Below are 61846 nucleotides of genomic sequence, written 5' to 3' on the forward strand. Positions count from 1 at the left end.
ATCGCTCCAGCCCTGTTTTTTTTTAAATCTTGGTTTGATTGGGGGGGCTGGAATGATAGCACAGTGGGTAGGGCGTTTGCCTTGCACGCGCCCGACCCGAGTTCGATTCCCAGCATCCCAATGGTCCCCCGAGCACCGCCAGGAGTAATTCCTGAGTGCAAAGCCAGGAGTAACCTCTGAGCATGGCTGGGTGTGACCCAAAAAGCAAAAATAAATAAATAAGTAATAAAATAAAATTTAAAAAAGATTAAAAAAAATCTTGGTTTGATTGTTTTGGGTTTTGGGTCATACTCAGAGGTACTCCGGGGTTAGTCCTGACTCTGCACTCATGAATTACTCCTGACGGTGCTGGAAGGACCATATGGGATGTTGGGAATTGAACCCAGGTCAACTGCATGCAAGACAAACGCCCTACCCCCTGTATTACCTCTCCGGCCCAAGCACAGGTGCATTGGGCAGATGAAGTATAGTTAGTGGGCCTGTGAGTGTGTTGGAGATGTGGGGGGTGTCTCTGTGTGGGGGGTGCATCTGTCTTATCTCCTCTGGGAAGTCACTTACCTCGCGCTCTCTCCCTGCAGCTTCCTGAGCGATGGCAGCCCGGTGTCCCCCCGCCTCCAGCCTGGCCCTTCTGGTTCTGCTGAGCACAGTCAGGGCAGGCCCCTTTGCTCCTCGGACCAGGACCAATGCCACACGGTCGGCCCTCCGTCCCCCTCCTCAGCCAGGGGGCCTCGTGGTGGAGCCGGGAGGGCGGAACCCCTCTTCCCAGCTTTATGAACATACCGTGGAAGGAGGGGAGAAGCAAGTTGTGTTCACCCATCGCATCAACCTGCCACCTTCAGCGGGCTGTGGCTGTCCCCCTGGCACCGAGCCCCCCGCCCCTGCCTCAGATGTGCAGGCTCTGAGGGTCCGGTTGGAGATGCTGGAGGAGCTGGTGCGGGGTCTCAAGGAACAGTGTTCTGTGGGATGCTGTCCTGCTACTGCCCAGGCAGGCACAGGTGAGCAGCTGACCCTTGTGGGGGTGGGGGGACAGAAAAAAGAGGATGGCAGAAGAGTGGGTGGGCACTATTGGTCATAGAAAAAGGCTTCCTTTCCTGGCCCTCCATGGTGATGAGGGCAGCCCAGGGCACATGCAGATGGGAGCCAGCTGCTGGCCTGTCTCCATGCAGCTGCTAAACCCAGGGAGGCCCCTAGAGTGACAGGCCCAGCTGGAGGCTAGGGTGGTCTTGCTGGGAAGATGCTCAGCAGCTGGGTGACTGTGCTGGCCCCGTCTCTCCTCCCACCCAGGTCAGACCGATATCCGCAGCCTCTGCAGCCTCCATGGCGTCTTCGACCTTAGCCGCTGCGCCTGCTCGTGCGAGCCAGGCTGGGGCGGGCCCACCTGCTCGGACCCCACCGACGCCGAGGTGTCCCCCTCATCGCCACCCTCAAACTCCTGCCCAGACGACTGCAACGATCAGGGGCGCTGCGTGGGCGGCCGCTGCGTGTGTTTCCCCGGCTACGCGGGCCCCAGCTGCAGCTGGCCCTCCTGCCCCGGGGACTGCCAGGGCCGCGGGCGCTGCGTGCAGGGCGTGTGCGTGTGCCGACCGGGTTTCACGGGCGACGATTGCGGCCAGCGCGCCTGCCCCCGGGGCTGCAGCCAGAGGGGGCGCTGCGAGGACGGGCGCTGCGTGTGCGACCCGGGCTACAGCGGCGAGGACTGTCGCGTGCGGAGCTGTCCCCGCGGTTGCAGCCAGAGGGGACGCTGCGAGAACGGCCGCTGCGTGTGCAATCCGGGCTACAGCGGCGAGGACTGCAGCGTGAGGAGCTGCCCCCGGGGCTGCAGCCAGAAAGGCCGCTGCGAAGACGGCCGCTGCGTCTGTGACCCGGGCTACACGGGCGAGGACTGCGGCACGCGCACCTGCCCGTGGGACTGCGGCGAGGGTGGGCGCTGCGTGGACGGCCGCTGCGTGTGCTGGCCGGGCTACGCGGGCGAGGACTGCAGCGCGCGCACCTGCCCGCAGGACTGCCACGGCCGAGGGCGCTGCGAGGACGGAGAATGCATCTGTGACGCTGGCTACAGCGGGGACGACTGCAGCGTGCGCAGCTGCCCCGGCGACTGCAACCAGCGCGGCCACTGCGAGGACGGCCGCTGCGTGTGCTGGCCCGGGTACACCGGGCCCGACTGCAGCGCGCGCGCCTGCCCGCGCGACTGTCGCGGCCGCGGGCGGTGCGAGAACGGCGTGTGCGTGTGCAACACGGGCTACAGCGGCGAGGACTGCGGTGTGCGCAGCTGCCCCGGCGACTGTCGCGGCCGCGGGCGCTGCGAGAACGGCCGCTGCGTGTGCTGGCCCGGGTACACGGGCCGGGACTGCGGCACGCGCGCCTGCCCCGGGGACTGTCGCGGCCGCGGGCGCTGCGTGGACGGCCGCTGCGTGTGCAATCCGGGCTTCACCGGCGACGACTGCGGGAGCCGTCGGTGTCCCGGGGACTGCCGCGGGCGCGGCCGCTGCGACGATGGCGTGTGCGTGTGCGACGCCGGCTACGAGGGCGAGGACTGCGGCGTGCGCAGCTGCCCCGCGGGCTGCCGAGGCCGTGGCCAGTGCCTGGACGGCCGCTGCGTGTGCGACGACGGCTACGAGGGCGAGGACTGCGGCGTGCTGCGGTGCCCCCGCGACTGCCACCAGCGCGGCGTGTGCCAGGACGGCGTGTGCGCCTGCTGGGAGGGCTACGCGGGCGAGGACTGCGGTCTCCGGACCTGCCCCTCCAACTGCCACGGGCGCGGTCGCTGTGTAGACGGCCGCTGCGTGTGTGATCCAGGCTACACCGGTCCCGCCTGCGCCACCCGCACCTGCCCGTCCGACTGCCGGGGCCGCGGGCGCTGCGTGCAGGGAGTGTGCGTGTGCCACGCGGGATACAGCGGCGAGGACTGCGGCGAGGACGCTCCGCCGTCCAGCGGCTGCCCCGGGGGCTGCGGGCCCCGGGAGCTGTGCCGTAACGGCCAGTGTGTGTGTGTGGAGGGCTTCCGAGGCCCCGACTGCGCCATCCAGACGTGCCCGGGAGACTGCCTGGGCCGCGGGGAGTGTCGCCAGGGCAGCTGCGTCTGCCGCGACGGCTACGCCGGGGAGGACTGCGGGGAAGGTGAGAGGCGGGGCTCTGCCACCCGGCGCGGGACGGGGGAGGAGGAGGCGGGCTCGAATTCCCGGAACCACTGGAGGGCGAGGGAGGTCACACCGGGAGGGACCTGGAGGCCCCAGTTTTTGGATTTCTGCCTGAGCAGGCCCCTTCAGCTGCTTTTAGAAGGGAGAGTGAAGGACAGGCTGGTGCCCAGGGCATCTCCACAGCAGGAGAGATATGACAATTGATTTTTATTTATTTTAAAGTTGTTTGTAATTCTTTTTAAAATCTATTTTATTTTGTGTAATTTTGGCTTTTTGGGTCATACCTGGTGATGCTCAGGGCTTACTCCTGGCTCTGCACTCAGGAATTACTCCTGGTGATGCTCCGGGGATCATATGGGACTCCAGGGATCCAATCCTGGGATACAAGCAAGTGTATTGCAAACACCCTACCCACTGTACTTTTTTTCTTTTCTTTCCTTTTATTTATTTTTTTAAAAATTGGAGGGACCAGTAAGATAGTATAAGGTTTTAGTATAAGGGTGCCTTGCACCCCACTGACCCTGTTCAAACCCCGTGCCTCCAAATATTATGCCCTGAGTCCCATGAGAAGTGATCCCTGAACACAGAACCAGGAGTAAGTCCTCGGCACTGCTGGGTGTAGTCCCCAAACAGAACAAACTCTTTTAGTGGGGCCAGGAATGGAAGTCAGGGATATGTAAACCCAGTGCTCTACTGAGCCACATCCAAGGCCCAAGAGTTGTGAAAATTCTATAGATTTCTATTTTATTTGTTTGTTTCTTTTTTTTTCTTTTTGGGTCACACGCAGTGATGCTCAGGGGTTAGTTACTCCTGGCTCTACACTCAGGAATTACTTCTGGTGGTGCTCTGGGGACCACATGGGATGCTGGGAATCGAACCCGGGTTGGCTGCATGCAAGGCAAACACCCTATCTGCTGTGCAATAGCTCCAACCCTTCTATTTTGTTTCTTAAAAAATTGAGGAACAGTGGTTCGTTAGTACAGTGGTGTGACCCAACCCCCCCCCCCATTAAGAAATTTAATTCTTAAATCAGAAATTTGGTGTTGGAGAGATAGTGCGGCAGTTAGCGCACTTGACTTGCACATGGCCATCTGGGGTTCAATCCCTGACATCCCAAGTGGAAGCCCTGAGCCTCATCAGGTGTGGTTGAACAAACAAAAAGAAGAGAGGGGCTTAGTTGTTTATTTATTGAGGTATCATAGTTTAAAATACTATTGAACTCATTTTTCAGTTGCAGAGCTGCTGCACCAATCCCTCCACTAGTGTTTTAATATCCTTCTACCATTATCCCTTGGCTCTTTCCCCACCCCCTCTCCCTAACTATAGATCTCTTTTTTGGGGGGGATGGCATGCGCAGTGATGCTTAGAGGTTACTCCTGGCTCTGCAGTCAGGAATCACTCCTGGTGGTGCTCGGGGGGACCTTATGAGGTGCCAGGGATCCAGTCCAGGCCAACATTACTCATTTTTACTAACTCTGGCTCCATTTCTATGGATCTCTTAATGCATTCTTGGAGAGGAGCGCAGGGGGATGCAGTGGTGGTAGGGGGTAGGGAATGAAAGGCTGCATTGAACTAACAAATTTCCCATACCCCATTCTCTTGGGCAGAGATACCAGCCATTGACAGTATGCGAGTGCAGCTGGTAGAGGAGACCACGGTTCGGACAGAGTGGACCCGGGGACCTGGCACCGTGGATGCCTATGAGATTCAGTTCATCCCCATGGTGAGAGTCATCCCCAGTGTGTGTGTGTGTGTGTGTGTGTGTGTGTGTGTGTGTGTGTAGGACTATGGGTGGGAGTGTGCTCACCTCACAAAGGAAGTTCCAGATAATGTGTTCAAGTCCAGAAGGTCAAGTCCTGAAGCTGCTTTCAAAGCCTCTCATACTGCCCCCCACGGGCACAGAAGGCCTGGCAGCATCTCGGCAGGATGACCCATTGCTGCTGGAATGCTTTGGTGACTGCAGCGCAGTTCTTTCCGAGGTTGCCCCTTGCATGGGTCATCACTGTTAGTTCTTTTTGTTGTTGCTGAGCCTCCAGCAGCGGTGAGAATGTGTTTTGTTTGCTTTGTTTTCCCTGAATCTGGCACCACACACTTCAGTCATCAAAACACCCTTTATTCTTTGGCTTTTTTTTTTCCTGCTTGTAGGACACACCCAGTGGTGCTCAGCTGAGTTCTGGGAGCACTCCCAGGGGTGCTCAGGGGATTGAACCCAGGGCTCCTGCATGCGAAGCACATGGTCCAGTTCCCTGAGCCAGTTTCCTCACCCCTCACCTTTCATTATTCCCAGGGCTTCTTCATTATTTCTCCTTAAGACTTCATCATTGAATCCTCCTTGTTTGGGCTCCCTATTAGGTCTGCTGTCTGCATGAAGCTTCCAAAGGAGAGGTGGATAGAATGCAGCCATTCCCTGAGCATACACTGGCACTTTTCCCGGAGTTGACAGGCATTAATCGTGGCCATACTATTAGGTGGTTTGACCCTATTTATGTTTTTAAGTATCTTTTTGCACCAAAAGTCATGAGCTCACTATAGGCACTTTAGATAAGATAGACAAAGAGGAAAAGAAGGGAATAAGGGAGAAAGGGAAGGAAAGAAAAAAGATGCCATGTTACCATGTACACTTTCTAACCTAAATATAGGCCTTTGTGTTTGGCTCTGTTCAGTGTTATCTTTGTTGGTTTGGGCCAAGCTGTCTAGGCTGTTGCAATAATTTTGAGTCTATGAACTGCTTCTCTCGCTTCTTTGTCATCAGTGCAAAGCATTCTTTTTTTCCTTCCAACTTGCTTTTAAAATATTTGGGGGCACCCTCAGGACAGAGCCTGTGGCCTCTCTTTTGAGACCTTTCTTGATTCAGAGTGAGCTTTTATGACGTTTTTGGTCTCCCAACTGCATATCATCAAACCTTTATGCTATAATGACAGTTCACAAATGTCATCGATGTGGGCCATGTCACCCTTGTCTCTGCCCAGCTAGGTAGGACTCTGGAAAAATAAATGATTTCCTGAGGCCTAAGAAGGTCAGAGAGGTGCTGAATGTCATCTCTACCTCCTTCCAGTTCACTTTTTTTTTCTTTTGGGTCACTCTCGGTGATGCTCAGGAGTTACTCCTGGCTCTGTGCTCAGGAATTACTCCTGGTGGTGCTTGGGGGACCATATGGAATGCAGGGACTCGAACCTTGGTCGGAGCATGGAAGGCAAACATTTGCCCCACCCTCTGTGCTATCGCTCTAGCTCTGCAATTCACATTTAAAATATTTTTTTGGCACCATCAGGATGCCTAAAGTAACCTTAAGGATATCTCACTTGGCTTGGTCATTTTAAGACTTATTATACCCCAAACGCCAGACCCCTCCCATGTCTGTCTGTTTCTGTCTGGTAGAAGCAGAGGCAGAAATCCCCACTTTGCTGCACAATCAAGATCACCAGGACCTTTTCTTCTGTTTTGAAGAGGGCTGTTTTTTTTTTTTTTGCTATAAAAATAATTTAATCACAAGACAAGAATTTGGCAACCAGAGAAAAGAAAAACAAATAATTCTTGGCTGCTTCACACTGAAGCCAGCACTGTTAATATTTCAAAGTGTTTCTCCCACTCTCCCCTTCTCTGTGTATATTATTTACATAATTGTAATCTTGAGACATGGGATTTTAAAAAGAAACTTTTCTAAGAACTTCAGGGCTCCCGCCTCTGAAGAAACTTCAGGGAAAGAAAGAACAAAAATAAACACGAGGTGGGAAGAGCTTACAGGGCACCATTTTCTCCTTTTTTGGGGTAAATACAAGCTCATCCTTGGGTACCCCCAAGAGCTGCAGCTTCCTCAGAATCCTCAGCTCCATCCGACTGCGGGGATGCCCCGAGCTGGCCTGCGCTGGTCCAGCTGTGGCCTCCCTGACCATCTGCTCTGGGTCTGGGCCGCTCTCACAATCTGGATTCTCCCTGAGCTGGGCATGGAAACTTCTCTAAGACTGATCCCCAGACACTCCTCCTGGACTCTGATTCTGGCCCTCAGACTACACATTCCCATGCTCTGTGGCTGGCCCCTGGACTGGGGCTCTGGCCTCTATCCCCCACTCACTGCTGGCGCCGTGTCAGTTCAGTAGCTGCTGTCCTCCTGAGACGGCCATCTTCCTAGAAGCTTATCTTTCCCACCTGTCTTCTCCCCTTTTCCAGAATTGCTCTCTTTCACCCAGTCCAAACTCTTCCATTCCTGGCCAAAGGACATACCAGTTCTTGGAAGGAATGTCCAGACAGGGGCGTTGCTCCTCTGCCTGCAGATGTGGGTTTCAGTTTCCCGGAAGCCTTAGAGCCACCTGGGAGTTCCTTGGGCTCCACCCCAGAGCCACTGAATCAGAACCTCTGGGGGTGAGGCCCAATAGTAGGTCTCCCCCAGTGAGTATGATGCACCCCAAGTCTGATGACCACTAACTTAAGGAATGTAGCTATTTTGCAAAATGTTGGCTCCTCTCTAAATATGAGAGAAAATGTGAGGAAACTGAGGTAGATGCATGCCTGAACACTTAGCTAGTCCTTGTCTGGGAGCCCAGGGCTACATTGTTTTCAGTGAGATCCAAGACCTCACAGTCTCAGGGACATTTGCTTTTGGGTTTGGACTGAGGGGACTGAGGATGAGGTGAACTTCAGGGAGCGACCAAGGTGGAACCATCACCCAAGAGGTTGACATCAGGAAAAGACAAGGATTTATCACCACCACCCACAGCAGAAAACTGTAAATAAGGGGCAGAATAAGTGCCTGTGTCTGGCTAAAGAACCTGCCTCAGGCCAGTCAGATCATGCTGAGGGGTCTGGGTTCAACCTGCAATATGACTTTCAGGGAATGTTCCCAGATGGATATCAGTAGGAGCCTAGGAGGGAAATGAAGGGCCGGAGTGATAGTACAGAGGGTTGGATGCTGCCATGCAGTCAGCCGAACCAGGTTCTATCTCCAATACCACATATGGTCTCTCAAGTCCCTCCCTGAGTGATCCCTTAGCACAGAACTAGGAGTAAGCCCTGAGCACCACCGGATGTGATCCAAAACCAAAAATAAATAAATAAGAACAAAAACATAGAAGATAATGAAAGTGATCTTAGGGGCTGGAGTGATAGCACAGTGGGTAGGACATTTGCCTTGCACATGGCTGATCAGGGTTCGATTCCCAGCATCCCATATGGTCCCCTGAGCACAGCCAGGAGTAATTCCTGAGTGCAAAGCCAGGAGTAACCCCTGTGCATTGCCGGGTGTGACACACAAAAACAAACAAAAAAGTGATCTTAATAGAGAAAGAATTCTGCAGATCTAGGGAGAGGCTTGTCACACTGAAAGGGCCAGGCACCACCAGGGAGCATCCACAAGGCGAAGTATGAGTACGACAGGTAGGCAGAACAAGAGGACAGGGAGAGAGGAGAGGGAGAGAGTGTTCTGGGAGGATGAGGCTTCCCATAAAGCTTTATTTGAAGCCAACCCCGATTTCCCAGGCTGGGGTATCCTAGGACAGGGTGAGTAAGAGGGAGATGAGTCCAGTGTGCCTAGGAAACCTTTTGAGCCAAGACAATTCTGGCAAAGCTTTAATTCTTCCTCAACCCAGAAATCTCTACGTGGCCTCTCATCTGGTTTTATACTTTGGTATTTACTATGTTGGTTTCCGCACAATTCTCCTAGCTTGGGAGAGTACCTCTTGAAATTTCCAGTCCCGCTTGGCTGACTGAAGGTGTCATCATCAAAGCCAAAAGCGCTCAGCAGAACAGAGTGTCCTTGTTAGTGCTCCACGCTAGACAGCCGGGGAAGTGGGGGCTGCGAGACTGCTCATAGAGTTCTCAGGGTCCCCCTGTGTGCCCCCATGGCTGATGCTGCGGGGTGCCTGTCTAGAGCAGGGGCTGGCAGAGTTCCTGGGGGTCACCCCAGGATAGTGCTTTTAGTATACTCTCACATTATACTCTCAGAGTATTTAGTATACTCTCAGAGGAGGCTGTTTTCTGGCAGCGTGTACTTGCCATAGGGATTCAGGCAGGGATCTCAGCAGCTTTAGCCTGGCCAGCCATTAGCTACTAGCTCAAGAGCTCCCAGATGGCAGAGACCGAGGCTTTTGTATTTGTGCCGGCACTGCTGAGCATGACTGTCTGCCACTGTCACTATCCTCCCATTGTTCATCGATTTGCTTGAGCAGGCCCAGTAACATCTCCACTGTGACACTTATTACTGTGTTTGGCAATCGAATATACCACAGGTAGCTTGCTGACCTCTGCTGTGCAGGCAAGATACTCATGGTAGCTTGCCGGGCTCTCTGAGAGGGGCGGAGAAATTGAACCTGGGTTGGCCAAGTCGGCCACATGCAAGGCAAATGCCTACCTGCTATACTATCGGCTCCAGTCCCGCCAGACACAAAATCAGGGAGGATGTTGGTGGAACTTTGAACACATGTGTGCCTTGTTTCCAAGGGGCTTACAAACCCTGCTGAGGGGACAGGAAAGTGCCTAGACAGAAGGCGGTATCATGGGTCACATCCAGCCAGAATGTCTGTAGGGAAGCTCAGGGTTCAGTAGATGCTTTGTGAAGGAAGTGAGCTCCCAGGGGCAGCCAGTGCGGCTTCACCCACTATAATAGAAAAGGGCTCCAGAGAAGCTTCTCATAGGGTGAGGGGCATGCTAGGAGGCCAGGGGGAGGCCTTGTCCTTGTGTCTGGTACAATTCAGTCAGTCAGATGATGAGCAGGAGAAAAGGGTAGTAGCCATGAGAGGGCTCTGTGAGGATCCCAGAGCCAGGGCGTCAATCCATGTCAGTTTCTTAGTATTGATGACACAGGGCACTCAGCCTTTTTTCTTTCTTTTTTTTTCTTTCTTTTTTATTGTTTGTATTTTTGGGCCACACCCGATCATGCTCAGGGCTTACTCTTGGCTCTGCACTCAGGAATTACTCTTGGCAGGGCACAGGACCATATGGGGTGCTGGGGATCGAACTTGGGTTGGCCATGAGCAAGGCAAGTGCCTTACCTGCTGTACTATCACTCCAGGTTACAGCACTAATCCTTTTTTACTTCAGTTTCCGCAACTGTTCAGTGGAAATAACTTGACCTCAGAAGCGTTTTTTTGTTTGTTTGGTTGGTTGTTTGGTTTTAGTTTGGTTTTGGGGCCATACCTGGTGCTGCTTAGGGCTCACTCCTCACTCTGTGCTCTGTGCTCAGTCTGTGCTCAGTCACACTCACCCCTGGCAGGGTTTTAGGGATCACATGGGGTGCCAGGGATTGAACTCAGGTTGGCAAGGCAAGCACCCTATCCACCGTGCTGTGTTCAGGGCCCCAGAAAGTTTTTATTAAGATTAAATGAGACCACATGTGTGAATTGCCTGGAACGTAATACTTGCCTGCAGCAAGGGTGCTTGGGGTGTTTCCTGGACCCCCTTACCCTGGCTTGGGATTGGAGCAGCAGCATGAGAATACCTACCCTGATTCTCGGGGGGGTCTCTCTCTCCTGCAGACGGAAGGTGTGAGTCCACCCTTCACGGCACGGGTGCCCAGCTCTGCCTCTGCCTATGACCAGAGAGGACTGGCCCCAGGTCAGGAGTACCAGGTCATCATTCGTGCCCTTCGAGGGACCAATTGGGGCCCGCCTGTCTCTAAGACCATCACCACCAGTAAGAGCAGGGCCTTGTGTGTATGTGTGTGTCGGGGAGGGGGTGGATGGAGATCTGGATTGGAGGGGGGCAGCTGGGAATGCACCCCAGAGGGCAGAAGGCAGGTCTCTGGGAGGGGCAGGGATGACCAGAGCGACACTGTCATGGTCTCTCCTCTCTCCTACCTGGCTAGTGATCGATGGTCCCCAAGACCTTCGTGTGGTTGCTGTCACCCCAACCACGCTGGACCTCAGCTGGCTGCGCCCCCAGGCTGAGGTGGACAGGTTTGTGGTATCCTACGTCAGTGCTGGGAACCAGAGGGTGCGCCTGGAAGTACCTCCTGAGGCTGATGGGACGCAGCTGACAGGCCTGATGCCCGGTGTGGAGTATGTGGTGACTGTCACCGCGGAACGGGGCCCAGCCGTAAGCTACCCGTCTTCCGTCAGGGCCAACACAGGTATGAAGGCTGCAGAGGGTCCAAGGCTCCTCCTCTGGGTGTTGGAGCCATGTCTGGGTGCCCTGGGCAGGGTGTACTGGGTCAAAGCACCTGCGGGAGCTGGGTCCCTCTGTCCCAGGGGTTGGGGGGGGCGCTTCTGGTTGAAGGGGGTGAGGGAGTAAATAGAATATGCCTGCCCCTTCCCGCACCCCCAGTTAGGATGGTTCTGATCCAAGGGGAGACCTTGGGGCCCCTGCCAGGTGAGAGCATCCTGGATCTGGGGAATGAAGCCCACCAGCAACCACACACCAGGATGCAGGGATCAGGCTTTGGGGGTGGGGTTGGGGGTCGGGGCTCACAGCAGCGCTCATCTTCAAAGTCTCTTCACAGATGCCGGATTCTCAGATGCTGCTTTCTCCCTGTGCTGAGGGAGGCCCCCGCCCCCACTGGGGGTCGCTCACAGTCTCTCCTCCCCCACCCCTTTCTCTCCGCCAGACACAGCACCCCTGAGCTGGCTCCTGGCTTCCCGGGGCTCCAGCTGCTGGCGTGGGCCCCGGGGACACTGACCCCTTTTCTTTCCCTTCTCTTTCCAGGTGGGGCTGGGCGCGGGGAGAGGCTGCTGGCTGCCGGGCGCGCGGGCGGGACGCGGGGCCCGAGGGCGGGCGGCTGCCCCTGACCGGCTCTCTCTGCCCCCTTTCGTCCCCGGCAGCACCAGAGCTCTACGGTTACGGGGAGGCGCGGCCCCCCGCCCGGGGCCCTGCGCCCAGGCCGAGGCCCTCGCGGCCGCCGGCGGAGGGGGAAGCGCCGCGGCCCCGGCTCGACGTGCTGCTGCGGGAGCTGGGGCGCTTCCGCGGCACCGTGCGGGACCTGGAGCGGCACCTGCGGGCGCAGCGCTACCCGCTGCCGGCCAACCAGACCTACGTGTCCCTGGCGCGCCACATCCACGAGTACCTGCAGCGCCGGCTGCCGGCCGCCCCGCCCGCCGGCTCCCCGGCGCCCCCGGCCCGGCGCCCCCAGCCCACCGGCAGCCCCGGCTCCAACCTGGGCATCTTCGGCCTCTCGCCCGAAGGCATCGACAGGGTGACCGCGAACCATCACCCCAAGCCCGAGGTGTTGGGCAGTTTGGCCGACGGCGCCCTCCTCGTGTCCCTCGACGGGCTCCGGGGCCACTACGATCAGGTGGTGCTGCGCTGGCGGCCGCAGCCGCCCGCCGAGGGCCCCGGAGGGGAGCTGACCGTGCCGGGCACCACGCGCACCGTCAGCCTGCCCGACCTCAGGCCCGGCACCACCTACCACGTGGAGGTCCACGGGGTGCGGGCAGGGCAGACCTCCAAGTCCTACGCCTTCATCACCACCACAGGTAGTGTGGCCTGGGGCCGCGGGACCGCCCAGCCTGCCCAGCCTCCGCCCGGGCTCCTTCACTGCCTCACCGCTCCAGCTGCCACCCCGGCTGCCACCCCAGCCGCCACCTGCAGGCAGGCGCCAGGGAGCCCGCGATCGGCAGGCATCCAGGCCCCACCCTGGACGCTGCCTCCACCCCCACCCAGGCTTCTGGTGGATGCCCAAGAGCCAGGTGGCCTGGTCTGGGGGTTCGCTGGTCTCCCCTGGGGTCCCAGTGCTCCTGCCTGAGGCTCTCTGCAGACACGCGCGGTGTGGGTGTGGTGGGTGTGAAACCAGCGGCTGCTCGCTGACTCACTGTGGTGATGGTGGCCCAACACTGTGGTCAGCGGTTACTGTTTTCCACAATTTGGCCTTGACCTCAAAGGGACACATGGGATCTGCCTTGAAGCCATCAGCAGCGTGGGTGGGTGAGCGTGAAACAACTGCTGCTCCTTTTTTCATTAAGGGGACGGAACCCGGCTCCTCACGCATGTGAGGCAGGTGACCTGCCACTGAGTGCCCTCCCACCCACCCACCCACAGACCACTGCCGCTTGGTGGCTCTCCAGCCCGGGCTGCTTCACACTCGTCTCTCCCACAGGAACTGTGTCCAGCCTCGGGAAGGGGCACTGGCTGCCAGGGGAGGGCAGTGGATCTCCTCTTCACCCTTAGGGCCAGATGCCACCTAAGCTGGACCTGTCCCCTCCCTCCCTCCCACCCCACTCTCCTCTCACAGCCTCCTCCCCTGAGACCATGTTTCCTTCCTTCCAGGCTTACACTGCAGCACTAATGGAAACCCGGAACCCCACTCAGTAGGGAGGGGGACACTTATGGGGAGGACATGGAAGTCTGGGGCTCAAGGGAGGGAGACAGTGCGGGCAGGGTGGTGCAGGAGGAGATGATGGAGGTGATGTGGGCAGAGGTGTTGCAGGAGGAGGTGATGGAGGTGGTGTGGGCAGAGGCGGTGCAGGTGGAGGTGATAGAGGTGGTGTTGACAGGTTGGTGCAGAAGGAGGTGATGGACATGGTACAGGAGGAGACGATGGAGGTGGTGTGGGAAGGGTGGTGCAGGAAGAGGTGATGAAGGTGGTATGGGCAGGGTGGTGCAGGAAGAAGTGGTGGAGGTAGTGCAGGAGGAGGTAATGGAGGTGGTACAGGCAGAGGCAGTGCAGGAGGAGGTGATGGAGGTGGTACTGAAGGACGTGTGTGAGAGGCTTCATTTCTTTCATTCCCTGCAGGCTGCTCTGTGAGAATTCTCTCTCTCTATCTGTGTGTGTGTGTGTGTGTGTGTGTGTGTGTGTGTGTGTGTAGGGGGATGTTTGGAAGACATGGTTGACTTTGGGGAGGATGGGATGGCCCAGCTAGTGGAGTCTGGAACCCAGGGAGGGAGGACCTCTAGGTTTTGAGACTGGAGGCCAGACCTGGATGCTGGTTTCCTTTCCAGTGCTCATATGCTACTCACCTGTTTTCCCCAGGTTCCTCCCCGCTGGATGTTTTGGAGACCACTGATGAACCTCCTCCCTCGGGCCCCCCAACAACTCAAGGGGCCCGGGCCGCCGACTTGCAGCACCGCCCCCAGGAACTGGGAGAGTTGAAGGTGTTGGGCAAGGACAAGACTGGCCACCTCCAAGTGGAGTGGACGGCTCAGCCTGACACCTTCACCCACTTCCAGCTGAACCTGAGGGTGCCGGGAAGGCCGGACGTGTATGAAGAGCTGCTCCCGGGGGATGTCCGCCGGGCACTGGTACCCTCCCCTCGTCCTGGAGATGTCTATGAGCTGACACTACGTGGGGTTGCCCCCAACGGGGAACCCTCAGCCCCCCTCACCTACTACGGCAATATGGGTACATCCTGGATTTTGCTCAGTTTCCCAGGGTTGCTGGGGAGGGATGAGTAGACTGGGAAGTGGGGGAGACTGAGGGGCAGTTCTGGGGAGTCGGACAAAAGGAGTAAAGGAGCTGAGGGTAGCGAGGAAAGACGGGAGGGGGTCTTTAAGTGGAGGGTTTGGGAGAGGAAGACACCAGGACAAGATAGGAAGAGAAAAGTGAGAGGTGGGACAGGGCTTCAAGGACCTCGACAGGGCAGCCTGTAGCCTCTGGCTCTGCCCTGCAGTTTCTCTGCCCCATGCCCTGTCCTTACTTCCTGTCACTCTTCCCGTATCCAGTGGGAAGACCCTGCCCTGTGAACCAGCCTTTGGCACTGCTACCGCTTCACTGGCCAGGCTGGCATGTCCCTTCACTGTCCCCCACCCTCTGAGTCTGGCTTGCCACGGAGAGTTTCTGCGGAGAGCAGAGGGCCCTGGATGCAGGGGTAGCCCAGACTCGGGATTTTAGAGGCCGGCAGGACCATCGAAAGACAGGACCTGCGGTGTCTGGTGCCTGCAAATGGGGCCAGGGTCACTGCCCTCCCTGCAACTCCAGGGCAAGCTGGGCACTGGGGGAGGGTGGCCAGGGGAGAGGCGCCCATGGCCACTGGCTCGTTTTCAGCTAACGCAGCCCCAGGAGGCTCAGACTCTTGGGGGAACCCCAAGGATCTTGGGGTGGAGAAGGACAGGGATATTTATGAGATGTGAGGGTGCGGTTGAAGGGAAGGCCAGAACTTGCACTCCAGACTGGCCAGGGAGGGGGGATGCCCCTTCCGGGGAAGGCTATCGGGGGAGGAGAAAATGAGACTCCCAGGGAGGAAGCTGTCCAGAATGACGGGAGCCTGGGTGAGAGGAGGGGAGGGAGACAGAGATGAGGCCTTGAGTCTTTGCTTCTGCCCCACACTCCAGACCCGAGTGAGGAGCAACCTGGGAGGCCTCAGGCCCCACCACGCCTCGGTGAGCTGACGGTGACTGATGTGACATCCGACTCCCTGCTCCTGCACTGGACAGTCCCCGAAGGCGAGTTTGACTCCTTCCTGATCCAGTACAAAGACAGGAGTGGGCCCCAGTTGGTGCCTGTGAAAGGATCTCAGCGCGAGGCTCCCATCACGAACCTAGACCTGGGCCGCAAGTACAAGTTCACCTTGTATGGACTTGTGGGCAAGAAGAAGCAGGACTCGCTGGTAGCTGAAGTCAAGATTGGTGAGTGAGAGCCATAGTGCCCCCTGGACCCTGTCCTCTGGAGACTTCCAGGATGTGGAAATTCCAGGGAGGCTTCCTGGAGGCAGCGGTGCCTGAAATGAATTCTTAGAGATAAAGAATGGTACAGAGAAGTTGAGGCAGGCAGCACAGAGCGAGCCATGGGGAATGAGGCAGGAGAAGAGGTGCTGACAGAGTGCACAGACTCTGTTTTCTCTACCTGGAGACCACCCAAGGAGCCAAGGGACTGGTCCCCTGTGACTGAGAAACGTGGACCTCATTTGAAGGCCGCTGGGGTCCGCTGAAGGGTTTTAAGTGGAGGAATGATAGCATTAAAGAGTTCCCTTAAATAACGCTGAGGCTGGCCCAGGAGCTAGCTCGACTGTTAGCCCATGTGCTTTGCATGCAGGGGTCCTTGTTTTGAGTGCTGGCACTGCATCTGATCCCCAAGCACCACCAGGAACAACCCCTGAGCATGAGGCAGGAGGTGCTCCTGAGCACTGCCATTTGTGGCCCCCAAACTAAAAATGATGATGATGATAAAAATAATAATAACACTGAGGCTGATTCAAGGACAGCTGGAGAAGCATTAAGATCTGAAAGGGGCTGGAGTGACAGTGCAGCAGGTAGGGCACTTACCTTGCATGCGGCTGATCCAGGTTTAATCCCTGGCCCCACATCTGGTCCCTGAGCCCTTGCCAGGATTACTCCTGAGCACTGCAGGGTGTGGCCCAAAAACAAAATAAAATGAAATGGCCCGATGGAGGTCTGATGGGGTGGTGGCAGTGAGGTCATTGAAGGAAGTGAAGAAAGCAAAGAAACCCAGGAACCTCCACATTTCTGGGTCAGAGTCCCATCTGCCAAGACCAGGAGTGACACAGGGTCAGACATTTCGATGAATATTTGGGGGTTGGGGTGTGGACATACTCAGAGTTCATGTGGCTCCATGTAGCAAAGCCAGGGCTCTCATATGAAAGTGCTCACACACCCCAGCCTTGGAGCAACCTCCCTGGCCCTGGGATGAATATCTTTGGAGCATTATTTTAATTTTTTTTTTGTGGGGGAGCACACCCAATGATGATTAGGGCTTACTCCTGATTTGCTTCTGGCAGGGCTTAGAGCCCCTATGGGATACAGGGATCAAACCCAGGCCGGCCACATGCAAGGCAAGCACCTGCCCTGTGTTGTCGCTCTGGCCTCCTTTTGAGTACTCGGGTTTTTATTTTCTTTTTGGGTCACACCCGGCGATGCTCAGGGGTTACTCCTGGCTCTGCACTCAGGAATCACTCCTGGCGGTGCTCAGGGGACCATATGGGATGCTGGGAATCGAACCCAGGTTGGTTGTGTGGAAGGCAAACGCCCCACCCACTGTGCTATTGCTCCAGCCCCTTTAGTACTTGTTAAGTGTCATTGTCAAAGGGTTTGGAGTATATGATGGCACATCCTCCCCCTCAGTAGTAGCCCTGGGGTCACTTTTCTGACACAAAGAATCAAGGCTGCAGAGGATCCTTCCGGCAGAGAGCAAGGGGACCCAGCCACTCCACTGCAGCCCGTGGCACTGGAGCTCTGAGAGGAGCCTGAGGAGGGGGCATGGATGTCGCCATTGCCACCAGCAGGAGTCAACATGGGGTGGGGGGCAGGGAGGAGACAGGGCCAGAGAACCCCCACTCGCCACTTGGGTAGAGGAGCCCACCGCAGCGGGAGGGGCCAGTTTAGGGAGATCGGCAGAGCCAGGATGAGCAGCGCCCAAGGGCGTGGTCAGACAGGCACACTCCGGATGCGCGTGATTCAGGGTTACAGAGTGTCCCCAGGACACCACTGGCCTGTCCACTGGAGGGTGCGGCAGGGCTGGATGACTGAAGGAGGTGAAGCTCGGCCCACAGCCAGTAGAATGGAGAGCCAAGGGTAGCAGGAGGTGACAGTGAGCGACCGCTCATCCCTGCGAGGGCTCTGGCATTGGTGCAGGGCGGCCGGGGGGCCCTGAGCTCTAGGAGGGTCTCCCCCACGTGAACACTCCCCGGGAAATCTGACTTCCTCTCGCGGAGGACAGAGCTGCTGGCAGTCAGAGCCGGAAGCAGAGGAGGTTGACCAGAAGGACCCTATGGGTATGGAGATGTGCAAAGTCTGGTGGTTCCTCATGCAGAAGCCCCCCACTCGGTCCGTGGAGGTGGTCCAGCCACACCACTTAGTAGAGAGCATTCCTTCCTCTCGGTGGGCAGACCTGGGGTTGGGGGACACAGCTCGGCGGGCAGAGACCTGGCTAGTCAGCGCCTCAGCAGTGAACAGCGTGCACGTCCCCACACAGCATCCGAGAGGGGGGCAGGAGTGCCCATCTATGACCATTGTCGCCCCTCCCCCCAACCCCTATCTGCCTCTCTTTCTAGTGCCTCAGACTGACTCCAGCCCAGTGACGCCCCCACGCCTGGGTCAGCTGTGGGTGACAGACCCGAGGCCAGACTCCCTCCGCCTATCCTGGACGGTTCCCGAGGGCCAGTTCGACTCCTTCTTAGTCCAGTACAAGGACAGGGCCGGGCGGCCTCAAGTGGTACCCGTGGAAGGGCCCGAACGCTCAGTCATCATCTCCCCACTGGACCCGGACCACAAGTACAGATTCAGTCTCTTCGGGATGGCCAACAAGAAACGGCACGGCCCCCTCGTAGCTGATGGCACCACGGGTGAGTCGCTGCTTTCTCATTGTCCACGGGACCCTTCTGGCTTGCCAGGAACCAGCGGGACCTCCCAGTGTGAGGGCTGATGCCAAATCCTGGCCCCACTCCCGGGCAGAGGGGCCGCCAGCCTCCCCCACACTTCTGGGCCCCTTCCAGCCCATCAGCTGCACCCTGAGGCCCAGGCGGTGTGTCATGTCCTGGCTGTGCCGTGAGTGCGGTGCTCATGCCCCCATCCCACATGTGACAACCCGTCTAAGCCCCTGGCCCCGTCTCAAGCAGATGCCAGCCCTGGCTAGATCCTCTTCTTTACAGCTCCAGAGACAGAGCCGCAACGCCCAGGGTCCTTGGAGCAGCCCGTGCTGGGGCAGCTGACCGTGGCAGAGACCACCCCAGATTCTGTGCGCCTGTACTGGACGGTGGCCAGGGGCCCCTTCGACGCCTTCCTGATCCAGTATAAGGATGCACAGGGGCGGCTCCGGGAAGTACCCATCCGGGGTGATGAGAATGAGGTCACCATCCCTGACCTGGAGCCCGGCCGGAAGTATAAGATGGACCTGTATGGGCTTCGTGGTGGACAACGAGTGGGGCCCGTGTCCGTGGTGGCCACCATAGGTGAGCCGGGAGGCAGCCCCATTTCTGTGGGCGGGGCTACGTGGGGCTCTTCCCCTGCCTGCTTGCTGGGCTATGCCAGGCCTTCCTCCCACTGCTTCCAGGACTCTCCCGCCCTGCGCCTAACTCCGTTCTCGGCCCTGCATCTCTATCAGCAAGAATAGGCCTCCTCTCCCCTGTTTTGCGTACCTGGAACTCTCCGTCCCCCTGTGCTGTCCTCACAGATGCCCTCAGCCCCTGGGAGGTTCTGCCGGCCCCTTCCTCTCCCCTGGTGCTGAGTGGCCATGACTGCATCCTCACCTCCCAACATCGCTGCTCTGTTTGGGGGCAGCTCCAAGGACTAGAACATTCCGAGCGTCCATCAGTATGAGGCAACCTGCCAGCCCCCCACCCCTCACTTCCTGACTCCAGACCCCGGGGGCCAAGCTGAGAGTTAATGTTAAGTCTGTCCCCATCCCACTGTCCCCCGAGTCTCCCTGCCCCCCACACCCCACTCACATACCGGGTCCAGCACCGGTTCTGTGGCTCAGGCGGCATCACGGTGGGCACTTGGGCTCTGAAAGCCACAGCTAGAATTGCTGCCTACAAAACCCCGTGAGCTACCTCAGTTTTGCCACTGTCACAGAGCTGCTAGGAGGCAGGACACACAGCACTCAGGACAGCGGGCACACGGGAGTCCCCCCTCAAATGCCCCTTCCCTATCCCGGCCTTCACCCTCCTTCCTGTGCCTGGGGAGTGGGTCACGGAAGTGTGGCGCCTCAGTTTCCCCACTCTGTGGTGTCCTGGCAAAGACCAGTTGCAAGAGAGGGAGGGGAGGTGCCCTTGCACTGTGCCCTGGTGGGGAAAGGAGCAGAAGTGGAGCTGTCATGCCCCAGCAATTCATTCCTTAGGCTTAAAGGGGAGGGAGGGAGGGAGGGAGGGAGGGAGGGGCAGGGTGCCCCAGGATGCCTGAGCCAAGCTCCTGCATCTGCTGCCCCCATAAGCAACCCCCCACGGGGGTGCTAGGAGCTGGCAGGAAGAGCAGGGGTGGGAGGCCTGTGGTCAGTGACAGTCTGGTGTCCTCCAACTTTCTTCTCTTCCCGTCTCTGCTCCTTCCTCAAACGCAAAGGGAGGCCCCTGCCACCTCCAGGGCCTCTCCAGCAACCCCGGGGCAATCCTGCCTGCAAGCGGGGAGAAGCTCAGCTCTTTTCCTTTGCTTTGGGGGCCACACCGAGTGGTACTCAGGGCTTAGTCCTGGCTCTGTGCTCGGGGATCACTCTAGGCAAGACTGGGAGGGGGGCCTTACGGGGTGCTGGGGATTGAGGCACACAGCACTTGCCCCCTTGTCTCTTCCTTTGTTGAGTTACTGAATGGCTGAGGCCAAGGTTCCAGCCTCCTGAGGCTCTATTGTCTCTATTGATGTTCTCTATTGTCCGGATTAAAGTCACAAGCAAAGCAGGTGACCCTTTAAACCTGTCTCGGTTCTTTCCTCTCAGCCCCCCAGGAGACTGGGGTCAAGACCCCCAGCCCCACAGAAGCCAGTACGGAGCCCGCTGAGGAGCCTGTCTTGGGGCCGCTGACAGTGACAGGATCATCCCCAGACTCATTGAGCCTCTCCTGGACCGTCCCCCAGGGCCACTTCGACACCTTCACAATCCAGTACAAGGACAGGGATGGGCGGCCCCAGCTGGTGCGTGTCAGGGGCGAGGAGCGTGAGGTGACCGTGCAGGGCCTGGAGCCCGGGCGCAAGTACAAGATGAACCTGTATGGGCTGCACGAGGGCCGGCGAGTGGGCCCCGTGTCCACCGTGGGCGTGACCGGTGAGTGAGGGGCAGTTTCTCCTACCAGTAGCCCAGCCTCCCGCTGTCCAGAGCTCTTTGCTGGGAAAGACCTAGAAAGACCAATTCACAGCGGGTGGGCCACAGCCAGCAAGGCCCCAAGACCATTTTAGTTTGTTTTGTTTTGTTTTTTTGTTTTGGGGCCACACCCAGCAATGCTCAGGGGTTACTTTTGGCTCTACAGTCAGGAATCATTCCTGGTAGTACTTGGGGGACCATATGGAATGCCAGGGATTGAAATATTGCAAGGCAAGCGTCCTAACCACTGTACCATCTCTCCAGCCCCTACTGAGACCATTGTAAACTCCCTGCACTCTCCTCATCTGTGGAACTGGGGGATACTGAACTCTTGAGAGCAGGGAAAGCATGAAGCGAGGGTGGGAGGGAGAAGGAAGACAGTACAGGGGCTAAAGCTCTTGCCTTGCATGCAGCTGACCCCAGTTTGATCTCCAATACTGTGCACTGCCTCCAGAGTGACCTCTGTACACTGAGCCAGGAGTAATCCCTGAGCTCTGTTGGCTTTGCCACCCCCCTCAGAAAAAACCCCAAACCACTCAGAGGCTGGAAAGAGCTCAATGGTCTGAGCACATGGTGTGTGTGCTGGAAAACTTGGGTTCAATCCCTGGCACCTCCTGCTCCCCCGAGCACTGCCAGGAGTAGCCTCCCAGTACCACTAGGCGTGGCCTCAAAACCAAAGGGAAAAAAAATCCGAAAGAAATTAAAGCACAAAAAAATGGAGCTGGCAAAGAGCAAAGTAGCTGTCAGTGTTTACTGCCGATTAGTGTAATTATCCTTTCTCTGGGGGCTGGTCTGTCCCCTTTGGCAGGTTTGATTTCTTTAAAGGTCAGAAATCCATGAGACCAACTTCTCCATCAGAGCTTGGAAATGCTGGATTCCACTTTCCAGCCAGGAGGGTGACCCTTGCAGCCTCTCCTGCCTTTCCGGGCACCAGCCGGGCACCTCCTTTCCAGTGCCTCCTTGCGAGGCCCCAGGCGCCAGGCGGGACTGCTGCCTGCCCATGGGAGAGTGTACCGAGTAGGGACCCTTCTATGAACTTAAGGAGGAAAAACGGAATCATTTCCAAGTCATGGTTTCTGAACTTCCACGCAGCCCAACCTCATAGAGACTCAGTTGGCTCAGGTTCTAGAATCTTCCACTCCCAGTTTTATTTGTCTCGGTCAGCCCTAAGAGGAGGGTGCACTCCTGCCCCCCAGTCCATGTCAGGACAAGGCTTGTCAGCCAGAACCAGCTGTCTCTGGTTGTCTCTGGAGATGATCTGTGGCTTTTGTCTGTCCTGTGCAGTCACACTGGGCCATGTGGGTCCCTGTCCCGAGGTCAGGCTGTCTCTGACACTGACGGGGTGAGGCGGGATGGGGTTTGGGAATCTGGCAGAGTTCCATTCCCAGTGTACCCATTCCTAGCTGTGTAATCTTGGGAAAATTGCGTTCCCTCCAGAACCTCAGGTTTCTCATCCTCTAGATCAAGCAAGCAGCACCCACCCTCTGGTGGGGTGCTCGAGGGAGTGCCACAGTAGACAGGGGCTTGGCTTAGTCTCTCTCTACTCAGAGCCTCCTGCAGAAAAAAAAAATCACAGTGGAGCTGATCCGATAAGGCAGTTTTGTCTTTTGCTGTAGTGCTGGGGATCAGTCTTAGGGCATGGTACAGGCACGGCTCACATTTTACCACTGAGTAACATTCTCAACCCGGAAACACTGAATATTGCGGGGTGTGCGTGGGGGGTGGTGAGGGTGGGTTTCAAGTAGAACTCGAGAGAGCCAGTGTGCTGCTCCTAACAACAGTCTGTCAACTGGACTGAAAACTAATGCTGGGGCCGTCATGCACTGCCACTGAGGCCCAGCAGTGCTCGGGGTCAGCGGGGCTCCACCTAGCAGTGTTGGGTGGGGGTACGGAGTGCATGAGGTTTTGGGGATCGAACTCAGGTTTTTAGGTATGCAAGATGTGTGTCCCTGAGCTTGCCCTCCAGCCGTGAATATTTTTATTTTATTTTATTTATTTTTTTGCTTTTTGGGTCACACCCGGCGACGCACAGGGGTTACTCCTGGCTCTGCACTCAGGAGTTACTCCTGGCGGTGCTCAGGGGACCATATGGGATGCAGGGAATCGAACCCGAGTCGGCCGCGTGCAAGGCAAATGCCTTACCCACTGTGCTATCTCTCCAACCCAAGCCCTGGATATTTTAAAGCCTATATTGTCCTCAGGAAGACGTGTGGGCCTATAAGGAGAGGAGGAGTGTGCTATTCCTTACTAGATAGAGCATGACAGGGCATGGCATGTCATCTAGAAGGGCCGTACTGTCCCTTGCTAGAAAGGCTCCTGCTAGCTAGGAAGGTTCCTGAACTGAATCTTCCTCTTCGTGCAACACAGGGACAGTCATACCCATGGGTATCTGCTCACCTTCTCCAGTTAAGTCACCAACTAAAAGGACGGCTGTGAGGGACAGTGTGGAAAGGGAAAGCCCAGCAGGAAATGGACGGGGCAGAGCTGATAAAGCTGGGCAGAGCCCTGGGCCAGGAGCCCCACCACACTCTCACCCTGCAGGCTGCCCGCCCACTCACATCTGTCTTCCTGAAAACTTTGTTGCCAGTCTTTTTTTTTTTTCTTTTTGGTTACACCAGGCAATGCACAGGGGTTACTCCTGGCTTTGCACTCAGGAATTACTCCTGGCGGTGCTCGCTCGGGGGACCATATGGGATGCTGGAATCGAACCCAGGTTGGCCACGTGCAAGGCAAACGCCCTACCCGCTGTACTATCGCTCCAGTCCTCTTATTTTGTTTTTATTTTATGCACTGTGATGTACAATACTCTTAATGATGGGGTTTCTTGGGAATATATGACATTCTAACAGCACAGCACAGTTTTGCTCCAGTAGGTCCCATCCAGTCTCATCCTCCCACAGGAGCCAGAGAAATCAGCTCTTGAGAACCCCACCCACCAATCACCACCCCGTGGGGTCCCGTCCCCTTCCTTGGATCACTTCCGATGTGTTTCTCAGAGACTCATCAGGAGCTATGAGACTCCAGATTTGCAGCTTCTGAGCATGGGGCTCTCCCAGCCCAGTCGGGCAGGGCAGCCCATCACCTGACACTCTGACCACTCGGCCACCACAGGGCAAAGCTCCTCCCCACGGAGCTCAGGTCCAAGCTCACCACAGGCACCAAATGGCCCCCACGGTGGCCCTCACGGAGATGGGAATTGTGGCGCAAAGCCAAGCCCAGTGTGTGAGGTGGGGGGTGGGGCAGGGTTTTTCTGGCCACAGGGGAGGTGAGTGTGTGGGGCCATGTGGCCACAAAACTTGACTTTGGCTGTGGCTAAGATGGAAGCCTCTGTGAATCAGCTCTGACTAGGGTGTAGCATGAGCCACAGAGAAAAGGGGTGAGGGGAGGAGGGGAGGGGACTCTCCTCTAATGCTGTAAGAGCTGAGGGCCAGTGTGCTGGGCCAGTGAGCGGGAGGCTCCTAGAACTTCCTGGGGGGCCAGACGTGGGCTGTGAGAACAGTTGGTGCCTCTGAGCCTCTAGTGGGGAGGCTGTGGGGGAGCAGGTTTGTGGGAGCCCCTGAGAGACTATGAGGGAGCAGGTGTGTGGGAGCCCCTGAGAGGTTGTGTGGGGGGCAGGTGTGTGGGACCCCCCCCCCAGGCTCTCTTGAAACATTTTTGTTTGATTTTTGAGCCACGTCTGGCAGTGTTCAGGGCTTATTATTGGCTCTACACTCATGGACAATGCTGACTTGGAGGCTTGGGGGACCTCAAGATCACAGGGTCACCCCATTTTTGTGGCATGAGCACCCTCTCATAGCGATGCTTTAGGATCTTTAAAATTAATGTTTTAATAGTTTAATATAGGATGCTGGGGGTTGAACCCAGGTGGGCCGCATGCAAGGCGAGTACTATCTCTCCCGGCTCCTCTCTTTTGAACTTGCTGAGTTTGGAGACCCCCCATTTAGCACCCAGGGGAGGTGCCGAGTGACTGAGAGCTGAGGTCAGGACAGGGGTGGGAGACATAAGGACGGTGACACAGGCACAGAAGTCCGGGCGCTGTCCTGATCTTCACAGCCTGGCCGGGATGTAGTGAGACAGAGGTCAGACAGAGGTCTTCAGTCTTTGTGGTTTCGTATCAAGGACACCTCCTGGGGCTCCCCACAAACAGGGACACTCTCTGCCGGGACAGAGGCTGCTCCTCATAGCCCGCCCCCTCTGTCTCTCATGTCGCAACCAGAAGCGAGTCCTCCAGCCACAGAGTCCCCCCTGGAGCCACAACTGGGGGAGCTGATCGTGACAGATGTGACCCCCAACTCTGTGGACCTTGCGTGGACAGTTGCTGAGGGTCAGTTCGACTCCTTCGTGGTCCAATACAAGGACAAGGATGGGCTTCCCCAGATGGTTCCGGTGGCCCAGGACCAGCTTGAGGTCACCATCCCTGGCCTGCAGTCTGCGCGCAAATACAGGATGAACTTGTACGGGCTGAGTGACGGGCAGCGCGTGGGCCCCCTCTCTGTGGTGGCCGTGACGGGTGAGTGATGGGGGACAGCCCTGTCTCTGTTTTCCCAGAGTTCCTTGCCCCACAATCTCTCTCTCAGGTCCTGCCTCAGTGACCCCACAGGTTCTTCCTGGGTCCACAGACATTGTTTCTTGGCCCGTTGGCTGATCTCCCAACTGGAACCTTCCTTGCCCTCCCTTCCCTCCCCCCCTTCCCTTTTCCCCTTCGTCCCGTCTGACTAACCCGACTGAGACATCTCTCCCCCTCTCTTGGACGGCAGATGTCTCCCCCCTTCTCTTCATAGCTCTGCTGTGACTTTACTATGACTGTCACTCCCCCAGGACCCTTTTCAATTGGGGTTAAATGACACATATCCCTTGAATCCCAGCCTTCTGGCCTCTCTCCAGGAACTGACCCCACTCTTGCCTCCGGCCCTCCCCACTTCTGTGGGATGAGGGCCTCTCAGGACACTGCTTTAGAATCTATAAAGTAAAAGCTTAAGGGGCTGGAGCCATAGCAAAGCGGGTAGGGCATTTGCCTTGCACACGGCCAACCTGGGTTCGATTCCCAGCATCCCATATGGTCCCCTGCGCACCACCAGGAGTAATTCCTGAGTGCATGAACCGGGAGTAATCCCTTTGCATTGCCGGGTGTGAGCCAAAGAGCAAATAAATAAATAAATAAATAAATGTAAAAGCTTAAGTTTACAAAGAAAATGGTCTAACCCTACAATTACCATTTTTGTTTGGTTTGGGGCTGCACCCCAATGCTCCTGCCTGTGTGCTCAGGGGTCACTGGTACTGAGGTTCAGGGGACCATATGTGGTACCGGGGAGGGGATCCGGTTGGCCACTTATGAGCCTTTACCCCTGGGCTCTCTCTCTGGCCCACCAAAATGCTTCAAATTCAAGTGTGTTGCTTAGATCAAGGATTCCTTTGTTAGTGTATTACGTAGTGGCACATGTGAAAACCTACCTATACTTAGAAGTGAGAGAATAAACAGTATTTTCAGGTTTCAGCAGAACTCTTTGAGCCTCAGGAAAACATCTGTGATTCCTGTTGGTGACAAACTCACAAGGACCATGGGTTCCTCTGGGCTTGGTTTCCTGAGTTTACCATCAAAGGAAATGCCATATTCCACTTAGAGATCGGGCAGGGGTGTGTGTGGTGTGTAACTGTTTCTCATCAGAGCATAGCCTCCCTGAGGGTCTGGAGAGCCCTGGAAAGCTCCCCCCAACTAGTCTTAGCCATGTTTCTTGGTATCCTCAGCTCCACTCCCCCCAACAGCAGCTGCCGAATCCCCCCAGCAGCCCCTCCTAGGGGAGCTGACAGTGACCAACGTGACCCCAGACTCCGTGGGCCTTGAGTGGACGGTTCCCCAGGGCGAATTCGACTCCTTCGTGGTGCAGTACAAGGACAAGGCCGGGCAGCTCCAGCTGGTGCCCGTGGCTGCAGACCAGCGCGAGGTCATTGTCCCCGGCCTGGAGCCCAGCAGGAAATACAAGTTCCTGCTCTTTGGCATCCAGGAAGGGAAGCGAAGCAGCCCTGTCTCTGTGGAGGCAAAGACAGGTGAGGAGACCCTGCCCCTGGGGCCTGGCTCCTTCCCTTCTGTATCCAGCCTGATGGTGCCCTCTGTGGCTTCCGGTCACCCACTACTGGTCACCCACCACCACTGTCCCATTTGGAAAGCTGAAATGTGCTCCACAGAGGCACGTGAGAGCCAGAGAGTGGGACCAGAGCCTGGGTGTCTCCAGCCATTTACCTTTCCTCCTTTCTTTCTTTCTTTCTTTCTTTCTTTCTTTCTTTCGTTCTTTCTTTCTTTCTTTTTTGCTTTTATTTTTGTATTTTAAAGAACTCCCTTACAAGTCTTGAGACACGAGGCTAGAGTGATAGCACAGTGGGTAGGACCTTGCACGCGGCCGACCTGGGTTTGATTCCTCCGTCTCTCTCAGAGAGCCTGGCAAACTACAAAGAGTATCCTGCCTGCATGGCAGAGTCTGGCAAGCTCCCCTGGTGTATTCATATATCAAAAACAGTAACAACTCTCACAATGGAGATGTTACTGGTGCCCGCACTCGCAAATCGATGAACAACAGGAGGACAGTGCTACAGTGCTATTTTTGGGGGGAGGGATCACACCCGGCGATGCACAGGGGTTACCCCTGGCTCTGTACTCAGGAATTACTCCTGGCGGTGCTTGGGGGACCATATGGGATGCTGGGAATCAAACCAGGGTCGGCTGCATGCAAGGCAAACGCCCTACCCGCTGTGCTATCACTCGAGCCCCCTTTCCTCCTTTCTAACCACTCCTCCCCCTGGTGAATGGGTGAGCCCCCTCAGTCCCCGTTTGAGGGCTGCTGGTGCCAGGAGAGGAGGTGAGGGAGCAGGAGCTGTCCTACCACCCTGAACCTGCAGGCCTTCAGCCTGCATGGCCATCACCTCCTGAGAGGTGACCCTCATCTCTGTCTGACTTACCCTGCTGGCTTAGGCTCATTGCCCCGTATTGCCTCCCCCATAGAACCCCTTCCCTCCTCTGCCCCCCTCTCAGCGTCTGGAAACTGGGAGTCAGAGGAGCCCAGGGCTGGCTGCCCAAACAGGCTCAATTTGGCCTAGCCCTGCTGTACCTCTTTCCTGGGGTCCAGTCCAGGCCCTCCCCTGCCCCTGGGGGCTCCCGATTGCCAGAAGTTTCTTGCAATAACAATGCCGTCAGCATCCTGGCTGTCCAGACAGGCAGCGGGCCAGCTCCTTCCCGCCTCAAGAGGGCTCCTGGGCAGACACCACATCCTTGCCCTGTTGGAGCACCCCTACTTCATCCCTCTGCACCCCACGGCCAGCATCCACTCCTGGTCACCTCTGTTGCCACACCCTGTCCCATCCACAAATGGACCCTCTGTTTGTTTCCCGTGTTCCTGGGACCTTCAGTGCTCCCCAGGGGACAGTCACACAAGCAGGCTATGGGTGTGGGGGTCCATTGCAGCCTGTAAGTCTCTGGCAGGTGGACAGTCAGGACCACAGGAGGAGTGAGGAACAGGAAGCTGGGATGCAGGAGAAGAGCCCTTTTGTGGGCTCAGTTGGATGAGGCCCAAGCAAACAGAGGGTGGTGGCAGCAGGAAGCGTGATGGATGCGTCCGAGGAAAACTTTTTTCATTTGGTCAATTCTGGATTTTTCCGTCCCCAGCGGGAGGCAGGCAAGGAGTCATCTGGAAAGAAATAAACATCAGAGTCTCTGCCTCTGGTGAGCATCGCCAGGTGACACCAGCCTGAGGGAACTGTGGGTGACAGACCCCACCCCGGACAGTCCCTGAGGGCCGCTTTGACCTCTTTGTGGTTTAGCTCAAGGACAGGGATGGGCCTTGGGTGCTCAGTCACCATCATGCCCCAGAAAGTTGCCACCAGGACAGAGTCCCTCCCTAGCCCCATGGCCCCATGTCTGCTGACAGTGCCACAGTGGGGGGTCACACAGAAGGCTGGGTGCTGCTCATAGAGATCCTCCAGGGAAGGCGTCCCGTGGCCTGCCAGGCCACGGAAGCAGGTGGTCACTGGTGATGGCAGCCATCATGTCCTTTGGCCCATCTGCTTGGGCTGGGGTCCCTTCTCCATGTACCAGTTCACAACACGAACATCCCTGAGCTCTGAGGCCAAAGCCTCCTCTCAGATCTCTGAGTCTTGCCCTTTGCATGCACCCGGACTTCCAGAAGCAGCCCAGCCACTTCCTGTCTGTGTCTCCCTCTCAGAGCCACAGAGTGATGCCACAGGCAAGCCTCCCCGAAAACCACGCCTGGGGGAGGAACTGAAGGTGACCAGCGTGACACCGGACACAGTGGGCCTCTCCTGGACAGTCCCTGAGGGCCAGTTCGACTCCTTTGTGGTCCAGTACAAGGACAAGAATGGGCAGCCCCAGGTGGTGCCCGTGGAGGGTGACCTGCGGGAGGTGACTGTTCCCGGTCTGGACCCTGCCCGTCGCTACAAGATGCTTCTCTACGGGCTGTACCAGGGCAAGCGTGTGGGACCCCTCTCCACCACTGTGATGACCGGTGAGTGCCCCAGGGCCAGAATTCCCTGTCCAACCAGCCCACTTCCGCTGTCATACAGTCACAGGACACAATTTCTTAGCTTCCTGATATTCCTTTTTTATGGGAAGGGGTTTATAGACAAAATTTCTATAAAATAAGATGTACTGTTAAGGGAATAATTTTGGGATTTGGCAAGTATGTAAGTTGTGAAATCATGCCACAACCGAAATACAAAAATACCTCCCTTGGGGGGCTGGATTGGGGAGGGCATTTGCCTTCTATGTAGCTTATTTGGGTTCATTTTTCAACAGGGGTGATGCCTGAGTGCAGATTCAGGAGTAACCCCAGAGCACCGCTAGGTGTGGCCCAATACCTCCCACTAAATATACTTCCCTTGCAACAAGAGTTCCCCAGTGGCTGACAGTCCTACCTCACCAGCCTCTCCCATCATTGATAGTTTTCTACCATTAAAAGTTTTCCCTTTTTGTTTGGTTGTTTGGGGGCCATACACAGCTGTGCTTAGAGGTCACTCCTGGCAGGGCTCAGGGAATCATATGGGGTGCCTAGGACTGAACTGGAGTCAGCCAGACAAGTGCAAGACAGGTGGTATATCTCTGGACTATCTCTTCTGCCCTATAGTTTTGCCATTCTAAAGCATTTCACTTAATAGAATCAATCACGCAATCTATAACTTGCACTCAGCATGAGTCTTCAAGTTTATTATTGTTGGCCAGGAGGTAGTACAGCAGCCTAGGAGGGCAGCAGCCTAGCAAGTGCAATTCGGGTTCAATGCCTAGCACCAAAAAGATCGCTCAAGCATCACTGGGTGCAGCCTTGGAGGTCCCTGAGAACTACTGGGTGACGCAAAACCCTCAGTCTTTCTATGGTGACATACTGACCCCTTCCACTCGTCTCTCTAACTCCTCCACAGGAGAAACCAAAGTTGAGCCCTTGACCCAGAGCCCTGCAGCGCCTGAACCCCAGTTGGGGGAGCTGACCGTGGAGGAGGCCACTCCACACTCTGTGCACCTCTCCTGGACTGTGGCCGAGGGCCCATTTGATTACTTTGAGGTCCAGTACACAGACCAGGATGGGCAGCCACGAACGGTCCAAGTGGAGGGTGACCGCAGGGACCTCCTTGTCCCCCACCTGGAGCCGGACCACAGATACCTGGTGGAGCTGTATGGGATCCAGGGCCGGAAGCGCGTGGGTCCTGCCCAGGTGGAGGCCCTGACAGGTGGGTGAGCGAAGTAGCTGCGCTGCTGTCCCCCAGCTGGCGGGAATCAGGGGAGACTCGGGCCTGTGGACATCCCACTCCTCGCTTAGTCCTTCTCTCTCTGCCTGAGCAGCCCCCCGGGAAGAGGAGCCCTTAGAGCCAGAACCGCCCACTGCCATCGCTGAGCCGCCCAGCAAGCCTCGCCTGGGGGAACTGACGGTCACTGACGCCACCCCAGAGTCCCTGAGCCTCTCCTGGACCGTCCCCGAGGGTGACTTTGACCACTTCTTGGTCCAGTACAAGAACGGGGACGGGCAGCCCAAGGCACTGAGGGTGCCAGGCCACCAGCACAGAGTCACCATCTCGGGCCTGGAGCCAGACCACAAGTACAAGATGAACCTGTTTGGCTTCCACAGTGGCCAACGAGTGGGCCCCGTGTCTGCCATCGGGGCCACAGGTGAGTGGGCAGGGGGACCCCGGGCTGGACACCTCTGTGTCTGGGGTGGATGATGGGATGCAGGAGCCCCTCTGGTCACTGCCTGTATCAGGGTCTCCCTGAGGACCGAGGGAAGGGCCCCTGGGAGCTCCCCACTCACCCCAAGGCCCCACCCCAAGGATGGGTTTCCCTGCACCCACCTCAGAGCCCCATGGGGTTTGGCTTCTGCACCCCCTCCCCAGGCCTCTGGGGCCCTCATGCACCCTGTCTCCTTCTCAGTTTCAGAGGAAGAGCCCCCCACAGATATGGAAAGCACCCCCGGCACCACAGAAACCAGCATGGAGCCCACTGAGGAGCCCGTCCTGGGGACGCTGACAGTGACAGGATCGTCCCCAGACTCTCTGAGCCTCTCCTGGACCGTCCCCCAGGGCCGCTTCGACACATTCACCATCCAGTACAAGGACAGGGACGGGCGGCCCCAGCTGGTGCGTGTCAGGGGCGAGGAGCGTGAGGTGACCGTGCAGGGCCTGGAGCCGGGGCGCAAGTACAAGATGAACCTGTATGGGCTGCACGAGGGCCGGCGAGTGGGCCCCGTGTCCACCGTGGGCGTGACCGGTGAGTGATGGATGATGGGCTCCCTGGCTTGGGTCTTGGGAAACGTCTCCTTGGTGGAGCCTTCAGAGTGTCCTCCCCTGGGGACCCAGGGTCCCTTCACGCAAATCCAGCCACTCATTTCTCCTTACACATCAGGACCTTGTGATGCGGGAGCCAGACCCATCGGACAGTGGTCCTTGGGGTCCGAGGTGCAAGGCAGCAATGTCTCTACCCTTCGTGGCTCTCTTCTTTGCCTGGGAATTCTGGAAAGACTCTTGTGGGGACAGGGGAAAATTCCAAAAATTATGAACTCATTCAACAAATATTTATTTTATAGAACTAAAAGGTGTGAACAAAGAAAAAGAATAGTATGATCTGGTGCTGGGGCTTGAACTCTGGGCCTCACACATGCAAGGCTGGTGCTGTGCTACTCAGCCACATCCTGGCTCAAGAATAGTTTTTGGCCTGGGGCTGGAGGAATAGTACCGTGGGTAGTGCCTGCCTTGCATGCAGATAATAGGGGTTCGTCCCCCCAGAACCTCCAGGAATGATTCCTGAATGAAGATCCAGGAGTAACCCCTGAGGACCATACAGTATGCACACACATCCCCAAAAAGGAATAGTTTAATGATATCTTGTGCATCATCACCCTGATTCATCACCCTGCCAACCAGGGTTTAACTCCTTGCACCATAAGATCCCTCAAGCATCACTGGGTACAGCCTTGGAGGTCCCAACTCTGCTGGGTGTTACCCCAACTCTCGGCACTGCTGGGTGTTACCCAGAACCCAGACACAACTGAGGTGACCAAGAACCCCGTCTTGCTTTGGTGACACACTGACTCCTTCCACTGTCTCTCTAATGCCTCCGCAGGAGAAACCAAAGTTGAGCCCTTGACCCAGAGCCCCGCAGTGCCCGAACCCCAGCTGGGGGAGCTGACCGTGGAGGAGGCCACTCCACACTCTGTGCACCTCTCCTGGACCGTGGCCGAGGGCCCATTTGACTCCTTTGAGGTCCGGTACACAGACCAGGATGGGCAGCCACAAACGGTCCAAGTGGAGGGTGACCGCAGGGACCTCCTTGTCCCCCACCTGGAGCCGGACCGCAGATACCTGGTGGAGCTGTATGGGATCCAGGGCCGGAAGCGCGTGGGTCCTGCCCAGGTGGAGGCCTTGACAGGTGGGTGGGCGCTGTAGCCATGGTGCTGCCCCCAGGTGGCAGAGTTGGGGGAGACTTGGGCCTGTGGACACCCCACTCCTCGCTTAGTCCTTCTCCCTCTGCCTGAGCAGCCCCCCGGGAGGAGGAGCCCTTAGAGCCAGAACCGCCCACTGCCATCGCTGAGCCGCCCAGCAAGCCTCGCCTGGGGGAGCTGACGGTCACTGACGCCACCCCAGAGTCCCTGAGCCTCTCCTGGACCATCCCTGAGGGCCGCTTTGACCACTTCCTGGTCCAGTACAAGAATGGGGATGGGCAGCCCAAGGCACTGAGGGTGCCAGGCCACCAGCACAGAGTCACCATCTCGGGCCTGGAACCAGACCACAAGTACAAGATGAACCTGTTTGGCTTCCACAGTGGCCAGCGAGTGGGCCCCGTGTCTGCCATCGGGGCCACAGGTGAGTGGGCAGGAGGACCCCAGGCTGGGCCCTTGAGGGAGGATATCCTTGTGTCTGGGGCCAGATGATGTGGTGCAGGAGCCCCTCTGGTCGTGGCCTCTATCTGGGGTCCCCTGAGGACCAAGGGAAGGGTCTCTGGAACACCCCACTCACCCCAAGGTGGGGCCTGACCTCTGACCCTGACCCCACATGGCCTGCACCAAGGATGGGCTTCTCCACACCCACCTCAGAGCCCCACAGGGCTTTGGCTCCTGCACCCCCTCCCCAGGCCTCTGGGGCGCTCATGCACTCTGTCTCCTTCTCAGTTTCAGAAGAAGAGCCCCCCACAGAGATGGAAAGCACCCCCAGCACCACAGAAACCAGCATGGAGCCCATCCTGGGGACGCTGACAGTGACAGGATCGTCCCCAGACTCTCTGAGCCTCTCCTGGACCGTCCCCCAGGGCCGCTTCGACACCTTCAGCATCCAGTACAAGGACAGGGACGGGCGGCCCCAGCTGGTGCGTGTCAGGGGCGAGGAGCGTGAGGTGACCGTGCAGGGCCTGGAGCCCGGGCGCAAGTACAAGATGAACCTGTATGGGCTGCACGAGGGCCGGCGAGTGGGCCCCGTGTCCACCGTGGGCGTGACCGGTGAGTGATGGATGATGGGCTCCCTGGCTTGGGTCTTGGGAAACGTCTCCTTGGTGGAGCCTTCAGAGTGTCCTCCCTTGGGGACCCAGGGTCCTTTCACGCAAATCCAGCCACTCATTTCTCCTTACACATCAGGACCCTGTGATGCGGGAGCCAGACTCATCGGACAGTGGTCCTTGGGGTCCGAGGTTCAAGGCAGCAATGTCTCTACCCTTCGTGGCTCTCTTCTTTGCCTGAGAATTCTGGAAAGACTTGTGGGGACAGGGGAAAATTCCAAAAATTATGAACTCACTCAACAAATATTTTTATATAAAACTAAAGAATAGTTAATGGCCTGGGACTGTCGTATAGTGGGTAGAGCCTGCCTTGCACAAGCAGACCAGGGTTTGATCGCGGTATCCCACATGGTCCCCCAAGCAGCTCCAGTAGTGATCCCTGAGTGAAGACTTAGGAGTAACTCTTGAGTACCTTCAGGTGTGGCCCTTCCATGCTCCAGAAAGAATAGTTTAATGATATCTTATCATTCATCACCTGATTCAAGCAGAGGGCCACTTCTGCTCAGCCTGATTCATCTGTACCCCATTCACTCCTGCCCTCTCCCATTAGAATAATTCATTTTCTAAAGGATTTTTAATTTAAGACCCAGGTTCGATTCCCAGCATCCCATATGGTCCCCTGAGCACCGCTAGGAGTAATTGCTGGGTGCATGAGTCAGGAGTAACCCCTATGCATCACCGGGTGTGACCCAAAAAAGAAAAAAAGAATTTTTAATTTAAAGAACCATGATTTGGGGCCAGAGAGATTGTACAATGGGCATTTGCCTTGCAAGCAGCTGTCCTGGGTTCTATTCCCAGCATCCAGGATGGTCTCTCTGAGCACTGCCAGGAGTGATTCCTGAGTGCAGAAATAGGAGTAACTTCTGAGCACTGCTGGGAGTAGTCCAGAAACAAATACAAAAACAAACAAAAAAGAACCATGATTTATAAAGCTATTTATAGTTAAATTTTAGGCATCAATATTTCAACAGCAAACCCACCACCAGTGTCAGCTTCCCTCCACCGTGCTCCCATGCTCCATCTTCCCATCCTCCCACCCACCCCCTGCCTGCCTCCTTGACAAGCACATTATAACGTTCAATGTAGAATATTTTCTTTATTAGCAGTTTTCTTGGGGCTGGTGAGATAGCTCAACTGGCTGAGCACATTCTTTGCACGGTAGGAGACTAGTTTAATCCCCTGTACCGCATGCTTCCTGGAGCTCTAGCAAGGAGCAACCTCCGAGCACCAAAATAGGAGTAGCCTCTAAGCTCTGCCAGGTGTGATCCCAAACAAGCAAACAAAAGCCAAAGTTTTCTTGAGACATCATTTACATATTTATGATCTTACCATAAAATCCATCTGCTTAAACTATACAATGAACCAGGTTTTAGCTTATTTACAGAGTTGTTCTACCATCACCATGACCTTGTTTTATAATTTTCTCTTTGCCCAACTTCCTGTTCAGATCCAGTCCCACAGCCTTCCCCAGGCCACCACTCATCTCCCTGTGTCTCTCCTTCCTGGCCCTGTCACATACATAAGGTCTCATACTAATGGGTCCTTTTGTGCCCAGCCTCCTTCACCAGTCACATCTCTGAGTGATTATGTTGTAGCAGGTAGTGGTATTTCATTCCATTATATAGACAAATAAGACTCCACTGTAGAAATGTAACACTAGAACAGCTATAAACTCATCCCAGATACTACATGCAAGAAAATAATATTTTAGGGCTCGGAAATAGCTTACAGGGCTGGGGCACATGTCTTGCATGTGCAATGCTCTGAGTTTGATCCCTCGAATTGCATGCTCCACACACATACACATACACATATGTGTGTGCACGCACTTACACACACATCCGGGTGTAGCCCTGTTGGGCTCTGAGCTCCACCAGAATTGCTCTAGTGGCCCAGAACCGCTGAGCAGTACTGCATGGCAAATCCTAGCATCAAAACTTCTAGCCTACTGGCTGAGTAGGAGCACCTCCGATTGCTTGGGATCCCACTCCAGAGGAAAAAGACTATTTTGAAACAACCACAGTACAATTATTGTGGCTTTAAAAATAAATAATCCTCAGGCCAGAGAGTTATCTCAAAGGGCTATAGAACATGCTTTTTTAAAAACATTATTTTGTTGCTTTTTAATTTTTTTTTAATTTTATAATGTAGTTCATATTTGATTAACTTTAATATTCAAACACCAATCCCACCACCATTACACCTTCCCACCACCATATTTTGGATATTTCTATCCTGAACCCCATCCCCTGCCCCAGAGCAGAACAGAAATCATTTATTTTGCATTGTTTGTTATGAACAACTGCTGAAAATGCTACACCAAAAAAGTTCCCTTAGAAAAAAAGAGTGTGAAGAGTATTTCACCCAGGGGCCATTAAGCCCTTCTATAAGAGATCACTAACAAGTTGTTAAAGGTTGGGCCTTGTGTGCTTATATTTATATATCTGTAAAAAAAAATATTTCCCTCTAAGATGGTTGCCTCCTACTACAAATGTGATGCAGTTTGGAGTATGGGTGGTGTGAGGTAGGAGTTGTTGTGTGGCCGCAAAGCGGCCACATGGCCCAAAAAGAGGTTCACTTGTGGGTAAGGCTCAGCCCGAGCATGTGGAGAGCAGCCATGAGCCTGGTGGTGGTTGAGTTACGAAGATTTTCAGCTGCCGGGGCTGGGTCTCTTGGGGAGAGGAGGGGTCTTACCCGCCTCCTTCTGGGGCACCCTGAATGAGACAGCCTGGTATGGGATACAGCAGCATGGTTATGGTGTCTGTCATGTTATGTTCCCTTCTGGGAGAGAAGGACAATGGATCGTGGCTGATGACAAGATTATCTGGTGCTAGCCAGAGATGGCTTTATGGGCATGACTACTGAGTTGCTGGTGTAGAATATGCCTTGCATGCAGAAGTTTCCAGCCTCAGTTACATGGTCCCCTGAGTATTGCCAGGAGCCACTCCCAAGTAACAGGCCAGGGGTAGCTCCTGGTCAATGCCAGGTGTAGCCCCCAGAACCAAACAATATGAAAAATAAAGAATGAACAATCCTTCATTACTATCATTATATATCAATACTCAATATCTTAGTATGTATCCATCATATATCCATATAGCCACCTGTACTACAGAATCCTGATTGTTGTTGCAGAAATAGTGTAGGTTGTAGTTGGGAGAACTGGGATTTAAATAGGTTGGTGAGAGAGGGTCCCTGAGGGAAGGTGACATTTGAAGGGGGACTGAAAGGAAGTGTGGACATAGCTGTGCAGATACCTGGGGAGAGTGCATGGGGGTGGCCAGCATAGGCCCTGAGGCAGGGAGGGTTTGGTGAACTATGAAGCGTTGACAAGGATTCAACAACCATAGTCTAAGCTGGGTCTTAACTTAGGCCAGCTGGTCCCTCTGGGTGGCATTTGGGAGAGCTGGGGTCTGAGAGCTGGATCCCCAGTTCCCCAGTGACAGGGACGGTTCTGCTGGCATCTCTTCCAGCCTCTGAAGAGGACGCCGACTCTCTGAAGCCTCGCCTGGGGGAACTGATGGTCACCGATGCCACACCCGAGTCTTTGAGCCTCGTCTGGACGGTCCCCGAGGGCCACTTTGACCACTTCCTGGTCCAGTACAAGAATGGGGATGGGCAGCCCAAGGTGGTGCGGGTGCCAGGTGACCAGGATAGAGTCACTATCTCGGGCCTGGAGCCAGACCACAAATACAAGATGAACCTTTACGGTTTCCATGGGGACCAGCGAGAGGGCCCCATCTCCACTGTTGGTTCCACAGGTGAGTGTGACAGAGGACATGTCTTGAAATGGGACTTAATTTTCATGTTATTGTCAAAATTCAGGTGTCTTTGTGTGTGTGTGTGTGTGTGTGTGTGTGTGTGTGTGTGGTGGGAGGAGTGGGGGGTATGAGGGGCCATGACTGTCAGTGCTCAGGATTTATTCCTAGCTCTGCACTCAGGGATCACTCTTGGCCATGTGGAGGGAGCAGGTCGATCATATGTGGTTCCAGGGATGGAGCCAGGATTGACTGTGTGCCAGGCAGCTGTGGTAACCTCTGTATGTCTCTCTTACCTAATGATTTAAGTGTTTTTATCCCAATGTCCTTGAGACGAAGCAAGCATACTTAAAAGAGGGTCTGCTCATGTCAAAACTTTCGTGCTATCAGCCATCCTACTTTTTGTTTGACAATAGTCTCGGCCCATTTGAGCTGTGCGACCTCAGCAGAGCCCCGCAAGCCTTCCTTGGCTGCTGTGAGCAGGTGCTCCCTCCACTGCCTGTCCGGCAGGGGCTATAGCTTCATCAGCTCCACTCACACACAGGGACGACAGCTCCAGGCTCCCCTCTGGGGAAGGCAGTTGGTTCCTGAAAACCCCGAGGGTGAATTCCTAACACGGTCACATATTTCAGTGATCACAGGGAACAATCAGACACGTGCCTCAGCTCCCAAATTTTACACACCTAATCATTGACACCCATGACCAAATTGATATCCATCAATAACACTGAGTCATACTCATCTCCAGAGAAAAGCAGGTGCTGAGAGAGGGAGTGCTCAGGGCTATACTGGCTGATGGCGCGAGAGGGCAGGGGCACATGAGGGTCAGAGGAAGCCAACCTGGAGATGGGAAGGGGTGAGCTTCTCTCCGCTCCTCATCATCTCACCGTCCTCCACTGTCCCCTGCTGACCCAAGGGCTGAGGAGGCCTCTTTGTATGTCTCTGTCCAGCTCCAGACCATGAAATGAAGACGACCACAGCCCCAGCCACCACCCAACCGCAGAGCAAGCCTCGCCTGGGGGAGCTGACGGTCACTGACGCCACCCCAGAGTCCCTGAGCCTCTCCTGGACCGTCCCCGAGGGTGACTTTGACCACTTCCTCGTCCAGTACAAGAACGGGGATGGGCAGCCCAAGGCACTGAGGGTGCCAGGCCACCAGCACAGAGTCACCATCTCGGGCCTGGAGCCAGACCACAAGTACAAGATGAACCTGTTTGGCTTCCACAGTGGCCAGCGAGTGGGCCCTGTGTCTGCCATCGGGGCCACAGGTGAGTGGGCAGGGGGACCCTGGGCTGGGCCCCCGAGGGAGGGGACCCCTGTGCCTGGGGCCAGGATGGGGTGCAGGAGCCCCTCTGGTCACGGCCTCTATCTGGGGTCCCCTGAGGACCAAGGGAAGGGCCTCTGGAAGACCCCACTCACTCCAAGGCCCTAGCACCCTGACCCCCGCATGGTCTGCACCAAGGATGGGCTTCTCCACACCCACCTCAGAGCCTCACGGAGCTTTGACTCCTGCACCCTCTCCCCAGGCCTCTGGGGTGCTCATGCACTCTGTCTCCTTCTCAGTTTCAGAGGAAGAGCCCCCCACAGAGATGGAAAGCACCCCCAGCCCTACAGAAACCACTGAGGAGCCTGTCCTGGGGATGCTGACAGTGACAGGATCGTCCCCAGACTCTCTGAGCCTCTCCTGGACCATCCCCCAGGGCTACTTCGACACCTTCACCATCCAGTACAAGGACAGGGACGGGCGGCCCCAGCTGGTGCGTGTCAGGGGCGAGGAGCGTGAGGTGACCGTGCAGGGCCTGGAGCCGGGGCGCAAGTACAAGATGAACCTGTATGGGCTGCACGAGGGCCGGCGAGTGGGTCCCGTGTCCACCATGGGTGTGACAGGTGAGTGAGGGGGGTCAGGGCTCTGAGGGCATCTCCCTATGGCTCATGGATAACTTGTGGTTAGTTCTCTCTAGCCAGCCCCGATTGCCCAGGCCTTGTCCTGTGACAGCCCTGGGCTGGGGCCTATTTGTGGTGGTTTGGCCATTACCAGCTTCAGTCTCTCTGCATACAGACTTCATCCTATTGTGCAGGTCACCTCCCAGGGAGAAAAGTTCTGGGTAAAGGCCAACCTAATTTTACCAGGTCTTTCTTTTCTTTCTATCTTGATCACAACATTCTTAGAACAATTTTTTTTTCTTTTTGGGTCACACCCGGCGTTGCGCAGGGGCTACTCCTGGTTCTGCACTCAGGAATTACTCCTGGTGGTGCTCGGGGGACCATATGGGATGCTGGGAACCAAACACAGGTCGGCTGAGTTCAAGGCAAACTCCCTACCCACTGTACTATCGCTCCAACCCCTGTTACAACAATTTTTAAAGGCAGAAACAACTGTGCTGACATATTAAGTTGAAATGATTAACTTGAGATGGTGTGAGATAGGGATCCCTCCCTCCCTCCCTCCCTCTCTCCCTCTCTCCCTTCCTTCCTTCCTCCCTTCCTCCCTTCCTCCCTTCCTCATTCCCTCCCTTCCTTTCTTCCTCCTTCCCTCCCTCTCTCTTTCCTCCTTTCTTCCTTTCATCCCTCCCTCCTTCCCTTCAGGTTCTGAACTCAGGTATTACTCCTGGCAGTGCTTAAGGGACCATATGACATGTTGGGAATAGAACCTGGGTTGGCTGCATACACACTGAAATGATTAAGTTATTAGCAACATCCAAAAGATGATCGTCTTATTAAGTCATCAGGAAACATTTCAACATAAGGCACTTTATTATATATTACATTGAAATATTATATGCCTAAAACTCAACTTTTAATAACTTTGTAAATCACAGTTCTTTAATTGAAAAATTCAAAAAATACATATTACATTGAAAAAGAAACCCAAATTTTTGCAGGGACACTAATCACAACCACTTGAAAATAGCATGCTTGGTAAGAAAACTGGAAGAAAACGTATCCCAAGAGATGCATGGTTTATAGGAGACAATGTGTTCCAGCACATTTTTTTGTTTATTTTATTCTGTCCTATGCTGTCCAAATTTTCTTTATGGCAAGAATTTCTTATATAATTAGCGAAAAACTTTAAACTGTTTAAAACTTTTTCTAATTAAAATATTTTAATCATATTTAGGGTACATGGTTACAATAACATCTATGGTTTTAATATACAGAGTTACTGCTCTGTCACCATCACCAAAGTGCTCCACCATTGTCCTTATGTCACTTTTAGCTCTACCTTCTCCTCTCTCCTCTCTGAGGCCATTTCCTATTTAGGTGAAGGTTTTCGTTTGTTTATTTAATCATGAATGAGTGTTTATATTGTCAAAGTAGGAAAAAACACTTATTTATTTTATTTCTCCACCCCTCTCGGAGAGCCCAGCAAGCTACCAAGAGTATCTCGCCTGCATGGCAAAGCCTAGCAAGCTCCCCGTGACGTATTCAATATGCCAAACACAGTAACAACAGGTCTCACAATGGAGATGTTACTGGGCCCGCTCAAGCAAATTGATGAACAATGGGAGGACAGTGCAGTGCAGTGCAGATTTATTTATTTATTTATTTATTTGGTTGTTTTGTTTTTTGGACTACACCCGGAAGTCACTCCTGGTGGGCTCAAGGGGACCATGTAGGGTGCTAGGTATCAAACCAAGGTCAGCTGCAAACAAAGCAAGCACCCTATTTACTGTACTATCTCTCCAGCCCCAATAATGTGAAGATAGCGTCTTCTCTTCTACTCTTTCACCTTTCCTTCATCTGCTATGTTGCTTGTAACTGACTTCAGTTCTAATGATGAAAAAGGTAGTGTTCTCATTGCCTATGTTATTAGAGGGGAAAAATCACAAGGTGAATTCAATTCAAAAAGCATAATAATAATATCTGCTTTTCTGAGTCCCCATCGTTTGCACCCTCTTGTTTGAGAGCGGGTCCTTGAGACCTACTCTGTGTGTGGAAGTACCGACCAGTCCTCAGGAGGGCAGTTTGGTGCCTTCGTGACACCAAGTGAGAGGCTTTGCTTTGTTCGATCTCCTTTCTGGGATACTCAGAGCAGGTGAGCCTCTTTCCCGCAGCCTCCCTGACTCTGGGGGAAGGGCCTTATTTGTAGAGGAGTGTTGAAAACGTGGCCAAGGGGGAGAGGAGACCGTTAGGAAATGGACAGGACAGGATGGGGCTGGAGTGAGAGCACAGTGGGTAGGGCATTTGCCTTGCACATAGCTGACTCAGGTTCGATCCCCGGCATCCCATATGGTCCCCTTAGCACCACCAGCAGTGATTCCTGAGTGCAGAGCCAGGAGTAACCTCTGAGTATCGCTGGGTGTGACCCAAAAAGCAAAAAATAAAAATAAAAATAAAAATAAAATAAAAAAAAGAAAATGGACAGGAACACAGTCCTCACGTTGAGGGGGAGCCAGCACCTCCCCCCGTGCAGGATGCTCCACACCAGTGCTTGGCAACTCAAGCATGTCGAACAGGCCTTGTCTCCACTTTACACCTCCAGCCTGCGTTAATTTCTCTAGTTCAGGAGCTACGTTCTAATAAAAAGACTGTAACAGGATGGAAAGTGTAAAAAAAGGGAGGACAGTCTCCTGTGTACCTTTGACCCATAACTGCCCTGAGCACAAGCTCTTGTTCTGCATTTTTCATACATGGCATATCTTATTTTTATTTTTTGGTTTTGGGGCCACACCTGGCGGTGCTCAGGGGACCGTATGGGATGCCAGGGATCAAACCTGGGTCTGCCACATGCAAACCACCCTATCCACTGTGCTATTGCTCCAGCCCCACAGGGCATATTTTAAGCTGCAAAGTGTTTGCAGAAGTCTTGATTTTTACTTTTTTTTTGTACATAAATTAGACTGTGAACATTATCCTGTGGCTCACCACCTGCATTAATCATCATTCCAGTGGTTATTGGATGCTTCCTGATGAAAGGGCCAGAGCAAAGCACCGTCCCCTCCTGGTGCTGTTCTCCCCCAAAGAACTTCTGTGATGCAATTTTTCCTGCTTTTTAATAATTTTCTTAGGATTGTTGCCCAGAAATGTGAATATTGGGTCAACGGAAAGAGCATTATGTTGCTCCTGGCACACGACTCAAAACCGCCTGCTGGAGGTTGGCGGAGCCAGCCAGCCGCTGAGTGTCTGGGCGCGGGCCCATCTCAGACCTTCCATGGTCATGAATGACCAGTTACAAATCCTGAGACCTTTAACCCCAGTAGGAGAAGGTTATTGGTCTGTGCACGTTGCTGTCCTTACCGATATCGCCTGTAGAAGTTCCTTCTCAGATTGTATCTCCCCCCATATCTTCTGTCAGACTCTCAGAAGACCCCCGCCCCCACAGAAGCCAGCACGGAGCCCCCAGAGGTCCCTGAAGAGCCCGTCCTGGGGACGCTGACAGTGACAGGATCGTCCCCAGACTCGCTGAGCCTCTCCTGGACCGTCCCCCAGGGCCACTTCGACACCTTCATCGTCCAGTACAAGGACAGGGAGGGGCGGCCCCAGCTGGTGCGTATTGGCGGTGAGGAGCGTGAGGTGACTGTGCAGGACCTGGAGCCAGGGCGCAAGTACAAGATGAACCTGTATGGGCTGCATGAGGGCCGGCGAGTGGGCCCTGTGTCCACCGTGGGCATTACCGGTGAGTGAGGAGGGACATAAGCCCCAGAAGACATTCCCTTGACTCCTGTTATGAGAATAATATTCTTTTTATTGAACCACCGTGAGAAAAGTTACAAAGCTTTCAGGTGTATATCTTGGTCATACAATGATCAAACACCCATCCCTTCACCAGTGCATATTTTCCACCACCAAAGACCCCAATATACCTCCCATCCCACCCCTTCCAATGCCTGTGAAGCAGATGATTTCCACTTAACTCTCTACTTTGATTACATTCATTATTTCAACAAAAGATTCGCCATTATTATTTGGAATGTTCCTCCAACAATCAGACCTGCTGAAAAGGCATCGTGAAATAATTTGTTTTCTATTGCTGGTTATGAAGACCATATGATGTCTTCAAGCTTTGAATTTCTGATATTTTACTAATTAAGTCTGGAGGGATTTCTGCCAAAAGCCGCATAGTTCTGAGATTGGTTTGTGTGCCTCTGGATCCATGGCCGTTCCAGAGAACCGCTCATGGGGGCAACTTGTAGTCTCGGTGGGGTGGAAAGGACGTGCTGGTTCCACCCCCCATCCCATGAGGCTGCAGTTGCCCCATCATCGCCGGCTCATACCTGACTGTCCAATAAGCTCTGAGGCGGTGGCCACCGTGCCGCTGGGGGGTGGGGGGGTGGAAGAGACAGACACCCTTTCCTTCCCAGGGGGGGCAGAGAATAATATTCTTGGTGGCTCGTCTGTGGTGAGGTGGGCTGGGAGTGTTCTGGCTAAAGGTTCTGGCTCAGATTCAGCTGACATGGGCTGTAGCCAGAGAATCTGCATTTCTAGCAAGATCCTCAGTATGCTGGTGGGGTTCATTCTTTGAGTAGCAAAGCTCCTCACTGCAAAGGAACCAGAGCCTCGGGGCTGGAGAAATAGCCTGGGTAGAGCATTTGCCTTGCATGCGGCTGACCCGGCAGCATCCCATATGGTCCCCTGAGTACTGCCAGGAGTAATTCCTGAGTGCAGAACCAGGAGTAACCCCTGAGCATCACCGGGTGTGACCCAAAAAGAAAAAAATAAATAAAGGAACCAGAGCCTCTCCGAGCTTGTCTTAGCTCCCACACAGAGGAAACTGGAGGAAACCAGAGTGTTCTCAGTCTTCATTCCCTGAGCCTCTCGTTCGGGTATATTAGACTTTAGACTCCAATAGATCAACCAAGTGAGCCTGCCCAAGGACACATGGGGAAGCAGGGACTGGTGACAGATCAGTGCTCCTGCTGATGAACCGAGAATACCAGGGCATGTGGGTAACTTCTGAACAAAATGCTTTGTTGGGAGTAGTTGGAATGGGGGCAGGGAGACAAGGCAGCTCACCGCTAGGGGTCTCTGGAGGCATAGAAGGCGCTGCACCATTGTCGGCAGGACAGACTCCATCAGCGTCCACCCAAACACTCATTGCTTCCCCTGGGAAGAATGACTGGGAGGAGGCAGGAGGAGAAGGGTGAATCGGGGGCAGCATGGGGCTCCCGGCATACAGAGGCGACAGACATGAAGGGAATCGGGAGAGCTGGACACTGAGTTCTCTGGCAGCTGGGGCAGGAGCGGGTCTAGGAAGACTCTAGGCAGGACTCTGGGCTTGGACATGAGTCCAGGGGAGTGAAACCCTGACTAGTGCTGTGAATGGACAGGGCAGGGATGCAGGAGGGTCAGAGGAAGCCAGCCTGGAGATGGGGAGGGGTGATCTTCTCTCCGCTCCTTATCATCTCACTGTCCCCTCCACAGTCCCCTGCTGACCCAAAGACTGAGGAGGCCTCTTTGTATGTTTCTGTCCAGCTCCAGACCATGAAATAAAGACAACCACAGCCCCAACCACCACCCAACCGCAGAGCAAGCCTCGCCTGGGGGAGCTGACGGTCACTGACGCCACCCCAGAGTCCCTGAGCCTCGCCTGGACCGTCCCTGAGGGCGACTTTGATCACTTTCTGGTCCAATACAAGAATGGGGATGGGCAGCCCAAGGCACTGAGGGTGCCAGGCCACCAGCACAGAGTCACCATCTCGGGCCTGGAACCAGACCACAAGTATAAGATGAACCTGTTTGGCTTCCACAGTGGCCAGCGGGTGGGTCCCGTGTCTGCCATCGGGGCCACAGGTGAGTGGGCAGGGGGACCCCAGGCTGGGCCCTTGAGGGAGGGTACCCTTGTGTCTGGGGCCGGATGATAGGGTGCAGGAGCCCCTCTGGTCACGGCCTCTATCTGGGGCCCCCTGAAGACCGAGGGAAGGTCCCCTGGGAGCCCCCCACTCACCCCGAGGCCTGACCCCAATGACAGAGCCCCGTGGGGCTTTGGCTCTTGCACTCTCTCCCCAGGCCTCTGGGGCGCTCATATACTCTGTCTCCTCAGTTTCAGAGGAAGAGCCCCCCACAGAGATGGAAAGCACCCCCAGCCCTACAGAAGCCAGCACGGAGCCCCCTGAGGAGCCCGTCCTGGGGACGCTGACAGTGACAGGATCGTCCCCAGACTCGCTGAGCCTCTCCTGGACCGTCCCCCAGGGCCACTTCGACACCTTCACCATCCAGTACAAGGACAGGGAGGGGCGGCCCCAGCTGGTGCGTGTCAGGGGCGAGGAGCGTGAGGTGACCGTGCAGGACCTGGAGCCGGGGCGCAAGTACAAGATGAACCTGTATGGGCTGCACGAGGGCCGGCGAGTGGGCCCCGTGTCCACCATGGGCGTGACCGGTGAGTGAGGGCAGTCCTGTCCCCCCATTTCCTTCTGCTTCTGGGCACCCTCCCCCCCCCCCCCCTCAGATTTTCCTGCTCCTCATGAAGGTGCTGTGTTTTGTGTTCGGGTTTGCCACCTCTACCCACCCGACCCTGTCCCCAGAGTCCCGGAGTGAGTGTGAGGGCGGACACTCTGGTCGGTGCTGCCTCCACCTCACTCTCTCCCTCTTCCCTGTCTGGCTCCCCGCGGCCCCCGTGAACAGCGGTGCAGGCTCCCAGTCTGGCTCGTGTCTGAGGTGCTGCTCGGTGATTCTTTTTCTGGAGGGACACCCTTGTTGGAGCTCCGGGGGCTGCTCCCAGCATGCTGCCTGGGTGACTCTGAGGTGTCAGAGGTGGAATCTGTGTCTCCTGCCTCCAGCCCTGTGTGCCAGCCCTCTGGGCCAGCTCCTAGGCCCCTGCTGGATTGTAGAAATGTTTCCTGGACCAGAGTGATAGTACAGTGGGGAGGGTAGTTGTTTGCACACCCCCAAAAGGTTCTCTCCCCCAGAACCCCTGGGTCCCACCAGGACTCATTCCTGAGTGCAGGGTGGCCAGTGACCCCTCATAAAAGAAGTGTTTCCTGGGCTGGAGCTATAGCACAGTGGGTAGGACGTTTGCCTTGCACGTGGCCAACCTGGGTTCAATTCCCAGCATCCCATATGGCCCCCCAAACACTGCCAGGAGTGATTCCTGAGTGCATGAGCCAGGAGTAACCTTTGCATATTGCCAGGTGTGACCTAAAAAGCAAAAAAAAAAAAAAAAAAAAAAAAAGGGTTTCCTGACCGCTCTGTACCATCGGCTGCCAAGTGGGGTGGATAGTAATGGCACCTGCTTCCTGTGTTGAGTTAGGATTGAGGGGTTCTCTGTGAACTGCGCATACAGTGGATGGCACATGCCGATAGAGGAAATACAGTCAGGGTGCTTGCCTTGCATGGGACGGACCCAAGGTCAATCCTCAGCACCCCATAGGGCCCCCCAGACCACCAGCAGTGATCTCTAAGCACAGAGCCAGCAGTAAGTCCTGAGCAACAACAGGGGGTGGCCCCCCAAACACAGCAAAAAACCAACATGCAGACCCATTTTCTCCCAGATTCTTGCTTCCCAGCTGGGGAGAGCGATTTTCCCAGGAAGGGGGGGCTCTGTGCTGAATCCCAATTGTCTCTGCTCCATTACAGCGCCCCTGCCTACAGAGCCCCCCGTGGCCCCACGCCTTGGGGAGCTGGCTGTGGCAGCTGTGACCTCAGACACAGTGCATCTGTCCTGGATGGTGGCCCAGGGCCCCTTCGACTCCTTCCTGGTGCAGTACAGGGGGGCGCAGGGGCAGCTCCAGACCCTGCCTGTGCGCGGGGACCTCCGCGAGCTTATCGTCTCTGGTCTGGACCCGGCCCGCAAGTACAAGTTTCTCCTCTTTGGGCTCCAGAATGAGCGAAAGCACGGCCCGGTATCTGCAGAGGCAAAGACCCGTGAGTGAGGCTGGTGCCCACAGGGTCCCTGGGAGCCTTCAATGGCCCTGTGTCCTGTGTGGTGACAGTCGGGGTTCCTGTGTCTGTGCACCTCACTCTGGACCCATCTGGGGTTCACTAGCCTCATTCCCTTCCTTCTCCCCACTCCTGTATCCCAGGGACATTCACTTTCTTCCCAGGCTTCTCTGTTACGTCGACTTCCCTCTCTCTTTTCTCCTCACACACAGGAACTTCCTGGTCCCTGCCCCCAGCTCCTCCCTTACCAGACTATCATCAGCCAGCCTCCCTCATCAGTCTGTCTCTCTCATCAGCCTGCCTCCCTCATCAGTCTGTCTCTCTCATCAGCCTGCCTCCCTCATCAGTCTGTCTCTCTCATCAGCCTGCCTCCCTCATCAGTCTGTCTCTCTCATCAGCCTGCCTCCCTCATCAGTCTGTCTTTCTCATCAGCCTGCCTCCCTCATCAGTCTGTCTCTCCCAGCAGCCAGCCTTCATCAGTCTGTCTCTCTCATCAGCCTGCTTCCCTCATCAGTCTATCTCTTTCATCAGCCTGCCTCCCTCATCAGTCTGTCTCTCCCAGCAGCCAGCCTTCATCAGTCTGTCTCTCTCATCAGTCTGCTTCCCTCATCAGTCTGTCTGTCTCATCAGCCTGCCTCCCTCATCAGTCTGTCTCTCCCAGCAGCCAGCCTTCATCAGTCTGTCTGTCTCATCAGCCTGCCTCCCTCATCAGTCTGTCTCTCTCATCAGCCTGCCTCCCTCATCAGCCTGCCTCCCTCATCAACCGGCCTCCCTAATCAGTCTGTTTCTCTCCATGCATCTCTCTCTTTTTCCAGTCCCCGACAGGAAACCTTCACCCCTTCTGGGGGAGCTGACAGTGACGGACGTAACCCCAGACTCGGTGGGCCTCTCGTGGACAGTCCCCCAGGGCAAATTCGACTCCTTCGTGGTGCAGTACAAGGACAGGGCCGGACAGCTCCAGGTGGTGCCCCTGGCTGCAGACCAGCGCGAGGTCATCATCCCTGGCCTGGAGCCCAGCAGGAAATACAAGTTCCTGCTCTACGGGCAGGCAGGCAGGAAGCGGCTGGGCCCTGTCTCTGCTGAGGGCACCACAGGTGAGCTGCCTCCTCTCCTCTCCCTCACCCCTCTCCCCTGACCCCCCCTTGAACAGCCCCCCTGCTCCCCACACTGCCCGCCCTCCTAGCTTTAGCCTGGGCTTATGACAATGATATAACACAAAACACATTTCCCCCCTCTGGTTTTGGGGGCCATACCCAGCAGTGCTCAGGGCTCACTTCTGGTTCTGCACTCAGGGCCATCTCCTGGCAGGGCTGGGGGACTCTATGGGTGCTGGGAAGCGGATCTGGGTCGGCCGTGTGCAAGACAAGCGCACGACCTGCTGTGCTGTCACTCTGGCCCCCCAAACACGTTTTGTTTTGTTTTGGGGTCACACCCAGTAATGATCAGGGGTTACTCCTGGCTCTGCACTCAGGAATTACTCCTGGCGATGCTCAGGGATGCTGGGGATGCCGGAGATCAAACCCGGGTTGACCGTATGCAAGGCAAATGCCCTACCGGCTGTCCTATCGCTCCGGCTCCCAAACACGTTTCTTGAGCGTCCGGTGTGTGCTCGGCACTGCCCTGAGCACTGCTTCCTTTCTTCACTGAAGAAAGGGAGCCACACAGACCATGTTCAGAACCCACTGGTCAGAGCTGTGTCCAGGGACACGCCATTCTTTCTCTTGGACCTGCTCCTGCACCTGCGTAATGCTTATGATTAATATCTCGAGGCGCTCAGTAAACGTCCACATTCTCCTCCCTCCATCCAAGTCTGACACAAGAGGCGGAAAATATGGGAATGTTTGGCAGTAAAATGACTATGGAAAAATCTGGAATCACTGTGGCCGTGACTCAGCACCCCCACCCCGGGTCCCCCCAGGGAGGGGTGGAGGGAGGTCAGGGACGCTCAGAGCCCACTCCCAGAACTCTGAGTCACTGGCCAGACCGAAATGAGCCTGCGTCCAGTTGGGGCTCAAGCCCTCAGACTCGGTCGCTCTCTTCCGCAACTCCCACCCCGCTAGCGTCTCCCCTGTCCCCTCTCTTTCCTCTGCTCCCTGCAGCTGTCCCTGGTGGCCACTGAAGGAGAGCAAGGGGAAGGGTCAGGCGAGCTCCTGCTGGCCCAGGGCTCACAGTTTGGGGGTGTCTCCCTGACACCCCTTGACTCTACTGCAGTAAAGGGAGTAGGGGGCGAAGGTGAGACTGAGGCCCCCTTGGCACCCCTCTCTCCCGAGGGAGGGGCAATGACCCCAGGACGAGGCACGGCTGGTCACCCTGCCTGTCCAGCACTTCTATCTCCTTGGGGCCGGTCCCAACTCCCTGCTTCCCTGAGGTGAAGGCAATTCATGACTCAGTTTCTCCCCCTGTAGCTGCCCTGGAGGAGCCCCCACCTCCACCCCGCCTCGGGGAGCTGACAGTGACCGGCGAGACCCCAGACTCCGTGCGCCTCTCCTGGACAGTGCCCCAGGGCCCTTTCGACTCCTTCCTGGTCCAGTTCCCTGACGCAAATGGGCGCCCCCGGACGGTGCCCGCGGCCGCAGACCAGCGGGAAATTACCATCGAAGGCCTGGAGCCCAGCAGGAAATATACGTTCCTGCTCTACGGGCTCCTCAACGGACAGCACCAGGGCCCCATCTCCGCCCAGGGAGTGACCGGTGAGCTGCTCCGGCGGGCTCTCTCGTGCCTTGGGCTGACAAGGGAAGGGGCTGGCAGGTTCAGGGACCCTACCCAGGCCCAGGGGAGGAGGGTAGCAGGGCCAGGTCTAAGGGAGACAGAGGCTCGGCCAACAGCAGGGCCCAGGATAGGCGACAGGAAAAGAACACCAGCGTGGTCCTGATTCCCACACATCCTAGGCCTCTGCCTGCCTTCCCCAGGACAGCCTTCCCAAAGAGAGGGGCAAACTCGCTTCCTCGGGAGAGTCAGGAGTGGTTCTAGAAAAACAGGGGCCTAGAGACCCACCAGCAGAGGCTGCACCGGTGGAGGGGTGCCCCTGCTTCCCAAGTCCCACACAGGTCCAGATCTGCCTCGAGGGATGGGGCCCCCACCTGGCTGGCGTGATGCACCCGGGGGGCTCTGCAGACTGGTTGTCAGCCTTCTCAGAAGGGAAAACTGGGGCTGGAGTGATAGCACAGTGGGTCGGGCGTTGGCCTTGCACGCGGCCAACCCGGGTTCGATTCCCAGCTTCCTATATGGTCCCCTGAGCACCACCAGGGGTAATTCCTGAGTGTAGAGCCAGGAGTGACCCCTGTGCATCACCGGGTGTGACCCAAAGAGGAAAAAAAAAAAAGAAGGGAGGACAATGTGTCTGTGCTCTGGAAGCAGGTGCATTTCCCCTGCTTCAGGGGAGGGAGGGCGGCCGACCAGGGGTGCCACAGACATGGCAGAGGAGAGAAGTTCCTGACCAAGACTCAGCAGAGGAACCCTGGAAGTATACGGCCCTGCAGAGGGGCGCAGAGGCCCCAAGACAGACCCTACCAGGGCTCTGGCAGAGGGAGCAAGGGCAGATGCTGGACAGACAGTGGTAACCTTGGGCTTCTCTGCACCCAAGCCTGTGATCAGGACCCAGAACCCCCACCCCCAGGGACACCCCTTTTTGAAGACTGGGATGAAATGGGGACCCACAATCTCTGGCACTCAGCTGTGCCCTGGCTTCTTCCTCACAGCCCCGAGAGAAGCCAGGCCGGAGTCCCCTGAGCCCGCGGAAGGGCCCCGGCTCGGGGAGCTGTCGGTGGGCGACGTGGCCCCGCACTCGCTGCGCCTCTCCTGGACCGTGGCCCAGGGCCCCTTTGACTCCTTCGTGGTCCAGTACCCGGGAGCCGACGGGAAAACCCAGGCCTTGCTCGTGGCCGGCAACCAGAACAAGGTGCTGGTGTCGAACCTGGAGCCCAGCACATCCTACAGGTTCCTGCTCTACGGCCTGCGTGATGGGAAGCGCCTGGGGCCCGTCTCCGTGGAGGGCACCACGGGTGAGGCCAGGGAAGGGACACACGAGTCCCCGAGGGCAGCCTGTGGGAGCCACCCCTCCTCAGCCCCGTTTCACAGATGAGGATAGAGGCCGGCTGAGCCAGAGGGATCTGCCCAGCTGAAGGCCTCTGTCTCCCGCCCGCCCTGCAGGGCCTGCGCCACCAGGTCAGACTCCAGAGGAGCTAGGCCCCCGCCTGTCCCAGCTCTCCGTGACCGATGTCACCACCAGCTCCTTGCGGCTCAACTGGGAGGCCCCACCTGGGGCTTTTGACTCCTTCCTGCTCCGCTATGGGGTGCCGTCATCGAGCCCCCTGGACCCCTACCCACGGCCCCTGCTGCAGCGGGAGCTGAAGGTGGGCGGCGGGCAGCGTTCAGCCGTGCTGCGCGACCTGAACCCCGGGACCCTCTACAGCGTCACACTGTATGGGCTGCGCGGGCCCCACAAAGCTGACAGCATCCAGGGCACTGCCCGGACCCTCAGTCCAGGTAAGTCCCCCTGAGAGCCATCCCCGTGGGCTGCCCTAAGGAGGGGGAATTTGTCCTTCTGGGTGGGTGATCCAGCAGGGAGTGGGGCGGTGGTGGGAGCTGGGGGACCACCAGCCCGTCTGAGGCCAGGGCCAGGAGGGTGGGGCTCCTGGCTGAAGTCTCCCTGCCTTGGCCTCACTACCCCCTCCCTGCAGTTCTGGAGAGTCCCCGTGACCTGCAGGTCAGTGAAATCAGTGAGACCTCCGCCAACGTCAGCTGGACACTGCCACTGTCCCAAGTGGACAGCTTCAAAGTTTCCTACCAGTTGGCAGACGAAGGTGACGCCCCCCTCTCCTTCACTCCCTTCCCCTGCATCTCGCCCTTTGCCCACTCTGGTGACTCCCCCTCCACTTCCCGGCTGACCCCCTGAATCACTGTGTCTTCAGGGGAGCCTCAGAGCATACAGGTGGATGGCAGAACCCAGAGCCAGGTGCTGCAGGGGCTGACCCCAGGGACCACCTACCAGGTGACCGTGGTCTCTGTCCGTGGCTTTGAGGAGAGTGAGCCTCTCACTGGCACCTTCAGCACGGGTGAGAGAGACGGGGCACGTGAAGGCGAGATGGGGTGCGAAGGGGAGGTCAGTGGGACCCCCACAGCAGCACAGGGAGTGAGGGGCACGTGGCCCGCTGTGAGCACCCTCTCTCCCCCAGTTTCCGACGGCCCTACCCAGCTCCACGTGGTGAACCTGACGGACCAGTCTGCCATTCTGGTTTGGAACAAGCCCCGCACCCCCGTGGACAAGTTTGACGTCCAGGTCACGGCCTCAGAGAATGAGACAGGCCAAGGTGGGAGCACCCTAGGGGACGTGGGCCCAGCCTGGGGGAGCAGGCACTGACCCCTGACCCCCGCTCCCTCCCACACAGTGGCCACGCTGAAGGACTCGGCACCGGGCAGCACTGTCAACTACTCGGTGACAGGCCTGGAGCGTCACACCAACTACACAGCCACCGTGCGGGGCCTGCGCGGGGACAACGTCACCTCCCCGGCCAGCGTCAACTTCACCACGGGTACGGCCCGCGCGTCTTAGGCCCAGGGGTCGGCATGTGCCTCGTTTCATCTTCTTTCACGTTTGCCTCACAGGGCTGGAGCCCGCCCGGGATTTGGAGGCCAAGGAAGTGACCCCCCGCACAGCCCTGCTCACCTGGGCTGAGCCCCAGGACCCACCTACCGGCTACCTGCTCAGCTTTAACACCCCTGGCGGAGAGACCCAGGTGCCCTCAGCTGCAGCCCTGCTGGCTGGCTCTCTGCCCCCTGTTCTCTTTCAGAGGCACGTGTCTGCCTCTGTCCTGACCCTTCTCTGTCCCACAGGAGATCCTGCTTCCGGGAAGCGTCACCTCCTACAAGCTGCAGGGCCTCTTTCCCTCCACCCTCTACAACGCCTGGCTCCGGGCCGTGTGGGGCAAGAGCTTCACGCCCCCAGTGACTACCTCCTTCACCACCGGTACTGGAGCCCGGGGGGCCCCACAGCCGGCGCGGAGAGGGAAGCGGGGGTCCGCAACTTGTGGCAAGGACGGCCCTCATTCTGCTCTTCCCAGGCGGCCTGCGTGTCCCCTTCCCCCGGGACTGTGGCGAAGAGATGCAGAACGGGGCCGGCACCTCCAGAGCCACCACCATCTTCCTCAACGGCAACCGCGAGCGCCCCCTGAACGTGTTTTGTGACATGGAGACGGATGGGGGTGGCTGGCTGGTGGGTGCCGCCCGAGACCCAGGGGCTGGGGGGCAGGGAGGTGCGAGGCCGGGAGCCGTCTGCTGAGGGTGCTCTCGCCCCATGTGCAGGTGTTCCAGCGCCGCATGGACGGAAAGACAGACTTCTGGCGGGACTGGGAGGAGTACGCCCATGGCTTTGGGAACGTCTCCAGGGAGTTCTGGCTGGGTGGGTGCCCCACCCTGGGACTGGAAACTTGGGAGGGAGGGGTGCCACGGAGCCCAGCGCCCTGATGGAACCCGTGCTCCCCACTCCAGGTAATGAGGCCCTGCACAGCCTGACGAAAGCCGGCGACTACTCGCTGCGCGTGGACTTGCGCGCTGGGGATGAGGCCGTATTCGCCCAGTACGACTCCTTCCGCGTGGACTCGGCCGCCCAGTACTACCGCCTCCACGTGGAGGGTTATCACGGCACCGCAGGTACGGCCCGGCCCCAGGAGCAGGCGCAGAGGGGGCTGGGATGGGTGTGAGACTCGAGACCTCATGGTACCTCCCACGCCCTGCCCAGGGGACTCCCTGAGCTACCATAGCGGCAGTGTCTTTTCTGCTCGAGACCGCGACCCCAATAACTTGCTCATCTCCTGTGCCGTGTCTTACCGCGGGGCCTGGTGGTACCGGAACTGCCACTACGCCAACCTCAACGGACTCTACGGGAGCACAGTGGACCATCAGGTGAGGGGCTGGGGCGCGGGACTGAGCTAAAGGTGGAGGCAGGGGTCGGCCTAGCCTGCCTGCAGTGGGTTCGGGTACCCCTGGTCCCCATCTGAGCACACAGTCATGCCAACCCCCAGGTCATGTTGAGGAGATGCTTTATTATGGAAAGGGTTGGCTCAGGGGGGAGCCCTGATCCTTGGCAGCAGAGTACTTCGGAGGGGAGCAGGGAGGGAAGGCCACTGGTGTCCAGACCCCTGAGGGGCAGAGTGGGCATCCGGCAGGCCTGGTTCTGACTCCCCATCACCCCACTTCTCAGGGAGTGAGCTGGTACTACTGGAAAGGCTTCGAGTTCTCAGTGCCCTTCACGGAAATGAAGCTGAGACCAAGAAACTACCAACCCCCAGCAGCGCAGGGAGACTGAGGCGCGGGTGGGACTGCGGCCAAGCACTGAGGGAGGGTCGCGCCCAGACAAGAGCCGGCGCACCTTCACCTGCGATCTCACAGCACTGTGTTTACAGGGGGGAGGGGAAGGGGTTGTACGGGAGCAATAAAAGGAGAAACGGAGGCGCGTGCGTGTTGGCCTGATCACTGGCGCTGACCCAGCGCGGAGGTGCCCGGCCTGCGCTGCTGCAGCCGCACCTGGAAAGGCTGGACCTTGAGGTTGTGCACCGAGTAGGGCTCGGGCTCCAGCGAGGGCAGGGCGCCCTCTGGCGGCAGCAGCGTGAAGGCCTGCAGCAGATGCACCAGCACCTGGAAGATCTCCACGCGGGCCAGCGGCTCCCCCAGGCAGGAGCGGGGCCCGCAGCCAAAGACCAGTGAGTTGACGCTGGTGCTGCCGGCAGGGTCCAAGAAGCGGTCTGCGGGCAGCAGAACAAACCCAGGTTCCCTGGAGGCCTCAGCCGGTCTCTTCTGCAACCCCCACACCACCGCAGCTCACCCACCCTGTGCGTACCTGGCCGGAACATGCGCGGCTGCTCCCAGATTGTGGGGTCCAGCAGGGCGCCTTGCAAGTTGGGAATGACCACCGTGTCCCGGGGGATGTCGTAGCCCAGGATGCTGCGGGGAGGGTGGCGTGAGAGGCCCTCCAGGGTCCACCTTGACGGCCCCGCTCAGCCTTGCCCTGGGAGATCACCTGGTGGGCCGCATGGTGCGGTGAGGCAGGCCCAGGGGTACCACCGGCCGCAGGCGCATCACCTCCGAGATGGTGGCGTTGAGCAAGGGCAGCCGCCCGCGGTCTCTGTACTGGAAGGGGCAGTCGGAGACTCCAGGCTCCAGCTGTGCATCCAGCTCCTCCTGCAGTCGCTCCTGAAGCTGGGAAATAGGGAACGAACCCGGACTCAGCCTGAGCGGGGGCACAGCGCACCCCCTGCCCAGCCTCAGCTGCGCCCTGCAGGAGCCACCCACAGAAGGTGGAGAAGCTGCACCCCCAGCTGTGAGGCGAGGCAGCCCAGAGGGCGTTAGCCCTTCGCTTGGCCCCAGGGCACACCTCCGGGTGATGAAGCAAGAACAGGACAACCCAGGAGAGGGTGCTCGACGTGGTCTTCAAGCCACCGATTATCAGGTCCAGCACCGCCATCTCCACATGCCTTTCACAGAGCTGCAGGTCCCGTCCCCCCTGCTGCCTGCTGACCTCCTGGAGCATGTAGTCAGTCATGTCCCTCGGCCGGCCTGCCACCATGCTCTCCTGCGAGGGGGTGGGGGGTGGGGGAGAGGACCCTGCCTCAGTGCCTGGCTTGGCGGATGCCAAGGGAGCTGCCCAGCCCCGGGTAGTGACAGCAGCCATGCGGACTCTCTGGGTCCCCACCTTGTGCTGCTGCAGCTGCTTCTCTAACAAGCTGCCTCTCTTCTCCAGAGCCTGCTTCAGCTTCCTGTGGCCCGGCATGGGGAAGAACTGGGCAGGGGCAGGGAATGCAGATTTGCATCCCAGAAGCAGGCTGGGGGGGAGGGGGTGGTGGTAAGGAGGGCACTCCCCCACCCCGGGCTCCAGGTGGGGACCTGGGGGAACCTCCTCACCCTGAAAAAAGGAAAGATGTCCAAAATCTGGGTGGACCAGTGTTCCCAGGCAGACAGTAAGTCCAGGATGTTGTTGTGAAAAACCTGGACTAACGTGTCCTCCTGACAGAACACGAAGAGCAGGAAAGGTCAGGGAAGGGCTGGCGGGGGACCCACCAGGGGTGCAGGGGAAGCCCTGACCTTTTCTGTGAAGCTGAGGTAAGTGATGATCCTGCAGGTGAACAGGGAGAATTCCTTCTGGATGTCCACGAGGGTGCCGGCCTGGGCTCTCAGGCCCTGTGGGGTTGGAGCGGGAGCACAGCAGGTGGGGGTGAGGAGCAGGGGGGGTGAGGCTGGTGTCCCCCGCCCCCCCGTGATGATGGCATCTCGTCTCACCTCACAGAACTCCCGGGTCACCTTCTCCATCCAAGGCTCCAGGAAGTTGTGCATGCCGTGCAGCAGGGCAGCGCGGGTGAGCCGTTTGTGGGCCTTCCAGAGTTGGGTATAGTCTCCCAGAGAGATGTCTTGATGGTCCCCAAAGAACAACTTGTCTGCAGGAAGTGAGGGGGCCAGTTGACATGACCATTGGCGTGGGACGCAGGCGCCTGTCTCTCCCTGCCACCTCTCCAGCCCCCAGCGCTCCTCTGGGAAAAGCCCCTCACAGGATGCTGCATGGGGTCTGCCGGCAAAGTCCACCGCCTTGGTGACCATGGCCTCCTCAATGGTCCTCTTCGAGTTTAGCACCACCACCTCTGATGGGGAGGAGGGGCGGGAAACACCCAGGGTCAGCAGGGAGAGGAGCCTCCAGCCCATCTTGAGGGGCCACAAGGGTCAGGCACTCACCCTGTAGCCCCAAGCGGATTCTGTAGATAGGTCCGAGCTTCTGAGCCAGGCCGAGCAGGTAGATGGGGTGGTCAGGCTGCAGCAGATGCAAGAGGCCAGGGGCCAGAGGTGGGAGGTGCAGCTTGCAGGGCTCCCCGCGGCTCCACAGCAGGCGGGTGCTGGTGAGCAGGAGCAGCAGCAGAAACAGTCCCAGGAGCAGCATGGTGGGGCCCACCCCCGGGCCTGGCCCCGGCCTCTTATAGGCCCCGAGACCCCCATTTATCTCGCTGCCTAGAGGCCTCTCTGCACTTCCTCCCTCCAGCCTCGCCCACCTCCTTACTCTCGAAATAGCGTATTCTGGGAATGAGGCCAGTTGCCTTGGCCTTGGGGGAACATACTTCAAAAGATGTTTTCTTTTTTATGACAACCAAAATCGGAAATTACAAACTGTGACCTTTCACCGTAGCCAACTTGGCTTGTTGGGTCCGAGTCAACCTTGGTAGAGATGTGCCTGGCCAGAGTCCTTTCCTACCCCCTACCCCCAACCTTGGACCAATGTATTACTACAGAGCTTATCTCAGAGCAAGTGGCATCCTTGTCTGCCCTGTCCTGAAGAATAATTGCCTGAGGAACAAAAGGAGATCAGGCCCAGAGAAGAAGGTCAGCAGGAAAAGTACTTGTCTTCATGCAGCCAGTCTGGGTTCCATCCCCAGCAGGAGCCCTGAGCACTGAGCCAGGAGTAAGACCTGAGGACTGCTGGGTGTGCCTCCTCCAAAGAGAGACACAGACAGGCAGAGAATAAAGGGAGAATAAAGTCTTTGTGTTTTATGTTTTGAGGCAGTACCTTGAGAGATAGAGAAGCAAAGGCAGAGCCATGACAGGCTCATAAAGAAGCCAGAAGCTAGGCCCAAGTTTCGGTTCCAGAATTCCTGGAATGAGCCAAGATACCTGGAATTGAGCCATGATTTACTGGAATTGAGATAGCCATGGTGAGGTCAACTAAGGGTTACCAATCAGATGCAGGTCGGGAAGCCTCCCCCCCCCCATATAACCCTCACGTAACTCTTTATGAAATCTATATGTAACTCCAACTTACAACCAATCGGATAAGTACAAGTAGTGAAAAGCTCCCCAGACTGTGGCCAAAAGGGTGGTCTGTGGAAAGTCCCTGTTATATAATGTTATGGTATAAAAGTTCCTCACTTTTGAGACTTGGGGCCACTCGTTCCAAGAAGGCTGCCATTGTGTGGTTGAGCCGGACAAGGGCCCTAGCTCGAGCTAGCCAATAAAGACCCTCTGCTTATTGCATTGCAACTTGTCTTCGTGTGATTCCACTGGGGAGATCTTGTCCCGGTTTAACAACCTGAAAGAGTTCAGGGCTTACTCCTTGCTCTGTGCTGAGGGATCATTCTCAGTGGGAGTTGAGACACTGGACATGGTTCAGGGAATGGAGCCAAGACCAGCAATATAGGGCCAGACCCCCAACCAGCTCTACCACTCTCTGACCCTGATTCTGCCTGGGCCTATTCCACTTTATACCTATATTTTCAGTGTAATTATGACACTAACAGTGCCCCAATTTCACTCTCTAGAGTTGGAGAGATGAAAGAGTATCTTATCCTTATCCTCTCTCCCAACAGTTTGTTGCTCAGCAGTGACCCTGCACAGGAGTTGTTACAATGCCTGGGCCACCCACAGGCAAGACACACACTGGACCATGAAGCTACATTCCTGGCCCCAAACCTGGTGTTTTTTTTTTTTTGCTTGCAACCTGAACTGGCTTGAATCCCAAATAAGATGATACAAAGATCTCACAGACCTCTAAAGACCGCAGGAAAGCAGGAGAAACTGCAAACTGCCCTGGACATCCTCTCAGTTCCTCCTCTCTCCTGTGTCTGCCACCACAATCACTCTGAAGTTGCTTGCACTAAGCTCAGGCACAGCAGAACTGCTTCCGGGTCAGAACCCAGAGATTGTAGCACCGCTCCAGGGCAAGTGGGCTCCAGGGCAAGTAGGGATTCCTGAACGTGCTCCCTTGTCCTCCCAAAGCCTAGGGAGGGACTCTATAATAGTCACAGTTTGGATCAGGAAGTAGATTTGGGGTTTGTAGCTGAAAGGCGTGGGACTCCACTAGATGCAGGACTTTTCCGGGGCAGAGCTGGGGAGGGTGCACTGCAAGACTGGGGAGATGCTTGAGGCCTTGCCAAACCTGGGGTCAGGGCTCTGTGAGAGAGGCATGTGCTTTTTTGCACTCTCAGGGTATATTCCCAGAAGTGGTATTGCAGGATCATATGGAAGCTCAATTTCTAGCTTTTTGAGGAATTCCCACATTGTTTTCTAAAAAGGCTGGACCAGTCGACATTCCCAACAACAATGAAAAAGCCTCCCTTTCTCCCCACATCCACGCCAGCACTGCTTGCTTTTATTCTTTTGAACATGTGCCAGTCTCTGTGGTGTGAGATATCTCATTGTTATTTTGATTTGCATCTCCCTGATGATTAGCGATGTGGAGCATTTTTTTCATGTGCCTTTTGGCCATTTGTATTTCTTTTTAGAGGAAGCTTCTGTTCATTTCTTCTCTCCATTTTTTGATGGGGTTGGAGGTTTTTTCTTGTACAATTCTACTAGTGTCTTGTACATCCTGGATATTAATCCCTTATCATATGGCTATAGGGTAAATATTCTTTTTTTTTTCTTTTTGGGTCACACCTGGCGATGCACAGGGGTTACTCTTGGCTCTGCACTCAGAAGTTACTCCTGGTGGTGCTCAGGGGACCATATGGGATGCTGGTAATCAAACCTGGGTCAGGGGGTGCAAGGCAAATGCCCTACCCACTGTGCTATCTCTCCAGCCCCAAGGGTAAATATTCTTTCCCATTCCATGGGCTCTCTCTGTATTTTGTTTCTTTTGAGGTGCAGAATCTTCTTAGTTTAATGTAGAAATGACATCTGCATATGTATGTTCATTACAGCACTGTTCACAATAGCAAGAATCTGGAAACAACCCAAGTGCCAGAGAACAGACAACTAGTTAAAGAAACTCTGATATACATCTACACAATGGAATACTATGCAGCCGTTAGGAAAGATAAAATCATAAAATTTGCTTATAAGTGGATGGTCAATGGAGAGTATCATGCTAAGTGAAATGAATAAGAAAGAGACGGACAGACATAGAATGACTGCAGTCATTTGTGGAATATAAATGAGACTGACACTCAAGGACAGTAGACACAAGAGCCAGGAATATTGCTCCATAGTTGGAAGCCTGTCTCATGAGCTGGGGGAGAAGGCAGCTGGAATAGAGAAGGAATCACTAAGTCAATGATGGTGGAGGGATCATTCAGGATAGGAGATGTGTGCTGAAAGTAGATAAAGGACCAAATGCGATAGCCTCTCAGTAACTATTGCAAACCACAATGCCCAAAAGTAGAGAGAGAGTATGGGGGAAACTGTCTGCCATAGAGGCAGGGAGAGGATAGGAAGGTGAGGGGGTGGGTGGGAATACTGGGGACATTGGTGGTGGAAAATGTGCGCTGGTGGAGGGATGGGTACTCGATCATTGTATGGCTGAAACGTAAGCACAAAAGCTTGTCAGTATGTAACTGTACCTCACGGTGATTCATTAAAAAATATTAATAATTTTTTTTAAAAAAGTGATCCCTGAGCACAGAGCCAGAATAAGCCCTGAGCATTGTGGAGTGTGGCCCAACTCCCACAAGCAAAAAAAGGGAAAAAATCTCCCTAAAAGCCAGGTGCCAGGACACAGCCATTCTAAACTGTGCTGACCACCAGCCCAATCTGAATATAATGAACGCAGGGCCCCCAAACGTGCTGTGCCCTTGACCTCTGGCCTTGATACTCTGACCCCCACTCTGCCTAAGTCATCAGTCTTCATAATCCTACTTAGATGTCTAGCTGTGCTCCTCCAGACCACACGGCCGCTGGCATTGCATCTCACACAGGTGCAGGGTTTCTACATGGGGCCAGGCACGGGGAGCTTCGGGGTCCTGCTGTCTCCATTGCCATCAAAAGTGAGCCCAGAAGGTGTCTCTAGAGGGACTTCTAGACCACTCTGAAGCCAGAGAGGAGACCCCTTATGGGGATAGCTGGGCAGGCAGCGAAGGTTGACCCCAGGAGAGTGGCAGTCTCCCAGAGGACTTGGACACATGAAAGGTGGCCTTGAGGGCTAGAGACAGTCCAGTGGGTACTGGCCTTGCAAGCATCTCACAGGGGTTCAATCCCTAGCACCATGTGTGGTCCCCTGAGCCCTACCAGCGTGATCCCTGAGCACAGAGCCATAAGTAAGCCCTGAGCAAACAACAACAACAAGAATACACACACACACACACACACACACACACACACACACACACACACACACACCAGGTCTTGGGGGCTGGAGGGCTGTTTCAACAGGCTGAGCCCATGCTCGTGTATGTGAGACTCCGACTCAATCCTCAGCTCCACGTGGCCCTCGGCACTGCTGGATGTGGCTCAAAAACAAAAAATCTAAAAACAATAACTCAGGATATGGATGATATCAGATCTAAGGATGATAAGCATCTAAGAAAGTTGCCAATGCCACAGATAACAGGATGGAGGTCAGAGGCTTTCAACAGCCTGGACTTGGCCAAAAGCCACAAGTGCCAGAATTGACCCATACCCAGGACAGAGTCCTGACCCACAGCCAGGACTGAGTGGCTGGGGCTAACCCTAACCCAGGGCGGAGTGGCCAGGACTGACGCATAGCCAGAACGGTGTGGCCGGGGCTGACCTGCACCCAGGACGGAGTGGACAGGCTGCATTGGGC

The 61846-nt window shown here is 56.2% G+C and overlaps 2 protein-coding genes across 2 annotated transcripts; one reads left to right on the forward strand and one right to left on the reverse strand.

Moving 5' to 3' along the window:
• Nucleotides 1–589: 589 nt before the first annotated feature.
• Nucleotides 590–54776, forward strand: TNXB (tenascin XB). The gene is made up of 41 exons (XM_056128006.1): nucleotides 590–995; nucleotides 1285–3117; nucleotides 4745–4860; nucleotides 10604–10760; nucleotides 10933–11196; nucleotides 14029–14397; nucleotides 15327–15620; nucleotides 18002–18331; nucleotides 18605–18898; nucleotides 20371–20694; nucleotides 24947–25240; nucleotides 26476–26775; nucleotides 28941–29240; nucleotides 30151–30456; nucleotides 30569–30892; nucleotides 31151–31486; nucleotides 32339–32644; nucleotides 32755–33078; nucleotides 33384–33707; nucleotides 37237–37524; nucleotides 38472–38789; nucleotides 39085–39408; nucleotides 42818–43138; nucleotides 44935–45252; nucleotides 45503–45838; nucleotides 47035–47322; nucleotides 48153–48431; nucleotides 49743–50027; nucleotides 51036–51338; nucleotides 51487–51822; nucleotides 52017–52139; nucleotides 52248–52391; nucleotides 52512–52646; nucleotides 52725–52868; nucleotides 52942–53072; nucleotides 53170–53302; nucleotides 53397–53548; nucleotides 53638–53734; nucleotides 53824–53985; nucleotides 54074–54237; nucleotides 54536–54776. The coding sequence occupies exons 1-41, from the start codon at nucleotides 590–592 to the stop codon at nucleotides 54638–54640; spliced, it is 12087 nt and encodes a 4028-aa protein (XP_055983981.1). The 3' UTR covers nucleotides 54641–54776.
• A 28-nt stretch (nucleotides 54777–54804) lies between these two features.
• Nucleotides 54805–57256, reverse strand: LOC130036036 (steroid 21-hydroxylase). Its single transcript, XM_056128007.1, has 10 exons — nucleotides 57055–57256; nucleotides 56874–56963; nucleotides 56608–56762; nucleotides 56413–56508; nucleotides 56233–56334; nucleotides 56024–56110; nucleotides 55706–55903; nucleotides 55352–55530; nucleotides 55172–55275; nucleotides 54805–55076 (listed from the first exon to the last, which is right to left on the reverse strand). Exons 1-10 carry the CDS (start codon nucleotides 57254–57256, stop codon nucleotides 54805–54807), a joined length of 1485 nt encoding a protein of 494 aa, XP_055983982.1.
• Between the last annotated feature and the right edge of the window lie 4590 nt (nucleotides 57257–61846).

The sequence above is a fragment of the Sorex fumeus genome, unplaced genomic scaffold, assembly GCF_029834395.1.
Source record: "Sorex fumeus unplaced genomic scaffold, SorFum_2.1 ptg000063l, whole genome shotgun sequence".
Classification (NCBI taxonomy): Eukaryota; Metazoa; Chordata; class Mammalia; order Eulipotyphla; family Soricidae; genus Sorex; species Sorex fumeus.

Excerpts from the sequence above, each read along its gene's own strand:
- LOC130036036 (XM_056128007.1), bottom strand. The coding sequence starts at position 57,256 with ATGCTGCTCCTGGGACTGTTTCTGCTGCTGCTCCTGCTCACCAGCACC. Across the intron at positions 56,763-56,873 it reads CAGACCCCATGCAGCATCCT|ACAAGTTGTTCTTTGGGGAC; the intron begins GTGAGGGGCTTT and ends CACTTCCTGCAG. Across the intron at positions 56,509-56,607 it reads TGACCCGGGAGTTCTGTGAG|GGCCTGAGAGCCCAGGCCGG; the intron begins GTGAGACGAGAT and ends CCAACCCCACAG.
- TNXB (XM_056128006.1), top strand. The coding sequence starts at position 590 with ATGGCAGCCCGGTGTCCCCCCGCCTCCAGCCTGGCCCTTCTGGTTCTG. Across the intron at positions 43,139-44,934 it reads GTCCACCGTGGGCATTACCG|CTCCAGACCATGAAATAAAG; the intron begins GTGAGTGAGGAG and ends GTTTCTGTCCAG. Across the intron at positions 51,339-51,486 it reads CTCCGTGGAGGGCACCACGG|GGCCTGCGCCACCAGGTCAG; the intron begins GTGAGGCCAGGG and ends CCCGCCCTGCAG.